The 71,586-nt window shown below is 44.3% G+C and overlaps 3 protein-coding genes across 3 annotated transcripts in view; all 3 read right to left on the bottom strand.

Annotated features, from left to right (window-relative positions):
• The window catches only part of meis1a (Meis homeobox 1 a), a gene marked incomplete at its 3' end in the record, with an annotated part of 20,622 nt that extends 16,929 nt beyond the window's left edge, over positions 1-3,693 (bottom strand). Inside the window, exons 1-2 of the mRNA XM_084319455.1 lie at positions 3,301-3,693; positions 848-1,093 (exon numbers count right to left, since the gene is read on the bottom strand). Of these exons, the coding sequence (XP_084175581.1) occupies positions 848-1,093; positions 3,301-3,312 (258 nt within the window). The 5' untranslated portion in view covers positions 3,313-3,693. The remainder of the gene's footprint in view (positions 1-847; positions 1,094-3,300) is intronic.
• A 7,222-nt stretch (positions 3,694-10,915) lies between these two features.
• Positions 10,916-51,686, bottom strand: ppp3r1b (protein phosphatase 3 (formerly 2B), regulatory s1ubunit B, alpha isoform, b). The gene is made up of 6 exons (XM_084317852.1): positions 51,500-51,686; positions 35,691-35,730; positions 19,361-19,537; positions 17,864-17,923; positions 14,934-15,118; positions 10,916-13,550 (listed from the first exon to the last, which is right to left on the bottom strand). The coding sequence occupies exons 1-6, from the start codon at positions 51,500-51,502 to the stop codon at positions 13,503-13,505; spliced, it is 513 nt and encodes a 170-aa protein (XP_084173978.1). The 5' UTR covers positions 51,503-51,686; the 3' UTR covers positions 10,916-13,502.
• Positions 51,687-64,793: 13,107 nt separating this feature from the next.
• LOC311231956 (CB1 cannabinoid receptor-interacting protein 1-like) lies at positions 64,794-70,709 on the bottom strand. Its single transcript, XM_084318598.1, has 3 exons — positions 70,492-70,709; positions 69,672-69,816; positions 64,794-65,109 (listed from the first exon to the last, which is right to left on the bottom strand). The coding sequence occupies exons 1-3, from the start codon at positions 70,668-70,670 to the stop codon at positions 64,945-64,947; spliced, it is 489 nt and encodes a 162-aa protein (XP_084174724.1). The 5' UTR covers positions 70,671-70,709; the 3' UTR covers positions 64,794-64,944.
• Between the last annotated feature and the right edge of the window lie 877 nt (positions 70,710-71,586).

The following is a 71,586-nucleotide window of genomic DNA, read 5'->3' as shown; positions in this document are numbered from 1 at the left end:
AGAGAGAGAGAGAGAGAGAGAGAGGGGGGGAGAAAGAAAGAAAGAAAGAAAGAAAGAAAGAAAGAAAGAAAGAAAGAAAGAAAGAAAGAAAGAAAGAAAGAAAGAAAGAAAGAAAGAAAGAAGAAAGATAAAGGGGAAGAAAGAAAGAAAGAAAGAAAGAAAGAAAGGGAAAGAAAGAAAGAAAGAAAGAAAGAAAGAAAGAAAGAAAGAAAGAAAGAAAGAAAGAAAGAAAGAAAGAAAGAAAGAAAGAAAGAAAGAAAGAAAGAAAGAAAGAAAGAAAGAAAGAAAGAAAGAAAGAAAGAAAGAAAGAGAAAGCTATTAAAAAATCCTAAGCATTTTCAACAACTTGGCAAAAAGAAAAAGGCAGGATTTCTGGATTCATAAAAAAGGCTTATGGCTCGGCCGGCCTGTTATGGCGCATATATAGTTACTACACAATAAAGGGCTAAATGAATATGGCTAAATAAAAAACAAAGATAAAAATAATCTATAGCCTGCATGTGCCACAATAATGCACAATTTGCTGAGAAAAGAATATAAGCTTTATAGGACACATCCATTTAATATGAAATAATAAAGTCAAATGCAACCCACACAATTTTTTTTTAAACTTTCAGAAACTTCTTTCCCCTCTATCTCTCTCTCTCTCTCTCTCTCTCTCTCTCTCTCTCTCTCTCTCTCTCTCTCTCTCTCTCTCTCCCCCTCTCTCTCCAAAACGTCCCCCATCCCCCCATTCATTCATGGTCGTTAATATCCCCGATGGCCTGCCCTGCATGCTGCACAGATTTATTTTTTACCACCACCGCGCCGCGGCGGCGGGCGGGCATGCCGGGGCAGTAAAGTAAACGTACCCGTAAATGGCATCTTTGTCTCTTTTGATCGCGTCGTTGACGGAGGAGCCCTGCTGCATGAGGCCGCCGCCGCCGGCCGGGTACTGGTGGTGGAACGGCGGGGCCCCGTGGTTCAGGTGCTGCGCGGCGGCCTGCTGCAGGGTGCGGGCCGCGGCGTGGTGGTGCGGGTCCCCGTACATGGCGGCGGGGCCGGCGGGCAGCCCCCCTACTCCGTCCATCCCGTAGTGAGGCAGGTCTTCATACTGCAGGCAGCGCAGCGCGACGGGACAGGGGGGCGTTAGATAGATATATTATATATATATAGGCTCTCCTTTCTGTCTTATTATTATAATGTATATACTCTCTTTTTTTAAGACTCTTCTTGTATCACAAACAGTACTGTATTTGTAATCTGGTATGTCATAAATGTCAGTACTGTATGTCATGTGATGTTATGATGAATTGAAAATGGGGGACCCTGATGTAAACAAGACGAAAGTCTTTCTCTGGTCTGCATCCCCTTAACAATTGTGTGTATTGAGCTGCACTGTATTGTACCCATTCTGCAATCTGTTAAATAAAGTTTTCAATCAATCAATCCATCAATCAATCAATAATGTATATTCTAAAATATTATGAACCTGAATTTCCCCCAAGGGGATCAATCAATAAAGGAATATCTTATCGTATTATGCTACACACATGCCTCGCTTAAAAGTACAAGGTATAAATATTCTTCAGTAAAGTAAAGTGAAAAGTGTTAAAAGTTAAATAAAGTATAGCCTACAAGCACATATGCACACATTCTTAATTTGTTCTTCATTCTTACGTCACGTTATAGCCATAATAAGTCATTGACGTATTTACGAAAATTAAGAAACATGTGTGCATATTAAGCATGAGCTCATATTTTTTTTTAAATTGTTCCGTCTTTATATAATATTCTAAAATATTATGCTACACACAGTGGACCGTGACAGTGCATGTATGCAGCCCCCCCCCCCCCCCCCCCCCATATCGCTTAAAGATATGTAAATAAAGTACTTATCAAGCACAACAGGGTATCTTCCTTCTTTGTAAATACGTCAATATATATTATGGCTATATAACATGCATGTTATATAATATATTGACGTGTTTACGAACATGAAGAATGCATGTGTGCTATATAATATTCAGCATGAGCTCATTGGGAATAGAGACTATAGGCCTGACACTGCATTTAGAAGATGAACTCACTGCATGAGCTACACACACAGGTCAGCAGTAACGAGCCCAGATCACAGCCAACACACATCAGTACGTGTTTACTGAGCTTGTATGCATATTAGCCTCGTTTATAGAAGTCACACACACACACATGCAGGCTGATACACACACACTGATACAAAACAAAAAGTAAGTTGGAGATCAAGCTCACGTTATAGCTACTACTTTCCCGGGGGCCTTATATATATGACATATAAAAACGTTGTTGTTGTTTTTTAGTCACAGTTTAGCTCATTTCTTTGAGTTAGAAGTTCAAAATATATATGCTACACGTGTCAAATATGCCTACAGGCCTGAAGGGGAATCCAAAAGGCTATATCCACGACTGCAGGGCTGACACAGTGAGAAGAATCTCCAAGCACATGATTTAATTTATTATATACCGAGGAAATAGTATTTGGTTTTGTTCATCTTTGACAAACAAGTATAGGCTATTCATATAAGCAGGCTATTCGTAAACACGAGTAGTGTGTATTATAACATGTGTTATGCTATATAGGCTTATAATCAAGGGACAAACGATAACATTAATTCGTGTTTAACTTCCTTACGCGATAACATCTCAATGTGTATAATTTAAATATCCATATTTAGGTTCCTATTTGCATAAGTATAGTCTATAACGAGAAGCAAAATAAAAGGGTTGGTGTTTATGTCTATTTCAGTGCAGCCATCGATATAGAGGCAATCCAGAACTATCCATAAAAGTAGTCTATTTGTGTAAGCACAATGAAATGAATCATTCGATTATAAGAGACATTTTTGTTGAATCTTATAAGATTACATGATGATCAACGTCAACAACAACTTGATGTGCACTTTTGCAAAAATGCGGTGACAACGTCTGCATATAGAAAATAATACCCCGAAAAATTGACCGTTATTAATTGTGTGAAGTGGAGATTATGCCAGGTTTTCTCATCGGAAAGTGTAATTCGTGACAATCTATACAAATACGGGGTCTGTTTCTATATAGTTCGACTCTCCAGCATGGCATCTGATCTGATCTGGCCGCAGGAACTTCCGAAGCTCGGTTGAAAACGTAACGTGTAAAGCTACCGAATCGTATAGTGCGCCTATAATAATAACAACCTATATTAACCTCCCAATAGACAATCGGCGGGTTTCAGGACTTCTTCCCAATATCTGCAGCTTTATTCCCTTCCTATAAATAAAGTTCTGTAAATAATAATATACGCACCCGTTGCGCCATCGGCCTGTCACTCTATCCGGTTCCCTCTGACTCCAAACGACTCCTATATGAGGCCGGAGCTGCTGCGGGCGGAATAAACATCCAATGATCCAACAACTCCCCGAAATCCGAATGCAAAACAAATACAATCCCCCGTGTTTCTCTCCGTGGTGGTGGACCGACGACGGGACGGACGCCAGACCGTCAGCGCGTCCTCCAGCCCCTGCAGGCAGCCACAGAAATCACGCCGATCCAAAAGACACACAGTGCTGCAGCTCCGTGTTCCGCCAGCGACCGCGAAAGCGACAGTTCACGCCACGCACTGTCCCAGCCAGCCCCGCTACAGTCCAGCCAGCCCCGCTACAGTCCAGCCAGCCCCGCTACAGTCCAGCCAGCCCCGCTACAGTCCAGCCAGCCCCGCTACAGTCCAGTGAGCCCCGCTACAGTCCAGCCAGCCCCGCTACAGTCCAGCCAGCCCCGCTACAGTCCAGCCAGCCCCGCTACACTCCAGCCAGCCCCGCTACAGTCCAGTGAGCCCCGCTACAGTCCAGCCAGCCCCGCTACAGTCCAGCCAGCCCCGCTACACTCCAGCCAGCCCCGCTACAGTCCAGCCAGCCCCGCTACAGTCCAGCCAGCCCCGCTACACTCCAGCCAGCCCCGCTACAGTCCAGTGAGCCCCGCTACAGTCCAACCAGCCCCGCTACACTCCAGCCAGCCCCGCTACAGTCCAGCCAGCCCCGCTACAGTCCAGCCAGCCCTGCTACAGTCCAGTGAGCCCCGCTACAGTCCAGTCAGCCCCGCTACACTCCAGCCAGTCCCGCTACACTCCAGCCAGCCCCGCTACAGTCCAGTGAGCCCCGCTACACTCCAGTAAGCCCCGACACAGTCCAGCCAGCCCCGCTACACTCCAGCCAGCCCCGCTACACTCCAGCCAGCCCTGCTACAGTCCAGCCAGCCCCGCTACACTCCAGCCAGCCCTGCTACAGTCCAGTGAGCCCCGCTACACTCCAGTCAGCCACGCTACACTCCAGCCAGCCCCGCTACACTCCAGCCAGCCCTGCTACAGTCCAGTGAGCCCCGCTACACTCCAGTCAGCCACGCTACACTCCAGCCAGCCCCTCTACAGTCCAGCCAGCCCCGCTACACTCCAGCCAGCCCCGCTACAGTCCAGTGAGCCCCGCTACAGTCCAGCCAGCCCCTCTACACTCCAGCCAGCCCCGCTACACTCCAGCCAGCCCCGCTACACTCCAGCCAGCCCCGCTACACTCCAGCCAGCCCCGCTACACTCCAGCCAGCCCCGCTACGGTACAGTCCAGCGAGCCCTGCTACAGTCCAGTCCAGCCAGCCCCGCCACAGTCCAGCCAGCCCCGCTACGGTACAGTCCAGTCAGCCCCGACACAGTCCAGCCAGCCCCGCTACGGTACAGTCCAGTCAGCCCCGACACAGTCCGCACCGGTCAACACCGGTCAGCTTGTCAGAAAGGGGCTTAATTAATCAATGAGGATATGAAGCCGGTGACGCTCGAACACAGTCCCCTCCATCGTCCCCGCGATGACTCGCAACAACTCCGCTGAAGCGTTTTCTTTGATGCGATATACCATCCAAGTGAGATCTGACGGAGGGAGGGAGGGCTGATATATTTCTCCCCGACTGACTTAGTTTCTCTTAAAGGAGCCGTCGCCCTGCACCGCTCGCGTGGTGTGTGTGCGTGCGCGTGTGCGTGCGTGTGTGTGCGCGTATATTACAGGGCTGTTTTTGCAGGTTGAACGCAGAGAGAGAGAGAGAGAGAGAGGAGAGAGAGAGAGAGAGAGAGAGAGAGAGAGAGAGAGAGAGAGAGAGAGAGAGAGAGAGAGAGAGAGAGAGAGAGAGAGAGAGAGAGAGAGAGAGAGGGAGAGAGAGAGGGAGAGAGAGAGAGAGGGAGAGAGAGAGAGAGAGAGAGAGAGAGAGATGAGAGAGAGAGAGAGCGAGAGAGAGGAGGGGAAGGGGGGGGGCAGCTCTCTGGACACCCTATATGGAAACCCGGAAGTAGAGGTGTTCATAAGTTACTGCTCGTATTGAAATGGGGCCACATCGAGAGAAGGAGCCAGTTTTTTTTAATGTACTGTACAGTATAGATATCCACTGCATGTGCTGCCTGACCTTCGATGTGGTGAGGATGTACAGTAGGCATGCCTTTGCAATATAGAATAGTCCACATCATGCACGAGAGTCGAGACACGTTATACGCCTATATACATTTCACCTATTTAACAGATAAGACATTCTTTTATTGATCCCCCTTGGGGGAAGTTCGGGTGCCCCATAGCAGCATGTGGGCGGGGGGGGGGGGGGGTACAGGTATGGGCAGGGTAATAGAAATACATACATATAGACAATAAAAATAGATCTGAATATAAAATATAAACAGTGCAAACAATAATTTGTTTATCAAGCTATAATTAGGAACTTTATTTGTGCGTTGGGCAAATAAGACAAGACAACAATCCCAGCACAGTCATGCACATAATGTGTCTGCAGCAACTATACTGAATGAGTACATAAATAAGTCTACAAATTAAAATACGAATCGTCATCTGATCTGACACCCAAGGCGACTGCAGGCTGGAGAGAGACAACTGACCTCTCTATCTCTACTCTCTGTCTGTCTGTCTGTCTGTCTGTCTGTCTGTCTGTCTGTCTGTCTGTCTGTCTGTCTGTCTGTCTGTCTGTCTGTCTGTCTGTCTGGCAGCGTTGTGTGCAAAGACAGAACGGACTGAGCAAAGATTGCAAGCAATTTATAGAACGAGGAACAATAAACAGCCATTGTGCGTATCGCGCCAGACTGACTGCATGCTCTTAGATCAGATCAGTGATCTATCTGTCTGCATGTCTGTCTGTCTGTCTATTTTTAGATTAGATTAAAATGTATTGTTCATTATGAATTGAAAATGGGGACCATGGTGTAAACAAGATGAAAGTCTTTCTCTGGTCTGCATCCTCTTGACAATTGTGTGTATTGAGCTGTACTGTATTGTACCCATTCTGCAATCTGTTAATACAATGTTCAATCAATCAATCAATCAATTATACAGTACAGTGCAACAAAAATACGTTTTCTAGGCAAAATATAAAAATGTGTGTGTGTGTGTGTCTGTGTGTCTGTGTGTGTGTGTGTGTGTGTGTGTGTGTGTGTGTGTGTGTGTGTGTGTGTGTGTGTGTGTGTGTGTGTGTGTGTGTGTCGCTCCTCGTGGTGTTGACTCAAGGGTCTTCAAGATCAATTCAAGACTATATGAAAATGAAATGAACATATAATACAAGTTATGCCCGGGTAATATACTACTTCCTGACTGAGTGAAGAAACGCGGCATTTAACTCGTACTGTATTCAGTTAATCTGGAAGGGAGATTAACCTGAACGCCTTGTCGACTCTCCCTGAAGCCAGTATCTGAAAAATATTGTCTCTAAGGTGATTTAGGTTTAGTCGATTAAGCTCTCAACACACCTCACCGTTCCCATGGGTACCAATATAGGCAAACAGCTATAAGGTTATATCTAGAGTTTGTTGCAAATTAAATGCGTCTTGGTTTTAAAAAGTAGATTTCTCAACTCCGTTTTCTATTAGTTAGTTTTCTGCTAATTCGTCTTTTAAATGTTATATAGTTGATAAAATGTGGATGTAACTTTGACTTAAATATACAGTATATATATGATATTCTTAGAATTCGCTATTCATTTATTTATTTAATTATTATTCGTGTTTGTTGTCTTTCTAACGTTTGAATTTAAATGTTTATTATTATGGCCATGTGTTGATTAGGCCCACTGAACGAAGTTCACTGATCCTGGCTAAAGGCAAAAACACATTTTCCCCCGCAAGCTAAATGATATCCCATCATAATATAGAGTCCAAGACCATAACGATTAAACGACAAGAGATTAAACGACAATAGGAAATGTAAAATCGAAGGGATAAACTGTGAGGCTATTATTATTACCCTGATATGAAAGTGCACCTTCTCTGTCAATCTTCCAAGTGAAACTATCATTAGGCGGATGCATTGTAATATAATACAGTAGTAGGCTAATCATACAACTACTCAATTATAGGGGACAACAAACTTTTAGTCGACTGTAAAACTCCACTTTTGCCATTTTGTGTGCGGTCATTACTTGGACGTGAGCGCCATCTAGCCGACAGCAAGTGTCGGTGCATTATCCACACGATATTCAATAATAGGCTGCGACCATAACGAGAATCAAATGCTGCGGCTCATGGTTTACGATCTCAGAGCTGAGCCTTCTTCTAAGTAATGATGATGATATTATAAGGTCTTAATCTATATAATAGTCTCCTACTGTTGAGTTATAAGGTCTTAATCTAATAATAGTATCCTATACTGTTAGAGTTATAAGGCCTTAATATAATAGCATCCTGGTGTATGGTCATAAAGTCTCATAGGGTTATAAAGTATTACTCTAATAGCTATTGAGTTATACAGTCTTTGAATAGCCTCCTACTGTTTGAGTTATAAATAATAATAATAATAATAATAATAATAATAATAGAATATGCGGTGATGGAAGCTAATTTGAAGGCCACACTCGAAGGTATTTTCCTGTGGTTGATTAGTACTTTATTTACTTTAATATTTGCGTTTTCTGACGACTGTGTTGGGTAATCTTTTTTTTTAAATTTTATTAACATTTTTATAATACATCCAGAGCTTTTAGAAAAGTGCAGTTTAAAAATATTGCTCCCCCCCCCCCCCCCCCTCAAATTATTGATTAATGAATTGATCATTTCAAACATGTTGGCAGGTCCAAAATGTATGTTGCATCTGATTGGATACATGGCATGCTGGTGCTCTAGTGAGACACCTAGTGGCCGAATGTTATATATAGCACCTTTAGTAATCTCCAACCACTGTGTATCAAGTTGTAACTGTCTTAACTGATTTATATTGTATTTTAATTTTTTATTGTGCCTATGTATGAATCTACTGATAACGGTCTTTGTTTTGTAAGCTTGTCATTGTAAATGAGGGTACATTCAAGGTTTGAAATTACATTATATATATATATATATATATATAAAAAAGTGTCACTTCCTATTGTTGTTTTGTATGCCTGGCTTATATAATGCATTGCCTGCATTATAAAAATGATAAATAAATGTAATGAAACACAATAAACATGAACCATTGAGTCTCCGTTAAACAACTTTCAAATAGTTTTATTGATTTATTATTTCCATGTATGAAGTTTCAAATGGTTCCCACAGCATTATAATGCAACATGCAGAGATGGAAAAAAAATTATAATTCAAAGTAAAAACATAAGACTGAAACCTCCACAGAAACAAAACCCACAGATCAACGCAGCACCTCAGATATCCCTTTTTCACCTAGTCGGCCATTTTAACCTTTGACCTGAAGAACAAAAAAAAACTAAATCTTAAAGCAGGGAGCTCTGATGGTACATGTTTTATAATTAATATCTGTACAAAAAAGAAAAGAAATAAACTCTAAAATAAAAACTAAAAAACAAACAAACAAAAAGTAAAACATGGTTTTCCCTTGAAATGGTGCGTGTAGCAGTTGACTGGGGGTCGTGACGTACAGCGTCGCGGGAATCAAAAGGGTGTTTTCACACAATAGTCCTATTTTAAAAAGACGAAAGTGAACTCTTGATTCCTTGTCTGGTCCACCCTCCTGCTCCCACCTACATCTCCGACCCTCTATGGCCGTTATGGAAAGCAGTCCGTAAGAAACATTTATTATTGAATTTGATCAGGTTTATCGTTGTTTAACCCTTTCACTGCCACACTACAACAGGTTAACCCTTTCACTACCACACTACAGAAGGTTAAGCTTCTATAGTGTGGTAGTGAAAGGGTTAATGCGATTGGCGGTCCGTTTTTTCAAACACTAGCCCCTTTAAACACAGAGCCATCGGTATTATTGACTGTTGCAAACGGACCAAATATATCAAGAGGATAACTTAATAATGAAAGTATTTTAGTGTTCAGCATTTTAGTACGAAAAGGCTGCGATTGTCGCACAACACGTGACCACGGCAAGTTGAAAATGTGATAAGACCTGGAATAGATGGAGGTCCCTTCCCAGTGTGTCGTCATGGTAATGTCCCTTTGTAATGGTTAGACGTGCAGTCGTGCTAGCCCTCGCGCATCAAACGGATACTTTTTTTCCCCCTTGCATCCCGTCATCATCAACAAAATGTCTTCGTCATTCGCCATTTTAAGGATGTACGTTGGCTTTGGAGCGTTTCACATTACGCCCCAGAAAAATGCTGAGTCAAGGGTCTGAGTCCAGCCGGGAGAGGCTGAAATGGACCAGGTGAGAGAGAGAGAGGCTGAAATGGACCAGGAGAGAGAGAGGCTGAAATGGACCAGGAGAGAGAGAGAGAGGCTGAAACGGACCAGGAGAGAGAGAGAGAGGCTGAAATGGACCAGGAGAGAGAGAGAGAGGCTGAAATGGACCAGGTGAGAGAGAGAGAGGCTGAAATGGACCAGGTGAGAGAGAGAGAGAGGCTGAAATGGACCAGGTGAGAGAGAGAGAGGCTGAAACGGACCAGGAGAGAGAGAGAGGCTGAAATGGACCAGGAGAGAGAGAGAGAGGCTGAAACGGACCAGGAGAGAGAGAGAGAGGCTGAAACGGACCAGGAGAGAGAGAGAGAGGCTGAAACGGACCAGGAGAGAGAGAGAGGCTGAAATGGACCAGGAGAGAGAGAGAGAGGCTGAAATGGACCAGGTGAGAGAGAGAGAGGCTGAAATGGACCAGGTGAGAGAGAGAGGCTGAAACGGACCAGGAGAAAGAGAGAGAGAGGCTGAAATGGACCAGGTGAGAGAGAGAGAGGCTGAAATGGACCAGGTGAGAGAGAGAGAGGCTGAAACGGACCAGGTGAGAGAGAGAGAGGCTGAAATGGACCAGGTGAGAGAGAAAGAGGCTGAAACGGACCAGGAGAGAGAGAGAGAGGCTGAAATGGACCAGGTGAGAGAGAGAGAGGCTGAAACGGACCAGGAGAGAGAGAGAGAGGCTGAAATGGACCAGGTGAGAGAGAGAGAGGCTGAAACGGACCAGGAGAGAGAGAGGCTGAAACTGACCAGGTGTGAAAACACCCAGCAGACCCCCAGAGAGCATCATCACAGCTGTTCTAACAGTTAACACATGTAGCCCAGTTTCATATTTTAAACATCTACCAAATGTATTTATTCTTTTGGCAACAACCCTTGTATATGTAATCCTTTTGTATCATGTCCTAATATATTAACATTACTATTCATTATGTAAACAAGCTTTTATAAAAAGAAAAAAAAATGAAACCCGACTGAACCTGAATCTATTGATGCAATGAAAAGAGAAGTGAAAAAAGGGCCCACCAGGTCATGTGATAAGAGTGAGCCCCCGCCCCCCCCCCCCACCCCCTCCAGGTCATGTGATAAGAGTGAGCCCCCCCCCCCCCCCCCCCCCTCCAGGTCATGTGATAAAAGAGTGAGCCCCCCCCCCCCTCCAGGTCATGTGATAAGAGTGAGCCCCCCCCCTCCAGGTCATGTGATAAGAGTGAGCCCCCCCCCCCCCCCTCCAGGTCATGTGATAAGAGTGAGCCCCCCCCCCCCCTCCAAGTCATGTGATAAGAGCAAACAGGAACATCATCATCAACCTGGACACCGGCCCAAAAGAGCATTCGGTTGAGCAAAAGCGGAATCACAAATCGAGAAGACTTGTTGATTCCAGAAGTGTTAACTCTTTGGACGCCAGAACCGAGGATAGTCGGGTTATCTCGCCATGCGTTGAGCGCCAGGACCCCCGAAAACCAGAGTATAGTCGGGTTTATCGTTATATCCATTCATTACAGGCACACGGAATCGGGGTTAACATGGGGAATCATCCTGAGAATGCCAAAGTGCAATACCGGCCGCATCCACCCAGGTGGCAGTATCGAGCACCCTTTGAAACATTATATCTTGGCCTGTGCGTCGATCAAATGTCTCCGGGCGCACTTTTCTTTGTCGGGCGGGTATCCCGATCGCATTGAGAAGCGGCAAATGCCTCTGATGCATCTGTTGTGGTGGATTATGTTTTGGCGACACGATGCACACCGGTACTTGGACTCGCGATCAGACCATTGGAATATTCTTTTTGGGGTACCTCCTAGTGAAGGTAAGGATTAAATTATATCAATCCTGCTTTGATCCAACCATGATTTCACCTCGATCGCAACGTGTATGTGTAACGTTACTCCACAATGTTTGCCATTGGTGACGATCAAAGCATCAAAAAACGTGATGAAACATAATGCCTATTATATATATTTGATTTGGAAATAGTAGCGTGTCCAGGCGAGAAACGGCAACGCTTTTAGTGAAATTCACGTTTTTCTGCATATCGTCGTTTTCTGGGATTAGACAGGATCACTCTAAAACTATACTCATATTCACCACGGTATAACACGCGAACGTATCGACGAAAATCTTTCTTTTTCACATATTGAACGATTGCACTGCCGCACTACCCAACGGTTAACCCTTTCACTGCGACAATACAGACGGTTAACCCTTTCACTGCCACACGACAGCAGGTTAAAACTTTCACTACCACACTACAGACGGTTAACCGTCTGTAGTGTGATAGTAAAGGGTTAACCTTCTGTAGTGTTGGTAGTGAAAGGGTTAAGGAGTCACAGCACTACAACCAAATTAAACCTGGTCTTAATCAACCAAACAACGCAAACTCCTAAACAAACCAAACTATTTCAATTGCAATTTGGAACACGTGACATGGACATATTCACATCTCTGCATTTGGATTTATCTTTTACATTTGGATTCATCTTTTACATTTTTCTTTTTTATATATACACACAGGGGAGGAAAATGATGACTCATCTACCTGTTTTTGGCTGACATTTAAAGCGGTACATATAAAACACCACGTCACGACGATCCGACTCCCATCAAGCCTGATGATATTTGATTGAATAGTGCAACTAGCACCCCCTGAATAAAAACACATCACTATCATATCATATCTTAAGCCTTTCACTACCACACTACCAAAGGGTTAACCCTTTCATTGCGACAATACAGAAGGTTAACCCTTTCACTGCCAACACGGCAAAAGGTTAACCCTTTCACTACCACACTACAGTGTTAACCCTTTCACACTACCAAATGGTTAAGCCTTTGACTGAGACAATACAGAAGGTTAAGCCTTTCACTGCCACACGACAAAGGGTTAACCCCTTCACTGCGACAATACAGAAGGTTAACCCTTTCACTGTCACACGACAAAAGGTTAACCCTTTCACTACCACACTACAGATGGTTAACCCTTTCACTGCCACTATAGTGTGGCAGTGAAAGGGTTAACCTTCTGCAGTGTGGCAGTGAAAGATTAACCTTCTGTAGTGCGGTAAGTGAAAGGGTTAACAGCAGATACAGAATGACTAACAAAAACATTGTTTTTAAATGGCTAATGATGTTCTGATTGGCACTTCCTGCTTCGTTCCCGGTGCTTCTGAAGTCAAGTAGCGCGGAGTGACATCACAGCTAAACTACGTCCCCCGTATCTACGTTTTAACCCCTTCACTACCACACACACACAAACAACAGACTGTTAACCCGTTCACTGCCACACCGCAAAAGGGTTAACGACGCTTTCGCTACCACACTATGGAACGTTAACCCTTTCACTATCGTGCGGCAGTGAAAGGGTTAACCTTCCGTAGTGTGGCGGCGAAAGCGTTAACCCTTTGTGGTGTGGTAGTGAAAGGGTTAAGAGACGATAACCAAAATAAATATATATATATAAAAAATATCCCAACTGCCAAACGAAAAGAAAAACACACGCGCACACACACACACACATTACCCTTCCTCCCTTCCTGTCGAACAGAAATACTTGTTCGAAGATAATGTAAAAAAAGAAATTTGTCCCTCAGCTTTTTAAAGTGCTACACTGTAGGTTATTGAGAGAATTCCTGTTCAATAACACTTAATAAGGTTGGCTTCAGGAGGCTCCGGCGAGGGGCGGGGCAGGACAGGGCGAGGGGCGGGGCAGGGCGAGGGGCGGGGCTTCACAGAGAGAAAAGAAATACTTCCATCGAAAAAATACAGAGCGTTTTGCTGGACGACATCTTGAGCAGATCTTCAGAAGTCGAGGAGAAGGCGAGGGGGGGGCGGGGAGGTCAGGGGTCATCACGAGGTCATCGGGTCACACGTCCACCACCATCTTTTTGTGTATGTCTAATCCTCCGACCACCTGGAGGAAACACAAGCAAGCACAGACGGTCACTTAACCCTTTCACTACCACCACACTACCAAAGGTTTAACCCTTTCACGGCGACAATACAGAAGGTTAACACTTTCACAACCACACTACAGACGGTTAACACTTTCACAACCACACTACAGACGGTTAACACTTTCACAACCACACTACAGACGGTTAACCCTTTCACTAGCACACTACCAAAGGGTTAACCCTTTCACTGCGAAAATACATAAGGTTAACCCTCTCACAACCACACTACAGACTGTTAACCCTTCCACTACCACACTACCAAAGGGTTAACCCTTTCACTGCGACAATACATGAGGTTAACCCTCTCACAAACACACTACAGACGGTTAACACTTTCACTACCACACTACAGACGGTTAACCCTTCCACTGACACTACATAATGTTAACCCTTTCACTACCACGCTACATAAGGTTAACCCTTTCACTACCACACTACAGAAGGTTAACCCTTTCACTACCACACTACAGGTTAATCCTTTCACTACTACACTACAGACGGTTAACCTTAATCTTATTTTAGGTCTATTGATGGACTAATCATAGTGGCAGTGAAAGGTTAACCTTATATAGTGTGGTAGTGAAAGGGTTAACCTTCTGTATTGTCGCAGTGAAAGGGTTAACCCTTTGGTAGTGAACGGGTTAACCTTCTGTAGTGTGGTCGTGAAAGGGTTAACAGTCTATAGTGTGGTAGTGAAAGGGTTAACCTTCTGTAGTGTGGTCGTGAAAGGGTTAACCGTCTATAGTGTGGTAGTGAAAGGTTAACCTTCTATAATGTGGTAGTGAAAGGGTTAACCTTCTGTATTGTCGCAGTGAAAGGGTTAACCATTTGGTAGTGTGGTAGTGAAAGGGTTAACCTTCTGTAGTGTGGTAGTGAAAGGGTTAACCGTCTGCAGTGTGGTTGTGAAAGGGTTAACCGTCTATAGTGTGGTAGTGAAAGGGTTAAGACGTCTATAGTGTGGTAGTGAAAGGGTTAACCGTCTGCAGTGTGGTAGTGAAAGGGTTAACCGTCTGCAGTGTGGTAGTGAAAGGGTTAACCGTCTGCAGTGTGGTAGTGAAAGGGTTTAAAAAGGTGCCATAGACAGATGAACATATTTCACGCGCTCGTTAACCCTTTCACTGCCACACGACAGAAGGTTAACCCTTTACTATCACACAACCGACGGCGATGCTCCATCATTAGCTCCACATCCGCGGAGCTAATGATGGAGCATCGCCGTCGGTTGTGTGATAGTAAAGGGCTAACCTTCTGTATTGTCACGGTGAAAGGGTTAACCGGCTGTCGTGTTAAAGGGTTGAATAACAATAATAAACGTGGCCACCAGGGGGAGCCCAACCCACCAGGCAGAACTCCTGGAAGGAGATGCGTCCGTCTCCGTCGCGGTCGGCGTTGATGATGGTCTTGTCCACGATCTGCTGCAGCTGCGTGTCCTTCAGGTTGCTGCCCACCATCATCTTCAGCACCTGGAACAGCTCCCCGTTGGAGATGTAGCCGTCCTTGTCCATGTCGTAGATCCTGAAGGCGACTGGGGGGTGAAGGAACGGAATGAATAATAATAATTAGTAGGGATGTCCGATATTATCGGCAGTAAAATGTGATATCGGAAAATATCTGTATTTATTTAACCTTTATTTACCCAGGCAAGCAAGTAAGAACCAATTCTTATTTTATTTATTGTCAAAAGTATGCATGTTGGTTTTTACTTTTTTAATGATCATATTTTGCACAGATAATGCTTACATTTAGAAAGCCTTTTGAATGCATCCAGTGAAATTATTAGTTACCTGAAATTATTCCGTTTTCTTTGGGGGGAAACCCTGCATATATCGGTATCGGTTGATATCGGTATCGGAAATTAAGAGTTGGACAATATCGGAATATCGGTATCGGTAAAAAAAAGCCAATATCGAGCATCCCTAATAATTAGGGATGTCCGATATTATCGGCCGATATTGGCATTAAAATGTGATATCGGAAAATATCTGTATCGGTTTTCAATTTTTTTTTTCAATTTTCTTTTACATTTCTAGAACTTTTATTTACCCAGGAAAAGCAAGTAAGAACAAATTCTGATTTTATTAATTGTCAAAAGTATGCATAATGTTGTGTTAATTCCACAACAAGAGATATATAATGTTAATTACCTGAAATGATTCCATTTGGGGGGGGGGGGGGGGGGGACCCTGCATATATCGGTATCGGTTGATATCGGTTGAAATCGGTATCAGAAATTAAGAGTTGGACAATATCGGCATATCGGTAACAAAGCCAATATCGAGCATCCCTAATAATAATAATAATAGCGATAATAGAATAACATTTATAATAATAATAATTATTATTATAATACAATATAAAATAAAATTTTTTAATTAAATACAACATGGAGGGTAGGGTCAAATGTAGAGCCGCTACTAACAATTATTTAAAGGGAGCGTTAAAAAGGAATATCTTATTTTAGCCTAGCTTAAAACTCTGGGACTCTGTCAACGCAGACAAGATGGCTTTCTACTGAACGCACAGAAAGGAAATTGGTACATCTCTATTCTCCTCTGACTCTAGAGAAGACGGTGAGCGCGATGTTGGCGCGTTCCTTTAACCCCTTTAGCCCGAGATGACATCACGTCATAAATCAGACTGTATGACATAATGTTGCGTTTTTTTCTCCAAATGTAGCCAAGAGTAAATACCTTAATCCTGTCAAAACAGCAGCCATAGTGTATATTTTCAACAATACCTTTGTTTACCAATAGTCCTAAAGTGTTATTAGTGAGATTTTAGTTTATGGAATGTCTTCATAATTTAGCGAATATCGGCCATTTTGAATTAGCGTCGCTGTTTTGTAGTCATATGAGGAGAGGGCATCCAGAGCTCTCAATGAGTGTTGAAAGTTTGAAAAACTACATTTCCTAGCCGATTACAGCTTCCTGCAAGCAAATGACTTATGATTTTTTTTTATTTATCTTATTTCTTGGGATTCTCTATCACAAAACTGAACGTTATTGGCATAGATTGGAGGGCAGTTAGTGTGTCTACATTCTGTGAAAGTTTAGCAACAATCAGCGTTCCAATCCGATCCAAAATGGCGGAGCCATATCCATTATAAGAATGGAACTGTACATACAGTAGATTTCATTCACGGTTCTTGCTGCACGCCTGGAGATACTAAATCCAAATTGAACTCTGCCATTTGAAAGAGGAGATTTGGCCCGATCCATAGCTGTACGAGTTGGCTATAATAAGGTAATTTATAGGCCTGGTATTCTATATTCTATAATAATATTTCAAATTGCATGTGTCCGGATGGCAGAATTCAGTACTGTATCTACAAAACATTCTGTTTAATCATCTTCCCTTTAGTCATTTGCTTAAGAGTTTTTGTACACATGATCTCAAGAAGGTGCTGAACGAGCTCAGTAGCAGTTTTTCATGTTTGGTCATTATTAGCACGGTGTTATTCACTGTCAAAGATGCAAAGAAAAATCATAATTTATATTCTCCTTTGTTTCATCACAATTTACACAATCCTAGTAACAGACACAATATTTCTGACACTGGGAATACGTTCCATGAGATCCATAGATGTCCCTAGATACCAAGAACATGCTAAAGGACCTTGTAGAAGTGGAGCAATCTTCCATTTACTTTTTTCAGAATTTCTTCAGAAAATAGGGCTAGGTCTTAACAGGTTAATGTTTTATACACAGACTGTATAGTTTTCAACCAGTTGAATCATGAAAAGTAGGGATGTCCCGATCCGATCACGTGATCGGTGCAATTTTTATTTTTATTTTATTTAATCCCAATTTCTCACATTACATTCACCCTGAATGTTGACGTTATCCAGGTGAAAAGTTAACTTCATTCAAGCGAGGCATTGCAATCCTTGACATAAATCATTTGATGTATAATTAAATCAAAAGAAATGCGTTTGGGTCTGAGAGTGTGGCTGGTCTGCCGTTCTGCAGCTGGATACTATTGGTTTGTTTTGGCAAAATTCTTCTGCTCTGTGTGACAATAAATAAATGAATGATATGCAATTTAAAACCAAAACTAAGGCCTCAGTATGAGTTTAAGACGTGAACATGGTCATGTTTTTTTTTCTTTTTTTTTCTTTTTTTAATAATCGGATCGGGAAAGATCGGTATCGGTAGATACTCAAAATCACATGATCGGGATCGGATCGGGAGCAAAAAAACGTGATCGGGACATCCCTAATGAAAAGTGAGTGAAATCAGGACAGAGAAGCGAACAGGGTGATGATACTCACAGCGCAGCTTCTGCTCCTTGTCACCCTTGACGCTGAACTGGGAGACGCCTTCAATGAATTCTGCCAAAAGGAGATACATTCGTCAGAGCCTATTGTATATGATTTTATACTGCCCACCTCTGGTGTAATTATAGCACAGCAAAAATGGAAAAACTGCAGGTAGCATATAATGATGCATTTAGGACCCTCCTTAAGCTCCCAAGATAGACTAGTGCAAGCTATACGTTTGTGACCACATAACATATTGTATTTATGTTATTCAAATACATTTTGATTGAAGCAAGTTGCTTAAGATCCTAAATCAAATGTTTCATGAGTCATTATTTTAATTTGCTATGGGATCATGTTATGTTAACTGTTAACACTTTGAGTGCCAGCCACGGCATAATTCGTTAGTTCATGCCAACCGTTGAGTGCCAGGAACGAGATTGCCGTAATTTTTTTTATTAGCGATTTCCATTCATATTTCATCAATCTAGCCTCATGTTACCACTGGCATTCTCTCTGAGCTCGAATTGTGAAAATATCACCCCCTATCGTCTCCCGGATGGTACTGCACCCCTTTGGATTGGATTGAATGAAACGCATGGGAAAAAAAGAGTCCGGAATCCACATTTTACTTCTCAGGCAAGTAACCCGAGCCAATCGGACTCATTGTGGACCATCAGAACAGCGTGGAATACATATTTCCAGTACCCAGCGTTGGATCAATAAACGCGATCGATATTTGGAATGGCGATCAGGAATTGGAATAATCTTTTTGTAGAACATCTGATCTGAGGTAAGGAATCTATTTTACCAGTCTTAGGATAATCAGAGCCGTTTTCACCTATATATCAACGTGTTCCATATGCGTGTGTGTGGCTGCGAGTGTGTGTGTAGCTGATCAGGAAATAAGAGAATCGATTTTTCAGCCCGCTTCTATAGCGTGCATAAGTACACATATACTATCGATAATCTAGCGTTTATTTGAAAGCGATTCATAGATAGGCCGAAAAATGACAACGTGTTTTGTGTATTCCAGTGTATTCCAGTAAAGGGCGATTATCACAATCTTCTGAAAGTTTCAAGAAACTAGCGTTTTTCAAAATGGTATAAAATGTTTCGACAATGTTGACTGCAAACAAGTCATTGATAAGCGACGGCCAGATTAGACACATAGCCATAATTTAAGATATAGTTTATGCGTTCGCAAATATGAGAGCTCTATCATCGAAGTGGGTGGCGGCACAGTACAGGGTAAATAGGAAACGGAGGCCGGCACTGAAAGTGTTAAGGCAGAGGGACTGGACAACAGGGTGACATTCACAGGTGTGCAGACTTGAGGATGTGAGGTAAAACATGCACTGGAGCCCGGAAAAGGAGCCGCGCCCACAGGAAACAGAGATGGAGGGTGTGACAGAAATAATCGTTAGATTAGTCGACTACCGGTAATCGAAAAAATTATCGACAGATTAGTCGACTACCAAAATAATCGTTAGTTGCAGCCCTACTCACCTTTGAAGTCCACCTCCCCGTTGCCGTCGGTGTCGAAGATGTCGATGACCCGCTGGACCAGGGGGTTCTGCTGGAGCTCCGGCAGAGACATGAACTCCTCCACGCTGAGCGAGCCGGAGTTATCCAGGTCCAGCTTCTTGAACCTTTTCCCCAGCCGCTTGATCTCATCCGCATCGACTGTGATCGCAGAGAGAGAGAGAGACACACACATATACAGAGAGAGAGAGAGACACACACAGAGAGAGAGAGAGAGAGCGAGAGAGACACAGAGAGAGATAGAGAGACAGACACACACACACGCACAAATACAGAGAGAGAGAGAGAGAGAGAGACACACACACATACAGAGAGAGAGAGAGACACACACAGAGAGAGAGAGAGCGAGAGAGACACACAGAGAGATAGAGAGACAGACACACACACAAATACAGAGAGAGAGAGAGAGAGAGACACACATACAGAGAGAGAGAGACACACACAGAGAGATAGAGAGCGAGAGAGACACACAGAGAGAGATAGAGAGACACACACACACGCACAAATACAGAGAGAGAGAGAGAGAGAGAGAGAGACACACACACATACAGAGAGAGAGAGACACACACAGAGAGAGAGAAAGCGAGAGAGACACACAGAGAGAGATAGAGAGACAGACACACACACGCACAAATACAGAGAGAGAGAGAGAGAGAGAGAGAGAGAGAGAGAGAGACACACACACATACAGAGAGAGACACACACACATACAGAGAGAGAGACACACACATACAGAGAGAGACACACAGACAGAGAGAGAGAGAGAGACACACACACATAGAGAGAGAGAGAGAGACACACACATACAGAGAGAGAGAGACACACACATACAGAGAGAGACACACACATACAGAGAGAGACACACATACAGAGAGAGACACACACACATACAGAGAGAGAGACACACACATACAGAGAGAGACACACATACAGAGAGAGAGAGAGAGAGAGACACACACATACAGAGAGAGACACACACACATACAGAGAGACACACACATACAGAGAGAGAGACACACATATAGAGAGAGAGACACACACATACAGAGAGAGAGACACATACAGAGAGAGACACACACATACAGAGAGAGAGACACACACATACAGAGAGAGAGACACACACATACAGAGAGAGAGACACATACAGAGAGAGAGAGAGAGACACACACATACAGAGAGAGACACACACATACAGAGAGAGAGACACACATACAGAGAGAGACACACATACAGAGAGAGAGACACACATACAGAGAGAGAGACACACATACAGAGAGAGACACACATACAGAGAGAGAGAGACACACATACAGAGAGAGACACACATACAGAGAGAGAGACACACATACAGAGAGAGAGACACACACATACAGAGAGAGAGACACACACATACAGAGAGAGACACACACACATACAGAGAGAGACACACATACAGAGAGAGAGAGAGACACACAGAGAGACACACACATACAGAGAGAGAGAGAGAGATAGAGAGACACACAGAGAGAGAGAGAGAGAGAGAGAGAGAGAGAGAGATAGAGAGACACAGAGAGAGAGAGAGAGAGAGAGAGAGAGAGACACACATACAGAGAGAGAGAGACACACATACAGAGAGAGAGAGACACACATACAGAGAGAGAGAGACACACATACAGAGAGAGAGAGAATTCCGGTTATTAAAACAAACACGGCACAGCGGTGGTTAAAGTACCGTAACTCCTACTACCATCATAAAGGTTTTAGGAGACGTACTTTCCACACAGAAGGTAAAAGGAAGTGCCAAACAAAAACAGCCCGTTGTCCACATGGGTCTGGTGTCTCGCCCCCTTTAGAAGCTATTTACTAGTGGTGGGGGGGAATATCGATACAGTATAGTATCGCGATACTTTGCTTTTTGCGTGGCAATACTGTACCGATACAAGGACGCCAAGTATCGATATTTAATTATGCAAACAAATAATAATAAAAAAATTTATAAGGAAGTTGCATTGTTCATTTCAATACTTTTAATAGTACAGTAGTCCACACACACACACACGTGTGCATTCAGTTACGTTGTAATATGACTGTAATACAAACATAGGTACACGCAACACAGATTACAGTGTTGACATCCGTCTGCTTGCTGCGATAGAAATGATTGAAGTGAGATGAACAGACTGAAAACTATATTTTACTAGATAAAACATGTTGACAAAGTTTAACTTTGCAGTTGAAAAAAAGCTAATATATATCGCAATATTAATATCGCAATACTCAGCATATCGCAATATATTTTGAACCACGTATCGTGATAATATCGTATGGTGAGGCCTCTGGTGATTCCCACCCCTACTATTTAGCCTCCTCTAGACGTCAGGTGTCTCCCCCCCCACCCCCACCCCCTACCTTTAGAAGCTATTTAGCCTCCTCTAGACGTCAGGTGTCTCCCCCCCCACCCCCACCCCCTACCTTTAGAAGCTATTTAGCCTCCTCTAGACGTCAGGTGTCTCCCCCCCAACCCCCCCCCCGGTTACCTTTAGAAGCTATTTACCCCCCTCTAGACGTCAGTGAATTCCACGACGACCACGACACCAGAGGGAGTTCCACAAATCACGTTCAACCCAGATTCGGCTCAAACAAGGGACTAAACACCCAACCCCCTCCAATGTACAGTTCCTTCCCCCCCCTGACGGAATCTTACCCGGTTTCTCCTGGGTTCTGCCGGCCATGGCCACTGACTCTCTAACCCCCTCTGTTCTGTACTCAGTGGAGGTGGACGTTGAGTGTAGCAAACCAGCGGATACCCACCGCTAAGCCCCCATGTCACGTGACATCTCTTTGTGCACTAATCACTCCACCAATCCACTTGAGCTTTTACTAAACGCTCCACGTTAGCCTCAACCTAGAACCAATGCTTTGAAAGAAAATTGTAATGTATAGAGATATGATGAGATATGTCAAACTGGAACAAACTGCCACTGTATTTAACGGAGATTACATTTAAGATGTTTTAAAAAGAAATAAAGAATAGCAATTAAATTGTAATGTATAGAGAGATATGTCAAACTGGAACAAAGTGCCACTGTATTTAACGCAGATTACAAGTAAGATGTTTTAAAAAGAAATAAAGAACAGCAATTAAATTGTAATGTATAAAGAGATATGTCAAACTGGAACAAAGTGCCACTGTATTTAACGCAGATTACAAGTAAGATGTTTTAAAAAGAAATAAAGAACAGCAATTAAATTGTAATGTATAAAGAGATATGTCAAACTGGAACAAACTGCCACTGTATTTAATGCAGATTACAAGTAAGATGTTTTAAAAAGAAATAAAGAACAGCAATTAAATTGTAATGTATAAAGAGATATGTCAAACTGGAACACACTGCCACTGTATTTAACCCACATTACAAGTAATTCTTTTTTTTCTTTTCTCAATAGTTTTTATTGATAATTGTAACTGTGTGAATGTACATAATAATTTATATTGTGTCTTTTGTTTGGACCCCAGGAAGAATAGTTGTTTCTAAGGAAACGACCGACTGTGATCCTAAATAAACAACACATTTAACACTTTGATCGCCATGGGTTAAATTCATAATTTACCATCCCTAGCCAGCTCTATTTGTCTATGGAGAAGTTCCCCTTCTTTGCAGGGCTATAACTTTTTAAATTCTATTGCTAAATTGCCATTATTATGGCCCATTCAATGTCCTATATCCATTGTTCAGGGTACCGGTATGACTGTGTATGGACGAATAATGGACTCTGTGAAGCGCTCTGGGTCAGTGACGAGCGCTATATAAATCCAAGTCATTATTATTATTATTAGGGTGTAGCAACGTTAAACTTTTTCATTCACATATTCATACTAAAATATGGTCTAAAGTATAAGTATGTTTTTATCGTTTTCTGCAGCTTTCTCCAGAACTTGATTTATAGCTCCAAATGCATTATATTGATGATGAAATACAGTTTGATAGCAATCGGCGCGAAATAAAAAATTTCAACTGGACGTGGTTCTAGAAGTTACTACGTATCATCTGATGATGACCGGATGGGCGAGGGGGCGTTTATAATTCCGTGGGCAACGTTATACCATTCGTCTAGTGTGGGTCATATGGTCATCAGAGCAGTTTATATGGAATACGTTAGAAAATAACGCTGGATCTTACCGTATGTTCCTCACGCCGTTGGACGATCGGCGTGGAGTAGACAGTTTTCGATTATGGGATGTTGATCCTGATGAACCATTTCCAGGTTGTATAATACTATATACGTCCAAATAACGTTGTTTATTGAGTTAGGGCGAGCGATTGATCATCCAGTGTGTTGAGATGGAGTCAGGCTACCGATCGCGAGTGCCCGGACGGATTATGGATGAGCACTTTGGATGTTTGGCGCGCCCCTCCCTCTTGGCCGATCGGCAGATCGGCCACCGGATGGCGCTCTTGAACCGTTAGACAGTTGAGTGGAGCTCACCAGTACAGCTCATGTCTCCGGAGGAGAAATATGATTTCGATCACAGATTTTTGAATGATTGATATCAAAGACGAGGTACGGCGTCTTCGGCAGAATGAGCATGGCTAGGAATGACGTCTAAACACGTCATCGGCGATTAAAGTGTTAATAACAGGAAACCATGTATGGGCAGTGCTTCCCAATCCTCTCCTCGAAGCACCCCAGCCGTTCCATGTATTTGTTAAATTCCACCACCAGCACACCTGATTCAACTAATAAAGGGCTAGTTACGGTAAGTTGAATCAGGTGTGCTGGTGGTGGAATTTAACAAGTACATGGAACGGCTGGAGTTCTAGATACCTTTTATGGCGGGCGGGCGGGGTGCTTTGTAGTATTTTGGCTAAGGCTATGTTATGGGTTTGGTTTTATGAGCATTTAGCCGTTCTGTATGACAGCACCAGAAAGGGAAAGTGAGCTTCGACTGAATCACAGTGTGTGGCTGAAACACCACACACAGTACCTGGTGTGTAGCTACTATTAGCATCACAGTACCTGGTGTGTAGCTACTATTAGCATCACAGTACTTGGTGTGTAGCTACTATTAACATCACAGTACCTGGTGTGTAGCTACTATTAGCATCACAGTACCTGGTGTGTAGCTACTATTAGCATCACAGTACCTGGTGTGTAGCTACTATTAGCATCACAGTACCTGGTGTGTAGCTACTATTAGCATCACAGTACCTGGTGTGTAGCTACTAGCTACTATAGCATCACAGTACTAGCCTCATTCTAAAAGCCACATTGCTAAAACACCAAACGACCGGACACCATTGCCCTGAAATGCAACGCTTAACGGTTCCGGGCTATTTTGGAGGACATCACCCCCGAGAGGTCACCCGACCTCTGACCTGTGAACTGGTTAACCTCTGGACCTGACCTGTGGGCTGGTTAACCGCTGGACCTGACCTGTGGGCTGGTTAACCTCTGACCTGGTTAACCTCTGGACCTGACCTGTGGGCTGGTTAACCTCTGGACCTGACCTGTGGGCTGGTTAACCTCTGGACCTGACATGTGGGCTGGTTAACCTCTGGACCTGACCTCTGAACTGGTCCACAGCAGTGCCGTTAACATCTGGCCGTCTCAGAGTGGTACTTCCTGTCGGTAACGCTGCACCCAGCAGGGGGAGGTAGAGGGCCTAGAGGTAGAAGAGGCCCGAGTGTGTAACCCTAACCCTAGAGGTAGAGTGTGTAACTAGGAGGGATATGAGGACTGTGTGTAACTAGGGGGGATATGAGGACTGTGTGTAACTAGGGGGGATATGAGGACTGTGTGTAACTAGGAGGGATATGAGGACTGTGTGTAACTAGGAGGGATATGAGGACTGTGTGTAACTAGGAGGGATATGAGGACAGTGTGTGTAACTAGGAGGGATATGAGGACTGTGTGTAACTAGGAGAGATATGAGGACTGTGTGTAACTAGGAGGGAAATGAGGACTGTGTGTAACTAGGGGGGATATGAGGACTGTGTGTAACTAGGGGGGATATGAGGACTGTGTGTAACTAGGAGGGATATGAGGACTGTGTGTAACTAGGAGGGATATGAGGACTGTGTGTAGCTAGGAGGGATATGAGGACAGTGTGTGTAACTAGGAGGGATATGAGGACTGTGTGTAACTAGGAGGGATATGAGGACTGTGTGTAACTAGGAGGGATATGAGGACTGTGTGTAACTAGGGTGGATATGAGGACTGTGTGTAACTAGGAGGGATATGAGGACTGTGTGTAACTAGGAGAGATATGAGGACTGTGTGTAACATCCAGTATAACACTAACAGGCTTCCAAGACAGCAGCTGGCTACTGTTATGACAGAGAGCGGCCACTAGGTGAACCACAACACAAGCTACTGCCACCGTACGTTCCACAAAGAACACCCTGGAATAATACTACTGCCACGTTCCACAAAGAACACCCTGGAATAATACTAGTCATGTTCCACAAAGAACACCCTGGAATAATACTAAGGTCATGTTCCACAAAGAACACCCTGGAATAATACTAATGTCATGTTCCACAAAGAACACCCTGGAATAATACTAATGTCATGTTCCACAAAGAACACCCTGGAATAATACTACAGTCACGTTCCACAAAGAACACCCTGGAATAATACTACTGCCACGTTCCACAAAGAACACCCTGGAATAATACTAATGTCATGTTCCACAAAGAACACCCTGGAATAATACTAATGTCATGTTCCACAAAGAACACCCTGGAATAATAATAATGTCATGTTCCACAAAGAACACCCTGGAATAATACTAATGTCATGTTCCACAAAGAACACCCTGGAATAATACTAATGTCATGTTCCACAAAGAACACCCTGGAATAATACTAATGTCACGTTCCACAAAGAACACCCTGGAATAATACTAATGTCACGTTCCACAAAGAACACCCTGGAATAATACTACTGCCACGTTCCACAAAGAACACCCTGGAATAATACTACTGCCACGTTCCACAAAGAACACCCTGGAATAATACTAATGTCACGTTCCACAAAGAACACCCTGGAATAATACTACCGTCACGGTAGGGCTGTTTCCCCGAAGCCTGTTTTTGGGCTTCGAATTTCGTCAGGGTTTTTCGAACGGACGTTCGAACCTTGGTTTAAAAAAAAAAAAAAAAAAAAAAAAGTTTAAAAGAAACTAAATCCTCAATTTGAATAAAGTCATTAATCTGATTAAATGAGTATTTTTTTCTTTATTAAATCAACTTTCTTCAATGAATATAACTCATCAGTTTTAATACTATAATATTAGTGTAGCCTAATCTTTATCTGCAACTGTGAAGAAAAACCCCATTGGTTTAAACAGAATGAATAGACACATAATATATATATATATATATTTATAAAAAAAAAAAAATTCGAATGTTGATTTAGAATTTGAATGCCAACGTAACGAACGAATGTCCGACCGTTCACAAAAAACGAACTAACTAAAACGAACGCAAAAAAACGAACGAACTAAAACGCAAAAAAAAGCAAAAAAAATGAACGAACTAAAACAAAAACGCAAAAAAAACGCACGCAAAAAAAGAATGCAAAAAAATTAACGAACTAAAACGAACACAAAAAAAGAATGCAAAAAAAACGAACGAAAAAAAAGAACGCAAAAAAACGAACGAACTAAAACGAAAACGCAAAAAAAAGCAAAAAAAATTAACGAACTAAAACAAAAACGCAAAAAAAGAACTAAAACGAAAAAGCAAAAAAAAGCAAAAAAAAATGAACGAACTAAAACAAAAACGCAAAAAAACGCACGCAAAAAAAGAATGCAAAAAAATTAACGAACTAAAACGAACACAAAAAAAGAATGCAAAAAAAACGAACGAAAAAAAAGAATGCAAAAAAACGAACAAACTAAAACAAAAACGCAAAAAAAAGAACGCAAAAAAAAGAACAAACTAAAACAAAAACGCAAAAAAACGAACACAAAAAAACGAACGAACTAAAACAAAAACGCAAAAAAACGAACGCAAAAAAAAGAACAAACTAAAACGAACGCAAAAAGAATTCCTGGCTGAGGACCTGGAGGGGGGGGGGGGGGGGGGGGGGGGGTGTCCTGGAGGACCTGGAGGACGGGGGGGCGAGTGTGTCCTGGCTGAGGACCTGGAGGACGGGGGGGCGAGTGTGTCCTGGCTGAGGACCTGGAGGACGGGGGGCGAGTGTGTCCTGGCTGAGGACCTGGAGGACGGGGGGCGAGTGTGTCCTGGAGGACCTGGAGGACGGGGGGCGAGTGTGTCCTGGAGGACCTGGAGGACGGGGGGGGGGGGGTGTCCTGGCTGAGGACCTGGAGGACGGGGGGGGGGCGAGTGTGTCCTGGCTGAGGACCTGGAGGATGGGGGGGGGGGGGGGGGGAGTGAGAGAGCCCTGACACTCATCCTGCTCCTGTGAGTGGTGTGTCGGTAAAAGAACGAACTAAAACGAAAAAAAACGAACGCAAAAAAAGAATGCAAAAAAAACACAAAAAACGAACTAACTAAAACGAACGCAAAAAAACGAACTAACTAAAACGAAAACGCAAAAAAAAGCAAAAAAAATTAACGAACTAAAACAAAAACGCAAAAAAATAACTAAAACGAAAAAGCAAAAAAAGCAAAAAAAAATGAACGAACTAAAACAAAAACGCAAAAAAAACGCACGCAAAAAAAGAATGCAAAAAAATTAACGAACTAAAACGAACACAAAAAAGAATACAAAAAAAACGAACGAAAAAAAAGAATGCAAAAAAACGAACAAACTAAAACAAAAACGCAAAAAAAAGAACGCAAAAAAACGAACAAACTAAAACAAAAACGCAAAAAAACGAACGCAAAAAAAAGGAAGGAACTAAAACAAAAACGCAAAAAAACGAACGCAAAAAAAAGAACAAACTAAAACGAACGCAAAAAGAATTCCTGGCTGAGGACCTGGAGGACGGGGGGGCGAATGTGTCCTGGAGGACCTGGAGGACGGGGGGGAGAGTGTGTCCTGGCTGAGGACCTGGAGGACGGGGGGGAGAGTGTGTCCTGGAGGACCTGGAGGACGGGGGGGGGGGGGAGTGTGTCCTGGAGGACCTGGAGGACGGGGGGGGGAGTGTGTCCTGGAGGACCTGGAGGACGGGGGGGGGGGGAGTGTGTCCTGGCTGAGGACCTGGAGGACGGGGGGGGGGGGAGGGAGTGTGTCCTGGAGGACATGGAGGACGGGGGGGGGGAGTGTGTCCTGGCTGAGGACCTGGAGGACGGGGGGGCGAGTGTGTCCTGGAGGACCTGGAGGACGGGGGGGGGGGGGGGGGGAGTGTGTCCTGGAGGACCTGGAGGACGGGGGGGGGGGGGAATGTGTCCTGGAGGACCTGGAGGACGGGGGGGGGGGGGGGGAGTGAGAGAGCCCCGACACTCAACCTGCTTCTGTGAGTGGTGTGTCGGTAAAAGAACGAACTAAAACGAAAACACAAAAAAAGAATGCAAAAAAATTAACGAACTAAAACGAAAACGAATGCAAAAAAACGAACGAAAAAAAATAACACAAAAAACGAACGAACTAAACGCAAAAAAAAAGAACGAACGAAAAAAAAAAAAAACGCAAGAAAATGAACGAACTAAAACAAAAAAAAAAAAAAAACGAACGAACTAAAACGAAAACGAAAAAAAAAGAACGAACTAAAACGAAAACGCAAAAAAAACACAAAAAAACGAACGCAAAAAAATTTACGAACTAAAACGAAAACACAAAAAAAGAACAAACTAAAACAAAAAAGTAAAAAAAAAAGCAAAGAAAATGAACGAACTAAAACAAAAACGCAAAAAAACGAACTAAAACGAAAACGCAAAAAAAAGAACACAAAAAAACGAACGCAAAAAAATTTACGAACTAAAACGAAAAAGAAAAAAAAAACAAAGAAAATGAACGAACTAAAACAAAAAACACAAAAAAACAAACGAAAAAAAAGAACGCAAAAAAACGAACGAACTAAAACAAAAACGCAAAAAAACGAACGCAAAAAATATTCCTGGCTGAGGACCTGGAGGACGGGGGGGCGAGTGTGTCCTGGAGGACCTGGAGGACGGGGGGGGGGGGGAGTGTGTCCTGGAGGACGGGGGGGGAGTGTGTCCTGACTGAGGACCTGGAGGACGGGGGGGGGGGGGGGGGGGGGAGTGTGTCCTGGAGGACCTGGAGGACGGGGGGCGAGTGTGTCCTGGAGGACCTGGAGGACGGGGGGGCGAGTGTGTCCTGGAGGACCTGGAGGACGGGGGGGCGAGTGTGTCCTGGAGGACGGGGGGGGGGGGAGTGTGTCCTGGCTGAGGACCTGGAGGACGGGGGGGCGAGTGTGTCCTGGCTGAGGACCTGGAGGACGGGGGGGGGCGAGTGTGTCCTGGAGGACCTGGAGGACGGGGGGCGAGTGTGTCCTGGAGGACCTGGAGGACGGGGGGCGAGTGTGTCCTGGAGGACCTGGAGGACGGGGGGCGAGTGTGTCCTGGAGGACCTGGAGGACGGGGGGCGAGTGTGTCCTGGAGGACCTGGAGGACGGGGGGCGAGTGTGTCCTGGCTGAGGACCTGGAGGACGGGGGGGGGGGGGGCGAGTGTGTCCTGGAGGACCTGGAGGACGGGGGGCGAGTGTGTCCTGGAGGACCTGGAGGACGGGGGGGGGGGGGGGGGGGGGGGAGTGTGTCCTGGCTGAGGACCTGGAGGACGGGGGGCGAGTGTGTCCTGGCTGAGGACCTGGAGGACGGGGGGGGGGGGCGAGTGTGTCCTGGCTGAGGACCTGGAGGACGGGGGGTGAGTGTGTCCTGAGGACCTGGAGGACGGGGGGCGAGTGTGTCCTGGCTGAGGACCTGGAGGACGGGGGGCGAGTGTGTCCTGGAGGACGGGGGGGCGAGTGTGTCCTGGCTGAGGACCTGGAGGACGGGGGGTGAGTGTGTCCTGGAGGACCTGGAGGACGGGGGGGCGAGTGTGTCCTGGCTGAGGACCTGGAGGACGGGGGGTGAGTGTGTCCTGGAGGACCTGGAGGACGGGGGGGCGAGTGTGTCCTGGCTGAGGACCTGGAGGACGGGGGGGGGGGCGAGTGTGTCCTGGCTGAGGACCTGGAGGACAGGCGAGACCAGCCGGGCAGCTTCCATCGAGAGCACACGGCTGATTTAAGGTCGAACGCTTTCTTGACACGGAGAGCAGCTGGCCCACCGAGCAACTGGGGGGGGGGGGGGGGGGGGTTGGGGGACACGCACACACTCCCAAAAATATCCCGGCGTGGGGGAAGTCCACCGGCAGCCTAAAGAAAGACCGACACAGGCCAGGTTCACCCCCCCAGCTGTCCAAGTCTCTCTCAGGGCTGCATTGTCGTTGCAGGTGCAGCAGGACCCACAAGTAAATGGCAGCTTTTTTTTAATAGCACTTTTATCCAAAGCGTTTTACGGCTTCGAAGCTTCGTTCGATGGGCATGGGATTCGAATATAAAAATAAAATTCGATTAAAAAAAAAATATATATATATGTACCGGTATATGAATTTTTCTTTTTCTTTTTTGCTAAATCAACTCTGTCTCTCTTTGTTAACTACAACAAGCAATGCCGTTTGTTATTTAAGATGAGGTCGGACCCGGCACTGACAGATTTGTGTTCATTATGCTGCTTTTATAAAGCCTCAAATGACGGCTTACAGTATTTCATGAAAGCGTTTTAGTTTGTCTAAGATTTAAAAAGGTTTAAACTTTACAGCACTGACAAAGTTGAACAAAGTGCTGTACAAGTCCCACAACATAATTAATTTTTTAAATATATATATATATTTTTTTAATTCATTTTATTATATTTTTTATTTCGAAGCTTCAAATTTAAATCGAATCTCGGATCTCAAAAATCAAAACCAAAAAAACATAACTTGTCCAAAAGGACAAGTAACATTTAAAGGCTATTCCCTGGGAATAAGCAGGTTTTGGACGCATGTAGGGTAACCGCGGTAACCCTGGAGTGGCGGCCTGCGACACCTTTAGAAGGTGGGCCCCTGCGCCCCACAACCAGCCCCATCGGCTCCCACCTGCTCAGCAAACACACCGGCCACCAGGGGGCGGCGACGTCGCTTCAGATTATAATAATAAACTTTATTTGTATAGCACCTTTTCATACAAGATTAATTGCAGCTCAAGTGCTTCACAGCAGCAGAAGACAAAATGAGCACATATAAAGTGCCGACATGTAAAAATCGCATCGTTTTTCACATTAGGATCCAACATCCCAACAGGCCACCTTGTTTATGGTTGGATTCTATGGCCGTTTTAAAATAGACAATAATAAAAAGAGTAAAGTGCAGTGCAATAAAATAGTTAGTAGAATAGAATAGACAATAGAGCAAAATGATGCAATAGAGCAGTGCAACAGTTTAAACCCGTCTTTACCCACTTCCTTCCTGTTTGATACCCACTTTGACCTTTTGAACCTTCCTCTCAGGGCATAGTTTCCTCTCTCAGGGCATAGTTCTCTCTCTCAGGGCATAGTTCTCTCTCTCAGGGCATAGTTCTCTCTCTCAGGGGGCAGTTCCCTCTCTCAGGGCATAGTTCCCTCTCTCAGGGCATAGTTCCCTCTCTCAGGGCATAGTTCCCTCTCTCAGGGCATAGTTCTCTCTCTCAGGGCATAGTTCTCTCTCTCAGGGTGCAGTTCCCTCTCTCAGGGTGCAGTTTCCTCTCTCAGGGCGCAGTTCCCTCTCTCAGGGCATAGTTCTCTCTCTCAGGGCATAGTTCTCTCTCTCAGGGCATAGTTCCCTCTCTCAGGGTGCAGTTCTCTCTCTCAGGGCATAGTTCCCTCTCTCAGGGTGCAGTTCTCTCTCTCAGGGGGCAGTTCCCTCTCTCAGGGCGCAGTTCCCTCTCTCAGGGTGCAGTTCCCTCTCTCAGGGCATAGTTTCCTCTCTCAGGGTGCAGTTCTCTCTCTCAGGGCATAGTTCCCTCTCTCAGGGTGCAGTTCCCTCTCTCAGGGTGCAGTTCTCTCTCTCAGGGGGCAGTTCCCTCTCTCAGGGCATAGTTCTCTCTCTCAGGGCATAGTTCCCTCTCTCAGGGCATAGTTCTCTCTCTCAGGGCATAGTTCCCTCTCTCAGGGCATAGTTCCCTCTCTCAGGGCATAGTTCTCTCTCTCAGGGGGCAGTTCCCCCTCTCAGGGCATAGTTCCCTCTCAGGGTGCAGTTCTCTCTCTCAGGGGGCAGTTCCCCCTCTCAGGGCATAGTTCCCTCTCTCAGGGGGCAGTTCCCCCTCTCAGGGCATAGTTCTCTCTCTCAGGGGGCAGTTCCCCCTCTCAGGGCATAGTTCCCTCTCAGGGTGCAGTTCTCTCTCTCAGGGGGCAGTTCCCCCTCTCAGGGCATAGTTCCCTCTCTCAGGGGGCAGTTCCCCCTCTCAGGGCGCAGTTCCCTCTCTCAGGGTGCAGTTCTCTCTCTCAGGGCGCAGTTCTCTCTCTCAGGGCGCAGTTCTCTCTCTCAGGGTGCAGTACTATCTCTCAGGGTGCAGTTCTCTCTCAGGGCACAGTTCCCTCTCACGATACTTTTAAATGCCGTTTTTATAGAAATAAATCCAATATTTATGGCTTAAAACCAATTTCCGACAATAAGTTACACTTTAAATAAAAAAATAAAATGTATTTCTTGATTCAGAACAATTTGATCATGGATGAACAAACCTTTCAATGCGAATGGTTGATTTCTCAATTCCAAGGACTTTTTAAGCACCTTGTTAAAAAATTGCTGTTTTCAAGGAATTCCAGGCCTAGACTTTTATTTGTTGTATTGTAATTAATCTGTGTATATCTTTAATCTTTAATCTACATCTATTTTGCGAACCCTGTGTACAACCCCAACTTCCACAGGGAGAGGGAGTTCCCAAAAAGTGCATCCTCACAGTCCAGTCCTTTTGTCTCTAATCAAGTAGCCGGCTTTTCTCTCGAGGGAATATTGCTCTCAGACTAAAAATAAAAGGAGGCTCTCCCGCCAGCTCTGAAACTGACCTTTATGGGACGAGAAGGCATTTTTAGCAGCGTGTTGGCAGCAGTGTCGGGCTGCCGCTGGGGCGCAGACTAGGGCTGGTGGGCGATTCTTGCTCAAATTTGAATCACGATTTTTCTCTCTAATAATTGAGATCACGATTCTCTCACACGATTCTTATTTTTTCAATAAAATCATTTATTGCACTCCTTCTTAAACAGACAACACATAACATATATCAACGTGCTTGACTTAAACATAAACATAACATATATCAAAGTGCTTGGTGTTTTTAGTCAACGGCGAAAGATTGGTCGTGTTTCAGCTGCCCTTGATGCATGTTGGAAGTATTCACTAGGGATGGGCAAATTCACTGGGAACTATTCGACTACTAATCAAAGATAGTCTTGATTTTGTTTTTACTTAATAGCGAACGTGAGATAATCAAATCTGAAATGCTGTAGTATTGTCATAGGTGACTTGTCTTTAAAAAAAATGTAGATGCTTTAACACTTTGATTGCCGGAAAACGCTTTTTCACGTCATTCAGAGCCATGCTAAAGGTGCCGAGGACGCCGTAACTCGTCTTTGATATCAATATTTCAAAAATCTGTGATCGAAATCATATTTTCTTTCCGGAGCCCTGAGATGTGCTGGTGGGCTCCCACCAACTGTCTAACGGTTCGAGAGCACCATCTGGTGGCCGATCGGCAGATCGGCCAAGAGGGAGGGGCGCCCCAAACAGGAAGTGCTCATCCATATGAGCTCCGGGCACTCGCGTCCGGTAGCCGGACTCCATCTCAACACACTGGATGATCAATCGCTCGCCCTAACTCAATAAACAACGTTATTTGGACGTATATAGTATTATACAAGCTGGAAATGGTTCATCAGGATAAACATCCCATAATCGAAAACGGTCTACACCACGCTGATCGTCCAACGGCGCGAGGAAGATGCGGTAAGATTCAGCGTTATATTGTAACGTGTTCCATATAAACTGTTATGATGAACATATGACCCACACTAGATGAATGATATAACGCTGCCCACGGAATTATAAACGATCCCCCGCCCATCCGGTCATCATCAGATCATACGTAGATCATTCTAGAAGTACGTCCAATTGAAATTTTTTATATCGCCCCGATTGCCATCAAACTGTATTTCATCATCAATATAATGCATTTGGGGCTATAGATCACGTTCTGGAGAAAGCTGCAGAAAGAGATGAAAACATACTTATACATTAGACCATACTTTACTATGAATATGTGAATGAAAAAGTTTAACGTTGCTACACAATGAACAATACATATAGGACTTTGAATGGGCCCTAATAATGGCAATGTAGCAATAGAATTTAAAAAGTTATAGCCATGCAAAGAAGGGGTACTTCTCCATAGACAAATAGAGCTGGCAATCTATGGTATATCATGAATTTAACCCATGGCAATCAAAGTGTTAATGTAAATATCTGTATGTGTATTGTCTTGTACCAGTAACAGCAAGGACCATGATGGAAATAAGTCCTGGACTTTATCACGTTATCCTCGACACTGAATGCAAGTTGTTTTTTTCATGACTCATGCTTTTGGCAAATAAACGAAACAAACACGTGAGCTAGCCGGATGCTGTCATAGCAACCCCCCTCCCCTTGTGAACTTGACATCCCGACTGTGCGACTTGAGGGAAGTCTCGCCTAGATGAATAAATAACTGCGCTCTGCTACCGATTGGGGTGAATGTGCATAACGTAGTAGTAACCGACTGTGCTTCAAAAAAGAGGGGGGAGGGGGGGTGATTACTCAGCCCTTGTGTGGGTGAATGTAACAAGTTCCTAACGTTTTCTTTCCCCTATCATTTCATGCACACTTTATTCATTGTTTTAAATTATTATTTTCTTTTAAGTTATTTTGTGCATCGCTCCGTTTTGAATTTGATGCAAATTTGCAATGCATGGGGGTCATCCTTTTGTGTTAAATGGCTGCATAAAGCAAGCATTTGACTCTCATGTTGATAAGAGTATTAAAACTTGGAACTTGAAAAAGATCCGTTTAAGGTAGATAAAATAAAAATAAAAATGCGATTAAATATTTTAATCGATTGACAGCACTAATGGGAACATATTGGTGATCCTCTTGGGAGGAATCGGTGTGGACTGTGGGTGTGAGCTTGGGAGAGCGTCTGTCAGTGTATAAGTGTATTTTGTTGTCCCGTGTTTTGTTTGGTTATGGATTGTATTGTATTGTATGTTTTGTATTTTATGTTAAGGACCCCCTCGAAAACGAGATAGCATATCTCAAGGGGTTTATCCTTCAAATTAATTTCAAATTTACTCACAGTGCGAACACATCTCCAGGGGGTAACTGGCTTCATTTCCCTGCAAGGAGAGAGGAGGAAGTGAGAATGGAGACCAAACCAAATAAAATAAATTGAATAAGTTACTATATAGCTATTATATATATATATATATATATATACACACACACACACACACACTAGGGCTGGGCGATTAATCGAAATAAAATCACGATTCATAGACCTATGCAATCTCATTTCTAAATTATGACGATTATTTTTATTAAAACATTTTAAATATATATATTTTTACTTTTTACTTAACCTTTTTAAACGATGACGATTCTGACTTGAGTTATTTTGTATGTTACAAGAGGCTTTTAAGTTTAAGTCAAGCACTTTCATATGTGTTGTGTTTAAGTTTATTAAGTCAAGCACGTTATGTTATACGTTATGTTGTCCGTTTAAGAAAGAGTGCAATAAATGATTTTATTGAAAGATTAAGAATCGTGTGAGAGAATCGCAATCTCAATTCTTAGAGAAAAATCGTGATTCACATTTGAGCAAGAATCACCCAGCCCTAATACACACTTATATATATAACGTATTATAGTGAGAGTTTCTCCAGACCCCTCTTGGCAGAGCCTGAGGTGGGGCTGGCCAGCAGTAGAGACCCCTCTCCTATCCCCACTCAACTATAACCCACACATCAGATGCAAAACATGTAAACAAAGTGTAGTACCAAGAGTGGCTATTTTTCTTCCCCTAGAGGTCGCTGTTTGGCGGCATTACAGATTGAATAATTTACATCTCAACATAATGGTAGAATATTGATCCAGTGAAGACTGATCCAGTGAATACTGATCCACTGAATACTAGGGCTGACCTTCGAATTTCTTTTTGGAATTCGAAGCTTCGGGGCCGAGATTCGATTTAAATTTGAAGCTTTGAGATAAAAAAACAAAAAAAAAATTCTTTTATGTTGTGGGACTTGTACAGCACTTTGTTCAACTTTGTCAGTGCTGTAAAGTTTAAACCTTTTTAAATCTTAGACAAACTAAACACTTTGCTTTCATGAAATATTGTAAGCAGTCATTTGAGGCTTTATAAAAGCAGCACATTGAACACAAATCTGTCCGTGCCGAGTCCGACCTCATCTTAAATAACAAACAGCATTGCTTGTTGTAATTAACAAAGAGAGGCAGAGTTGATTTTGCAGAGTTGAATTTTATTTTCATAAATCGAATCCCATGCCCATCGAACGAAGCTTCGAAGTATTTAAGACAGCCCTACTGAATACTGATCCAGTGAATATTGATCTAGTGTCGCCATACTAGATTCCAAATTGATACAAAAGTAGTTTCTTATGGTACCATCTATTTATTTCTGTAAGGGATATCATTTCAGCTTTTTACTACGGCCGAATGAAAGCATAAATGGTGCATTTCTTTATATAGCGTTTTTATCCAAATCGCTTTACAATTTTGTTCCTCACATTCAGTCATTCATCCATTCACTCACACAGACGGCGGAGGCAACCATGCAAGGTGCCGACCTGCTCATCAGGAGCAGTTAGGGGTTAATCGTCTTGCTCAAGGACACTTCGACACGCTGCCCAGGAGGAGTGGGAATCTAACCGGGAACCTTCCGATTACCAGACGACCGGTCTACCTCCTGAGCCCCCGTCTCAGAGTGATGAAAATTGCAACCTGTCGCAGTATCACAATATACCCGAGAGGTACCCCAAAAGATAAATGACATTTTAAAAAAGGAAACCGCAAACATTTCTTTATTGTGATATTGTATCGGGAGTGATGGCTCCCACCCATGATCTCAATACCGCAAAAGGTGACCATGTGTGAAAAAAAAACCCCGAAGGAGGCTTGGGACGCAAAAGGGGGTTAACAGGTTAAGAGAGGAGACAGTGGCTCAGGAGGTAAGAGCGGTCGGAAGGTTCCCGGCTCGATTCCCGCTCCTCCCGGGCAGCGTGTCGAAGTATCCTTGAGCAAGACACTTAACCCCCTAACTGCTCCCGATGAGCAGGTTGGCACCTTGCATGGTCGCCTCCGCCGTCAAGTGTGTGAATATGTGAGTGACTGTGTAAAATGGTGAGGAACAAATTGTAAAGCGCTTTGGATAAACGCTGCTATATAAATGCACCATTTACCCTTTACCGTCTCTAAAAATCATTGAAACCAATTCTTTGTCCTTCCTTTGTCTGTCCCGTCTGTCACTCTCTCCATTATGTACGAGAACGGAATGAACTGGATTCCGCCGGAGACAGAAATGAGGGCAATCTACCGCCTGGCCTCGTCTCCGAGGGACATGCAGACATTTAACGAGGCTGATGAGATGCAGGACGTGGCTTTCCCCCTTACGGCACACGGGGCCTTGACCGTGGCTGGACCGCGGCTGGTCCCCGGTTCAAACGCACTCAGTCATTAAACTCTTGGCAAGCAAGTAGTCTCAAGTTTGCGTTTGTTCCTCACATTTTACACAGTCACTCACACATTCACTCACCCGACGACGGCGGAGGCGACCGTGCGAGGTGCCGACCTGCGCATCGGGAGCAGTTAGGGGGTTAAGTGTCTCGCTCAAGGACACAACCAAAAAACAATGCAGATTTATTTTGACATAATCTCACACACATCTAAAAACTCTAAACAGTTTCACACACATTAGTTTAGTCAGACAGTTATTGAGAGTAAATTAGTTTGAATATGGCCACCAGTGATGTCATCTGGGACATTGAATCCTTGCGTCGTGTTAATTACAGCTCAGTGAAATTATGTAGATGAAAAATATATGGAACCGTTACCTTATCATTTCATTGAACTGTAATTAACACGACGCAAGGATTCAATGTCCCCGACGACATCACTGGTGGCCACATTCAAACTAATTTACTCTCAATAACCGTCAAATTAAATGAACGTGTGCAAAACTGTTGCGAGTTTTTTTTTTGGACGTGTGTGAGATTATGTGTAAAATAAATCAGCGTGGTCCCTTTAAGAGCGAGAACGTTTGCATATCTCTCTCTCCACCTTCAAATCCCGCCTCAAAACCCACCTGTTCTCCCTTGCCATCAACCTTGCCCAACCTTACCACCCCCCCCCCCCCCCCTGTTTTGATCTGTTACTGTGGCTTTATGTTTCTGTGTATCATGCTGTTTTTCCCTGTTTCCCCCGTGGTCTTATGTTCCTTTTGTTTCTCTGCCTAATGTCAGCGACTTCGGGTTCCTGAGAAGCGAAGGTGGGCTTCCCACTCTCCAGGACATTTATAACAAGTGTTGCAGGGCCAAGGCTAAGAGAATAATCAAAGACTCTAGTCACACAAACAACTGCCTCTTTGAACTCTAATTTAATTGCTTATATTTTCTTTAGTCCTTCTTCTATTACCCTGCCCACACCTGTACCCCCCCCCCCCCGCCTCTGCTGCTGTGACACCCAGATTTCCCCAAGGAGATCAATAAAGGAATCAGGGATATCTTATCTGAATAATTCTCTCATCTCCTTTTTTTTCTTTTTCTCATGCTTCAAGTTGACCTAAATAAAACACATTGCTCCATCTGCTGTGTGACACCGAGGACATTCCTTTACTATTCACTCAGTGGAACACACTGTGAACACACACCTGTTGCGACCTGCAGACAGACAGAGACAGTCTAAACACACAACCCTGGATCCACCACAGCAGCGCAGTGCATCACATTTGGCAAGAATCATTTATTATTCTTTTTCTTTACGAGAAGTGTTCCGTCTTCATTTTGAGGCACAGAGATAATAACAACGTCCTCCTCACTATATTAGATTCAAAATGTATCGCCATCGCACAGTACCACGAAAAGTCCACGCTATAAACCAGAGTAACAGTAAAGTGCATCAACAATATACAACGTACAACAACAACAAGCGACAAGGAGTAATATAATATGCTAAACTGATGTATCGGTGTCCCGTTATGTTCTCTTTCTTTCCGTTTGAATTTAATTTGGGATTTTTAAAGTGTTTGTTACTTTTCTCTTCTTTTGTTTATTCTTTGTAATGCATGTACAGTATGTATGGTTTTGTTTTATCTGGACCCTGGGAAGAATAGCTTGTTGCCTAGGTGACAGCTAATGGGGATTTCAGAATAAACAATGTACAGTACACATGTGTACAGTGATACAGGTATAAATATACTATGGTAGTAGTAAGTAAGTCCTACTGGCCAGTGGTATAACTATTGAGAGTAGGTATGGGATATATAAATATATATAATATACACAGGTATGTTTAGTTTAGTTGATTAGGATCCCCAATTAGCTACAGCAGTGCAGTAGCTATTCTTCCTGGGGTCCACAATTTTTTTTATATTGTGACCGTGTAACATAATACTTAACATCATAACATTACAAGTAAACAGGACAATGGACTAGTACAGAGACACTTAAATCATAACATTACAAGTAGGGATGCTCGATATTGGCTTTTTTACCGATACCGATATACCGATATTGTCCAACTCTTAATTTCCGATACCAACCGATATATGCAGGGTCCCCCCCCCCAAAAACTGTATAATTTCAGGTAATTAACATTACATATATCTTGTCATGGAATTAACACAACATTATGCATACTTTTGACAATAAATAAAATCAGAAATCGTTCTTACTTGCTTGCCTGGGTAAATAAAGGTGAAATAAATGTAAATTTTTTTTTTTTTTTTTAACGATACCGATCATTTCCGATATTACATTTTAATGCCAATATCGGCCAATAATATCGGACATCCCTAATTACAAGTGAACAGGACAAAGGACTAGTACACAATACATAGAGACATAATACTTGCATCACATTTAACGTTACAAGTAATCAGGACAAAGGACTAGAGAGACTTGGACTAGTACACACAAGACAAGCTCCAATATACAATAATCCAATATACAATAATCAACTATGTGAAATAGCTCAGAAAGAATACTTATAACTGCACACAACTATAATGCCCACACGTTTGTTCATACACGCCTAAGAGTATTTTACCTCATAACCGTAACTCACTTTTACGATCACGTGCGGCAGATGCATAACCACCTGTACGGCCATATAATCTACGCTGCTAAAATAGCTCGTTTCAAGGGCAAGTGTGTCGCGACGGGATTTCAAGGGATTAGATGTAAATATCCCAGGTACGCGTCCTTTCAGCACACGGCACACACCGACTCGTACCACACGTGTCCTGCCGACGGCTCCTTCACCGAGGTATTTTCACACACAACCGTCCCGATTGCAGGGCATTCCGGTGAAGGCCTAAAAAAGGCAGTGGGGGCCGGGGGGATATGTGTCAGTGGGTGGGGGGTGGGGGGGGGGGGCAAAGCTCCAGCTGAACTGTATCTATTTGACTTGGGGGCCACAGCAAGACAGAGCATTAAGTCAAAGTGGATTGTGGGTTTAGGATTACAGAATCCACTCGGCGTTAAGGTCACATCTGTGTGTGTGTGTGTGTCGACCCGACCTCAGGATGACGCTGGTTTTGTGAGGCGGTTATTAAAGCGTTGTGTTAACCCTTTCACTGTCACACGACAAAGGGTTAACTGCGACAATGGTACAAGGTTAACCCTAGAGACCACACTAGAGAAGATTAACCCTTTCACTAACACACTACAGATGGTTAACAGTAAGGTAGTGAAAGGTTTATTGATTGATTGATTGAAAATGTTATTAACAGATTGCAGAATGGGTACAATACAGTACGGCTCAATACACACAATTGTTAAGGGGATGCAGACCAGAGAAAGACTTTCGTCTTGTTTACATCAGGGTCCCCCCATTTTTAATTCATAATGACATACACAACAAAAAAAATTGTGCGTGTGGACTACTGTACTATTACAGGTATTGAAATGAACAATGCAACTTCCTTATACAAAATATTTTTATTTAAAAAAAAGTATGCATAATTAAATATCGATATTTCGGGAAATGAGTATTGAAACCATTTTAAATATTCAGAATCGATATGTATCGATTTTTCGATATTTTTGACAACACTAGTATCTTGTAGACAAGGCCCATTGCAAGCTGCTGTACTCTGTCATCTACTATAAGCCATCCTAGGATGTCAAAATGGACAGGGGTGAGGTGGGTTTTAAGAGTAAGGTCAAGCAATAGTCTGACCAGTTTGTTTTGTGATGTTTGTACTTTGTAGTAGGGATGCCTCGATCACATTTTTTTCCACCGATACCGATCACCGATCATCTTGAGCCATATCGGCCGATACCGATCGTTTTTGATTAAAAAATATTTTAATTCTTTTATATAATTTTTTTTTTTTATAAAATATATATATTATATAATTAGACTTGTACTTGTATTATCTGCGAGATATCGCCACCACGCAACAAGTCAAAATGCTCGCTATCAGCAAACTTCTCCACTGTCTGTGTGTACTCGAGTAGCCTCCAGCTACAGCCAGGATTCTCCGGCGCTGCAGCTGGACCCTAGTATTGGTATAAATCACATTCAGCAAGCCCTCAGCTCGAATACCAATTACCAAGTCAACTTGTGTTCTTAAAACAATGACAATAAACATAGTTTTATTAGGTTGAAATAATGTGGTTGTGTACTTATTTTCTGTTAACTTATTATGGATTGAAAACTGAAAACCTTAATGCACAGTAACTGAACTCAATATTTTTAACTTTAAACTTATTATTATTTATTTTTTACAGTGTAGTCTTGCGATCAATCAAAACGTATTTACACGTTATACCTCACATTCACCCTCCATTCACATCCTGGTGTTCTCCTGGTGTTCTCCATTAGGCCTGTAGGTGGAGCTATGACAGCACACGTACAGTACACACACCGATGTGTGTGATGTGTCCAAAAATGAATGGGCAAATGTGAGTGCAGCTGTTTGTCTGCATTGCATCCCCCCCCCCCCCCCCCCCCAACTCAGATTTAGGGTTGATACAACCATCATAATAATATTGTTAATAATAACAATAATGATGTAATAATGTAAAAATTATCATTAAAAATACCTGATTATGAGAGAAAAAGAATTACGATGCATGGAATATTGTTGAGGCACACTAGTTACAACTATATTTCAAACAGGCACTCCATGTCAAAAAGGTTGCTGACCCCTGGCGTACACTGTAAGAGTAGGTAAGCGGTATGTACAGATACAGAGTCTACAGACGTGTAAAATTAATTATATGCAGGTATATGTACAGAGACAGATGTGGATAGATATACTGTAAGAATAAATATATACGGCACATACAGCATTATTGTACTAGCAATAATAATCAGAATAGTTATGGGTTATATGCGGGTGTATATGCAAGATACCGGTATCCGTGACCCTAGTTAGGTTGCATCACAAGGGCCAACACAGGTGTGCATGATGTCTGCATCGGTCCCCCAAGCAGTACAGTGGAGCAAGCAGGTCTTTCAGTGTTCCTCGTTCCCTGGGGGTCAAGTTGAAAGCGGCCCCTCTTGACTTCTAGTGGCAGTCAAGTCTATTTTTTATTTTTTATTATCTCTCTCTCCTCTTCCCCCCCCCCCCCCCCCCCCCCCCCCCTCCTTTTTCCCGATTTTTCTCCCATCCCACTGTTAGTCGTTATGCCAGGGCATACAAAAAATTGTTTGTTTCCTGTTGGTTGTCAGTTAGGCCATGGGTAGGTAGGGCATTTTTTTTTGTTTTTTTGTTTTTGTTTTTTTTATTCTTTTCCACAGATAGGGAATTTCTTTATTTAATTAAAATGTTCACAACAACATGGATGCATGTACTCTGCCAGAATGTTTAATATCCATAATACTAAAGGTTTGACTAAGATTTCTATGAAACTTTATTCGAAACATTTTTTTAAAAATAAATCGTTTTTTTTTTTTTTTTATAATTAAAAAAAAAAAAAAAACTCATAAAATATATTGGGTCGCACCTAAATCGGCAGGGTCGGTCGGCAACCGGAAACAAACCATTATTTTTGTTAGGCCCAATTCCCAACCCCCTTCCTGGTTGTTGCGCACTCCCCCCTACTGTTGGTCCGGGAGGCCGGAGACTGTCGCATGCTTTCCTCCGACGCATGTGCAGCCAGCCGGCAGCCAGCCGGCAGCCAGCCGGCAGCCAGCCTGGCCGCGCAGATTCTCACCGGGAGAGTGTAATGTGTGGAAGGTCACACTACCTCCCTCCAGATCCTACCCTCGCTGTGCAGGCGCCCCGACCGAACTGTAGGGGTCGCTGTCCACAACGCCCAGGACCCACCCCTAACACTGCCAATTGTGTTAGTATGAACGACCAGCCAAGCTGATACTGATAGCAACGCCGAGAGCTGGATTCGAACCCAGCGTCTCCAGCGTTGATGGCGAGGGCCTTGCCCACTACACCACCTAGCCGCCCCAAGTCTAGTTGTTGTTGTTGTCCATAAAGGAATGAAAAAGCCTTTTCCTATATACTGGCTATAAAAACAGTAAGACACTTTGGAATCCAAGAATAATACACCTAAGACAGCAACAGTGATGCCATTGCAACTGGGTGGGTGTGGTTGATGAAAAGCACAAAGAATGATACAACTTAACTTGTAGGATGTGTGTGTGTTTTTAAACACCATATTTGAGACGATGTTCTTGTTCGTAATTAAGTAAGTTTAAGTAATTATTAACCTTTTTTAAGTTAAAGCAGAGGGGGGGCGGAGCACGGGTGACAACTGTCTAGGCTTAACTTTAAAAGCAACAGTTCATCGACTAATTTATCCTACAGTTAACGGGCACCTCCCTCGCTGTGTGATGAAGGGTTTTGATTGATTGATTGAAATCTTTATTAACAGGTTGCAGAATGGGTACAAATACAGTACGGCTCAATACAAACAACTGCTAATAAGAGGATGCTGCAGACCAGAAAAAGACATTCACCTCGTTTACATCAGGGTCCTCCATTTTCAATTCATCAAGACATTTATGACATACAAATATATACAGTACTGTATATTCTTCGACGGCTTATTTTGTCACTTGTTGTAGTAATAAGTTAGGACACGGATAAGCCTCGTCCCCGCGGTTGTGTGACGTTAAACCCATTCAATAAAAACTGACAACTCGTCTATTTATTAAAAAGGCTAAACCGGCGACGTGCGACAGGTCTTAATTAACCCTTTCACTGCCACACTACAGAAGGGTAACCTTTCACTACAGAAGGTTAACCTTTCACTACCACACTACAGAAGGGTAACCCTTTCACTACCACTACAGAAGGGTAACCCTTTCACTGCCACACTACAAAGGGTAACCCTTTCACTACCACACAGGGGAGGAAATTAGGCCACTTTACTCGCCAATTGCGAGTATTTTTTACGTTTGGCGAGTAATTCATGAAGAGCACTCGCCAGTCTGGCGAGTACTAGTAATTACAAAACAAAACAAAAAAATCATTCTGCAATCTGCTGATTCGCTCACTGGCACAAACCGAACTCTGACTCCCCCCTTGATTCCTCCCATTTGCGCCACATAATAATCAGACCATAACCAATGAACATCATCGTTGTACAGATGGGCTCTAAGCTCCTCCAATGAACACTCGTTTTCTAGAAGATGCCGCCCATCTAGGGGAAGTGGACAGACCACTGCGTGCGGCCCTACAGACTCCTGTCACCGGCTTGACAACGTAGACAAACTTACAAAAACACATGAGTGGATGAAAATAATTGCATGTAGAGTCGTCGCTTTCGGATATCGGTGCGGTCTGACATGGGGGCGAACAACAGCATGCGACGCGTCTCCTTCGAGTCGGATGAGAATGACAAGTCAACCAGCATTAGCCGGCTAGCTACCTAGCATGTAACAAGCTACCATAACGCGCATTCAACATAGTGGACGACTATACTGAGCGGCTTTGCTTAAATGCAGCCGAGTGACATTTTATTATTACCGGGTTTCCCAGCATATCCCCACTCGCCCATATGCCCTTCACAACGGTGATGTTGTCATATTTGGCATTCAGAACACACCTGCTGAACCCCTAGCGTTGTCGATTCGGTTCCAATGTATTGTCATCTTACAGCACAAGTACAGTACAACCAGAATACATTTGGCATACAACCAGAGTGCAAATGTAACAAGTCAAGTTCAAGTTGTTTTATTTAGCTATTACATTACAGTGAAATGCTTGGTTCTTTCACTGCCCAACCCAGTATTGATTGATTGATTGAAAACTTTATTAACAGATTGCAGAATGGGTACAATACAGTACAGCTCAATACACACAATTGTTAAGGGGATGCAGACCAGAGAAGGACTTTAGTCTTGTTTACATCAGGGTCCCCCATTTCAGTCCCGTTTGCTTAATGCCTTGTCCACTTCCTCCACACTCCAATATGTTATGATGAATTGAAAATGGGGGACCCTGATGTAAACAAGACGAAAGTCTTTCTCTGGTCTGCATCCCCTTAACAATTGTATGTATTGAACTGTACTGTATTGTACCCATTCTGCAATCTGTTAATAAACTTTTCAATCAATCAATCCCTTCAACCCTGCTCCTGTCAAACCTGCTCTTTCCATTCCCTCCATCATGTCCCCCCTTTCTGATGAATATTTCCTGCACTTAAGAGTCAGACACACATTCCTAGTAGTTGAGCTGTGATGAATGAAAACTTTATTTAACAGATTGCAGAATGGGTACAGTACAGTACGGCTCAATACATGCAATTGTTAAGGGGATGCAGACCAGAGAAAGACTTTCGTCTTGTTTACATCAGGGTCCCCCATTTTCAATTCATTTTCAATTCATCATTCAGTATAACCTAGACCAGCCCAACCCAGCATCTTTCACTGCCCAGTTCAGCCCAACCCAGTCCAGAATAGTTCCCTCTTTCATGTTAATATGTGATTTAATGATGTAATATTTTGAAGAGTAGAGACAGTGTGATTAATTTACTATGATTGAAAATCAATTTAGACGAAGACGTACAAAGAAGTAATTATCACAATTAGCGATTTTTTTTGTCTGGTAAAAAATCTATTTGGCTGGTAAAAAAAATCAGATACCCGCCAGTTGGCTGGTAAGCCAAAAAGTTAGTTTCCTCCCCTGCTACCACACTACAGAAGGTTAACCCTTTCACTACCACACTACAGAAGGTTAACCTTTCACTACCACACTACAGAAGGGTAACCCTTTCACTACCACTACAGAAGGGTAACCCTTTCACTGCCACACTACAAAGGGTAACCCTTTCACTACCACACTACAGAAGGTTAACCCTTTCACTACCACACTACAGAAGGTTAACCTTTCACTACCACACTACAGAAGGGTAAGCCTTTCACTACCACACTACAGAAGGGTAACCTTTCACTACCACACTACAGAAGGGTAACCTTTCACTACCACTACAGAAGGGTAACCCTTTCACTGCCACACTACAAAGGGTAACCTTTCACTACCACACTACAGAAGGGTAAGCCTTTCACTGCCAAAATACAGAAGGGTGACCCTTTCACTACCACACTACAGAAGGGTAACCTTCTGAAACAGGCTGAGATCCAGACGACACCGTACACCACTTCCCAGTATATTGCTAGCCAATGTACAATCAATAGACAATAAACTGGATGACATCCGAGCAAGGATTCAATATCAAAGAGACGTTAGGGACTGCAATGTCCTTTGCTTCACCGAAACATGGCTAACACCGGAGGTTCCAGATCACGCGATTCAACCAGCGGATCACTTCTTTATCCATAGGAAGGATCGGACACAATCAGAGTCCGGTAAACAACGTGGTGGAGGTATTGCCTTCATGTTTAACAAAAATTGGAGTGATCCAACGAATGTGAAGGAATTATCCAATCACTGCTCCCCAGAACTGGAATATATAACCATCAAGTGTCGTCCTTTCTTCCTCCCGAGGGAGTTAACGGCGATCATCCTGGTCGGAGTGTATATTCCACCGCAAGCCAACAACAACGCCGCGCTCTCCAGACTACACGACGAGGTAAACAATATACAAGCGACGAACGTTAACGCCGCCATTTTAGTACTGGGAGATTTCAATAGCGCCAATCTGAGAAAGGTATTGCCTGATTTCTACCAGCATGTGACTTGCAACACCAGAGGCGGTAACATCCTAGATCACTGTTACACGCAATTTAAAGGTGGCTACAAGGCTCATTCTGATAGTGGCTTTGGCAAGTCAGATCACGCATCCATTTTCCTTACACCAAAGTACAGACAAAGAATTAAAAGTACTCCCGTAGTCTCGCGAGAGGTGCAGAAATGGGATGTGACGTCAGAGGATACACTAGTGTCAGTGTTTCACAACACAGACTGGATTGTATTCCGCGACACAGATAACATTAATGCCTACACGGAGACAGTGCTGGACTATGTCTGTACTAGGGTGAAAGAAACAATCCCCACTACCAAAATGAAAGTTTACCCAAATCAAAAACCCTGGGTAGACAAATCCGTCCGTGAAGCTCTGAGAGAGCGCACCAAAGCATACAATGACGGCCTAGTGGCAGGCAACATGAACGACCACAAGGTGGCGCAACACAACGTAAGGAGGACAGTGTCAGAGGCCAAACGGCGCTACAGGGATAAAATTGAACTCCAGTTTGAACAAGCTGACTCTAGAGCTATGTGGCAGGGGCTCAAAACGATGACAGACTACAAAGGCGCCTCCCTCAAACTGAACAGTGACATCTCCTTAGCAAACGACCTCAATACCTTCTATGCGAGGTTTGATGCTGGTAATAACAACACCAGCTCACAAGCCTCGGCAATGGGGGGGGGGGGGGGGGTCGGCTGCTGATGGAGGCGCAGTGTTCAGGGTAACAGAGCATGAGGTGAGGCGGACCTTTAAAAAAGTGAATATCAGGAAGGCAGCAGGTCCGGACGGCATCCCCGGCCGCGTCCTAAAAGTCTGTGCCGACCAACTGGCCCCAGTATTCACTGACATATTTAACCTGTCCTTAGAACAGGCTGTCATCCCCACCTGCCTGAAGAAGTCCACTATTATCCCTGTACCCAAAAAATCCAAGCCTGCTTGCCTCAACGACTACCGCCCTGTAGCTCTCACCTCCATAGCCATGAAGTGCTTTGAGAAGCTAGTAAAGGGCTACATCTGCTCCTCCCTCCCCATCAACATGGACCCCCTGCAATTTGCATACCGCCCCAACAGGTCCACGGAGGACGCCATATCCCATGTGCTGCACACAGCAGCATCACACCTGGACAAGAGGCAGGGGAACTATGTGAGAATGCTATTCATCGACTACAGCTCGGCATTCAATACCATAGTCCCCTCCATACTCATAGCCAAGCTCAGGGACCTGGGCTTGGGCTATGACCTCTGCCAGTGGGTCTTGGACTTCCTGACTGGCAGACCCCAGGTGGTGAGAGCAGGCAACTGCACCTCCTCATCCATCACCCTCAACATAGGGGCCCCCCAGGGCTGTGTTCTGAGTCCCCTCCTCTACTCCCTGTACACACACGACTGTGTGGCTCAGCGGAGTAGCAATACAATCGTCAAATTTGCTGACGACACAGTGGTGGTGGGCCTGATCTCTGCCAACGACGAGAGGGCCTACCTGGAAGAGGTCAAGGTCCTGGCGGGATGGTGCCAGGAAAACAGCCTCTCCCTGAACGTCAGCAAAACAAAGGAGATGATTGTGGACTTCAGGAGGTCGGGGGTCAAGGACTACAGCCCCCTCAGCATCGACGGGGCACCGGTTGAGAGAGTCAACAGCTTCAAGTACCTCGGAGCCCACATATCCGAGGACTTGAAATGGACCATACACATTAACAGTGTGGTGAAGAAGGCACGACAACGCCTCTACTTCCTCAGGCGCCTAAGGAAGTTCCAAGTCAGCCAGAAGATCCTTAAGAACTTCTACTCATGTACAATAGAGAGCATCTTGACCGGCAACATCACCTCCTGGTTTGGGAATAGCACTGCAAAAGACCAAAGCAGACTACAAAGAGTGACACGTTCAGCCGAACGCACAATTGGAGGGGGGCTCCCCACCCTCCAGAACATTTACTACAAGCGTTGCAAGGGGAAGGCTAAGAGAATTATTAAGGACTCGAGCCACCCGAACAACTGCCTCTTTGAACTGCTGCCGTCAGGCAAGCGATACAGGAGTCTCAAGGCGAGCACAGAAAGACTCAGAAGTAGCTTCTATCCCCAGGCCATCAGGCTGCTAAACGAACAATGAATGAACACTACACAACAACAACCACCAAACACACATAGCACACACATCCACACGCACACACTCACTTTAAACAAACACACTGTAGCACCCACTACACACACTTTATAGCACACACCCACTTTAAACAAACACACTGTAGCACCCACTCCCCACACTTTATATTTATGGATGAAGGATTGCACTACAACTCGTACACCTTACTGTAAATTGTACCTAAAATTGTACCTCATCCCATTTCTGCTTTGCACTAGATAGTACTGTACATTAGTACACTGCATAGTTGTGTATTGTATATTATATGGTAACTCAGAACATTGTACATATGTCTATACCGAACAACTGTGACCTCATTTTCTTCTTCTAAATTCATGCTATATTATGTTATTATGTTATTTGATACTATCTTGTCTAGCACAGTCTCTGGAGCGTAACAGTAAGAAGCATTTTGTATGAAAGTATTCTGTACTTCTGTATGACAACTATTAAAGAACTTGAACTCGAACTTGAACTTCACTACCACACTACAGAAGGGTAACCCTTTCACTACCACACTACAGAAGGTTAACCTTTCACTACCACACTACAGAAGGGTAACCCTTTCACTACAGAAGGGTAACCCTTTACTACCACACTACAGAAGGGTAACCCTTTCACTACCACACTACAGAAGGTTAACCTTTCACTACCACTACAGACGGTTAACCTTTCACTGGCACACTACAAAGGGTAACCCTTTCACTGCCAAACTACAGAAGGGTGACCCTTTCACTACCACACTACAGAAGGGTAACCTTTTCACTGCCACACTACAGAAGGGTAACCCTTTACTGCCACACTACAGAAGGGTAACCCTTTACTGCCACACTATAGAAGGGTAACCCTTTCACTGCCACACTACAGAAGGGTAACCCTTTCACTACCACACTACAGAAGGTTAACCCTTTCACTACCACACTACAGAAGGTTAACCTTTCACTGCCACACTACAGAAGGGTAACCCTTTCACTACCACACTACAGAAGGTTAACCCTTTCACTACCACACTACAGAAGGTTAACCTTTTTACTACCACACTACAGAAGGTTAACCCTTTCACTACCACACTACAGAAGGGTAACCCTTTCACTACCACACTACAGAAGGGTAACCTTTCACTGCCACACTACAGAAGGTTAACCATTTTACTACCACACTACAGAAGGGTAACCCTTTCACTGCCACACTACAGAAGGTTAACCCTTTACTACCACACTACAGAAGGTTAACCCTTTACCACTGGCACCACACTACCGACGGTTTTCTTTAAGCTAGCGCGAGCCATTTAGTTTGGGGGGTTTAAACGCCGCCGTGTCAAAGCACGGGGAGGAGGAGCACGACTCGCGCGCCACGTCAAAAAACCCGTTCATAACAAGGTGAAACCAACAAGAAACAAAAAGTAAAACGAGATGACGACATGTCATTAAAAGTGGGAAACGGTTATATAAATAAAAACAAGTAAAGTATTTTGTGCGGGGCGCGATATTAGCTACACGCTGCTGCACGCGCGCGGAGTGAGATTGTGTGTGTACAGTACATTACAGGTTTCGCGTTTAGAGAGTAGAATAACGGAGAGCAGGAGGAGGAGGGTCGTCGTCTTCTTACCATTCTGTCTGTCGGTCGCGCGGGAGGAGAGGGGAGTCTTCACCGGAGGAGGGGGGGGGGCAGTTGCACAACAACCGGCTAATAATAATACGTTCTACTTAAAGAGTAGTGGACCGGTCCGACTCGCTGCCACACTTTACTGTCTCTCTCTCTCTCTCGCGACGAATGATGGACTCAGTAGCTGCTGGTCTACACGGTGGATCAGCAGGGAGGCAGGGGAGGAGGAGGTTGTCTTCTTCTTCTTCTTTGGAGTTAATGGCGGGTCGCAACCACAGAAAGGTGCATACCGCCATACCGCCACCTACTGTAACAACCCAGCAACTGGAGCGGATACGGCAAGAACCAATAGTATCCACCTGCAGAACGTCAGCCCCAAGCACTCTCAGGCCCCACGCTGTCAGGCCCCTCAGGAATTTGCCCGCTCAGCAGCGCCACCCACCCAATGGCTGAATTGGAGTATTGCACTGTGCGGGTTTGATTGATTGATTGATTGATTGATTGATTGAAAACTTTTTTTTTTTTTTTTTTTTTTTGGTCTTTTTCCCCCTCCATTTTCCTCCGATTTTCTCCCATCCCAATGTTAGTCGTATGCCAATTCCCAGTCCCTTCCTGATCGCTGCGCACTTACCCCCCACAGCAGTGGCGGACTGGGACACAAATTCAGCCCGGGACATTCAGACACACCAGCCCACGCACCGGCCCCAAAACCGGCCCACACAACGGCCGTTATGAAACACTTGTCCAGTATTAAACAACCCAAGGCTGTGGCTAAGGAGTCAACATCAGGGAGACCAAATCTACACACCGCCCCTAGATGTGCACTCATGCACAGTGCACACACACACACACAGAGACACACATACATATACCGTTACTTCCTGTCATTGGCATATGTTTTTTTTTTTACTAACATCTTAGTGCCTCATTAGCCTAGGGATTAAGGATACATGAAGTATTAACTACACCATAATAATATTGAGGTTTTGATCCATAGAAAAGGTCTGTGCTACACAATTTCAGTTAGATTGGATTTATTGTCCTTTAATTTGGCACTCATGACATTAGTTGCTTGCCGTTTAATCAACATCGAAAGACCCCCCACTTCCTCCCAGACACCCATTCCAAGAGCTTGTTTTCTCTCTCTCTCTCTCTCTCTCTCTCTCTCTCTCTCTCTCTCTCTCTCTCTCTCTCTCTCTCTCTCTCTGTGTATGTGTCTCTGTGTGTGTGTGTGTCTCTCTCTCTCTGTGTCTCTCCCTCTCTCTGTGTGTCTCTCTCTGTGTCTCTCTCTCTGTCTCTCTCTCTGTGTCTGTGTGTCTGTCTGGACTGGGCTCTCTCTCTCCCCTCAGGGTCAGTTGTGCTGGACTGGGTGCTCTCTCTTTCCTCAGAGTCAACTGCATAAGAAGAACATCAGCAATCAATAATAATGGCTTGAATTCATACAGCGTTTTTCAGCCTTTTGAAAACACCCAAAGTAGTAGTAGTAGTAGTAGTAGTAGTAGTAGTAGTAGTAGTAGTAGTAGTAGTAGTAGTAGTAGTAGTAGTAGTAGTAGTAGTAGTAGTAGTAGTAGTTTATTCAGTCATCATCTCACACAATACAATATACACCATCATTTAACAATATTTGATTTTACAGTGACTGAGAAGGTACAGACTGAAGCAATGCTTATATAGCCTATGCCTGTCCTATATTCTTAACAAAAATTAAAAAAATTAAGACTCAAACAGTATTCTAAAAGAAAATAGCAAATAAAACAGTATTATTCACCCTTGTAGTTTTCAAAAATAGCTTTACAAACCATTTTCTTAAAAACCAAAAGCGAATTACTCATTCTTAACTGTATATCAGCATTGTTCCACAAAGCGCTTCACAGAAACCATCAAGCATTCACACTCACACATACAGTACACATACATACACAGTCATACACTACTGGTGGTTGTGAGCAGCATCAGCAAACACAGCTTCCCTGTGGCAGACTGACGGAATCATGTCTGCTATTCAGCGCCAACCACCATCAACAACCTTCATAAATACATTCAACATTAATGGAATAGGCTAACTACCAACTTAGCTGTAGCAGTTAGCTGTTATATGCAATCACATTTGTTTAACTACGGGGTAGTAGTTGACCTAGTTGTTAGCTTAAGCTAGTTAGCTGTGGTTATCTACAAACATGTAGATGAGACTAATCGAGAACATGGCTAACTGTTGGGAATTCTAAGGTACATCTTATTTAAGCATGTAAAATGGCAACTAATCAATTCAATCAATTAGATTACCAATATTATATCAACATGAAAATTTTAAAGGGAACATAATAGTATTTTATTTTAGTATTTACTATTATAATATTAGTAGCCAATTAATTTGCAGCCCGTCCTAGGTTCTGATTGGCTCTCTAGGTTAGCACTTTAGCTTCTGATGCTGTGGTGGGCACTAGTCCTAACATTGCTAACTAAACTTTTAGTCACGACTATTTACGTCCACGTGCTGTAAGGAATCAGGAATACGGAAAGCACATTGTCTTGTAATAGAATGACTGAAATCACTGCAAGAACTAGTATAGGCTAGCTAGCCCTCATGAACCGGCACACACCAACAGTAGAATATGCACTAGGCTACTGCACACACCTGTCATGTTACTGTTGGTTCCTTCCACTTGAACTTCATCATCATTAGCAGCAGCAGCTACTCTAACGCCAGCCCTTCCTCTACTAAACATGTCTGTAATTTTAGAACATTGTTCTGCGTCTTTTACTAGCAATTCTAGCTTTTTCAGCTCCACCCTTTCTTTTTTTGCATTCTCCATTTCTGCGCTTCTAGGCCTACTCGCGGTTGGGAGGAAACGTGAATCTCATTCACTGATGTCTCATGTCTCATTCAAGACTGGCTAACAAAAGCATGTCTTTCACTTAACACCAAGAAAACAGTGTGTATGATGTTCACAAAGTCACCAGTAGAGGTCACTCACTCTAATGTGTTTCTGGGAGAGGCGGAGCTGGACATTGTACATTAATTCAAGTATCTTGGGGTCACATTGGACTCTACATTGACCTTCAAAAAGTAATGTGAAAAAAGTGACAAACACAGTCAAGTTTAACATCGAAAACTTCAGGCAGATCAGGCCCTGCCTGCCAGTTAATGCTGCAAGGATGTTTCTGCATTCAATGATTTTATCACACATCGAGTACTGTTTTATCAACTGGTCTCTTTCATATGTCACTACTCTTACACCAATGGAATTACTCTACAAAAAAGCCATAAAAGTATTTGATAGAAAACCAATTTCATTTCATCACTGTAATGTTTTAGAAAAACATAACATGCTAAGTTTCGAGAATTTCCAAGTTTTCAAATATACTTGCTTCATGTACAAGGTTCTGCATGGACTTGCCCCTCCCCCATTGAATGAGTTCATCCAACAGAAAGCAGACACTGGCATTACCACCAGGGCCATCAGTAGAGGGGACTGTAAGGTGCCTTTTCGGTATACTACCATTGCAAAAACTGTGTTCTCTGTTAAAAGTGATAACTACTGGAATAGCCTACCAGTTGTGATTAGAGAGTGCCCTACATACTCCATGTTCAAGACCCATCTTAAACTGCATCTTAAGGCAAACCAGAACTGTGATCATTTTTTATCTGATTTAGTTTATGCAACTTGTTTATTGTTTTATTGCAGGCCCACACACTGGCCCACACACCGGCCCACATAATGGCCCACACACCGGCCCACATACGGCCCATACACTGGCCCACACACTACACTGGCCCACACACTACACTGGCCCACACACTGGCCCACACACCGGCCCACACACTGGCCCACACACCGGCCCACACACCGGCCCACATACTGCCCCACATTAGTGGCCCACACACCGGCCCACAGACTGGCCCACATACCGGCCCACACACCGGCCCACACACCGGCCCACACACCGGCCCACACACCGGCCCACACACCGGCCCACACACCGACTCACACACTGGCCCACACACCGGCACACACACTGGCCCACATTAGTGGCCCACACACCGACTCACACACCGGCCCACACACCGGCCCACAGACTGGCCCACATACTGGCCCACACACCGGCCCACACACCGTCCCACATACTGGCCCACACACTGGCCCACACACCGGCCCACACACCGGCCCACACACCGACTCACACACTGGCCCACACACCGGCCCACACACTGGCCCACATTAGTGGCCCACACACCGACTCACACACTGGCCCACACACCGGCCCACAGACTGGCCCACATTAGTGGCCCACACACCGACTCACACACTGGCCCACACACCGACTCACACACCGGCCCACACACCGGCCCACATACTGGCCCACACACCGGCCCACACACCGTCCCACATACTGGCCCACACACCGGCCCACACACTGGCCCACACACTGGCCCACACACCGACTCACACACTGGCCCACACACCGGCCCACACACTGGCCCACATTAGTGGCCCACACACCGACTCACACACTGGCCCACACACCGGCCCACAGACTGGCCCACATTAGTGGCCCACACACCGACTCACACACTGGCCCACACACCGGCCCACACACCGGCCCACATTAGTGGCCCACACACCGACTCACACACTGGCCCACACACTGGCCCACACACCGGCCCACATTAGTGGCCCACACACTGGCCCACACACTGGCCCAAAAAAAAAAGTTAAAAACAAAAAAAAGTAAAAAAAAAAAAAAGGTTACATTTTTTTTTTTTTTTTTTTTTTTTTTTTTTTGGACCAGCCCACTTTGGTTCCGGCCCATCGGGATTCGTCCCGAACGTCCCGATGGCCAGTCCGCCACTGCCCCACAGTCAGATCATCTGGGAGAGTGGAGGCTACCACGTGCTTCCTCCGACACACGTCCAGCCAATCACCGCTTCTTTTCACCTGGCAGCGCGGATTCTCATTGAGAGGGCGTAGCGTGTGGGAGGACCACACTATCCCCCTCACGTCCAATCCGCGCTTAGCAGGCGCCCCGACCGAACTGTAGGAGTCGCTGTTTACAACGACCCGGACCCACCCCGCCAGCTTCTCCCACCCTCTGATACAGCCAATTGTATCAGTGCAGACGGCCAGCCAAGCTGGTGACAACCCCGGAGCTGTGAGCTGGATTCGAACAGGCGAATCGAGCTCACAGCTCCGGGGCTGGTGACGAACGCAATCTCCACTCGGCCACCTAACCGCCCTGATTGAAAACTTTATTAACAGATTGCAGAATGGGTACAGTACAGTACAGCTCAATACACACAATTGTTAAGGGGATGCAGACCAGAGAAAGACTTTCGTCTTGTTTACATCAGGGTCCCCCATTTTCAATTCATCATAACATATATGACACACACGACATACAGATATAGACAGTACTGCTACATCTATACATTTTTTTTTTTATATATTTTTTTTTTATTATTTTTTAAACAGACATATAAACAAACATGACAACACTCGATAAGATATACAAGCATTAATTCACAGTGCATATCCAATGAAATTACCATTTAGTCAAATGTCTTATAAAGGATATACCCCTAATACCTGTTATCTAAAAACCTACATACATATGCTCCAGCTCGAACCCCCCCCCCCCTCCCGGACCCCCCATTGGATAATCCAACCATTATAACTTGTTCCTAACCAGACACTACCATTATATGCTAGCTTTTATTTTCTCCACCACTTCTAACCACAATGTCATTTTGGATTCATTGAGACCCAAAATTCTTGCTGTAGATATTTCTTGATAAATCACATCGAGATATGTAAGAGTCCAGACCTTCTGGCACATTTTTTCCGGTTGAAACCATCGTGATGCTATCAGCTTTTTAGCCACTGTGATACCGGATAAAACCAATCTCTTTAGCTGTGGAGGTACTGCATGCTCAAAGACATCATTCAGCAGTAATACAGAGGGGTGTACAGGTATATCCAGAGTTAAGAGATTTGCTAATTGCTGGGTCACTTCTTTCCAAAATATCTTAACTGGTGGGCAGTCCCAATACATGTGCATAAATGTCCCTTCGTCTCCATTTGTACATAGGGAGCATTTGGAGTCTTGTTTAAGACCCATTTTGTTCAGTCTTATAGGAGTTAAGTATGTCCTGTGAATATAGTTAAGATTGATTTGTTGATGGTCCGGGTTCCTTGATGCAAGTCGTACATTTGCCCAGGCTTCTTGCCAGTCAAAGTCTGTCTCCAGGTCTGGTATATTCCTCCTCCAGACTGAGTCTAGATGGAGGGTTTCATACAAGGCTGTTAGTAATTGATGATAAAGATCTGATACAAAACCTCTCGATGTCTCTCTTTCATAGAAAAATTTGTGGTATCTGTGGTGTACAATTGGTATCTTTAATGGAACACCGTGAGCCTTCAAACATGCCAGTAACTGTGCGTAAAAATAATATGTGGACTTGGTGAGATTACATTTTTTGCATATTTCATTTTGTTGAAAACGTCTCCTAATGAGTGTATGCCTTGCTTTTCCCATCTAGGGAATCTTATAGGTTGTTTTCCAATCAAGAGTGCATTGTTATTGAATAATGGAGTATTACATTTATGACATACCAGATTTGCAAATACAGTACTGTTTGTGATACAACAAGTGTCCAGAAAAGAGTGTATATACATTTGACGTAGAAACTGTACATTGGAGGAGGTTGGGTAGGTGGGGTGGGGTTGGGTGGGTGGGTGGGGGGGACTGTACATTGGAGGTGGGGGGGGGGGGGGCACACTGTACACTGTACATTGCAGATCCGCGGGCAGATCCGCGATGCGTTCATTTAAACTTTATTTAACAGATTGCAGAACTGGTACAGTACAGTAAAAAAAACTACCTGTGGGTTGTCCAGCTTTGACAAATAGCAAATGCAGTTACTGGTAAGATACCGACACACATCCCAATGCTTTTGTCCTCCAGACACACGCCGTTCCAAATATTATTAAAGATATTTCCACTACTCCAAATCAAGAAAAAACGAATTAATACAAATAGACATAGTGTCAGTGTAATGATCAGATCATAACCCAACCCCCTCCAATGTACAGTAAATGTCCTAACCCAATAATACACAAGACCCTCTTCTTGGGACCAAGTAAGGTTTCGTCGATAATCCAATGTACAGTTACCCCCCCCCCCCCACCCGCCTACCCAACCCCCCCCCCCCCAACCACCTCCAATGTACAGTTTGCCCCCCCCCACCTACCCAACCCCCCCACCCCACCTACCCAACCTCCTCCAATGTACAGTTTCTTCGTCAAATGTATATACTCTCTTTTTTAGACTCTTTTTGTATCACAAACAGTACTGTATTTGTAAATCTGATATGTCATAAATGTATAGTACTGTCTATCTGTATGTCATATATGTTATGATGAATTGAAAATGGGGGACCCTGATGTAAACAAGACGAAAGTCTTTCTCTGGTCTGCATCCCCTTAACAATTGTGTGTATTGAGCTGTACTGTACTGTACCCATTCTGCAATCTGTTAATAAAGTTTTCAATCAATCAATCAATCAAACCCGCACAGTGCAATACTCCAATTCAGCCATTGGCAATTCAGCCATTGGGTGGGTGGCGCTGCTGAGCGGGCAAATTCCTGAGGGGCCTGACAGTGTGGGGCCTGAGAGTGCTGGGGCTGACGTTCTGCAGATGGATGCTTCTCGCAAGAATCCCGAGTAGGGTATATCTGCAGAGCCACAGAGCCCCGGCTGCCTGTAGGTTTTTACCAACCCACTTTCACTTTCAGTTTTATTTTTAACCCTAACCCTAACCCTAACCCGCAACACGGAACACAGAAATGCAAATGCTGTCGAGTCCTCACGCGTGCTTACGAAACCAAGCCGCATTTCTCGGAAACGCTCTCTGATTGGCACTGACTGACGCTCTCTGATAGGCCACTGACGCGTTTGCCCAATCCGTGACGTGACGAGCTGTGTCTTTGCCCATTTCCACGTCAAACAGCCTGCAAAGTGCAAACTACCTGGCATTCTATCGCCATGCTCTAAGACAAACTCTAACCTTAACCAACTAAGCTTAACCGTCGAAAGAACTTGCCGTCACGCTCTAAGACAAACTCTAACCTTAAAGGGGAACTCCAACATTTTGGGAAATTAGCTTATTTAACATCTTCCCTGGAGTTAGACAAGAAGATACATACCTTTTTTGTCTCTGTGCGTGCATTTAGCTTTGGGAATAGACGCTCCGTTAGCATAGCTTAGCTTCATCACTGGAAGTGAGGCAGATCCGTAGCCTTACAGTGCCTTACAGTGTATTGTAAGGTCTGACATTGACCAAATTTGATATGCATGACCTTGGTGGGCTCTAGGTCAACCCCTGAAAAGGGGGTCAATGTCAGACCTTGCAATCAAAAGTTAGGGGGCGCACTGAAATTATGGCAAGGGTTATTAGCCCCCTAACTTTTGATTGCAAAGTCTGACATTGACCCCCTTTTCAGGAGTTGACCTAGAGCCCACCAAGGTCATGCATATCAATCAATATCAATATCATCTATCGCCATGCTCTGCGACAAACTCTAACCTTAACCAACTCCGAAAGAATGCCTAAACTTAACCCTAACCTTAACCAACTCCGAAAGAATGCCTAAACTTAACCCTAACCTTAACCAACTCCGAAAGAATGCCTAAACTTAACCCTAACCTTAACCAACTCCGAAAGAATGCCTAAACTTAACCGGCGAAAGAATGCATGTTTATAGCGAGAGATGATAAATTAATTAAACGTAAAAGAAAAAAAGAAAAAATTGAAGTGATTCAAACTTGTCACAAACGCACCGCAGGCTCCACAGCAAGGCGGCGAACGAGTTGAGCTAACCGTCGATGTTAAAACAGGGGGGATTACGGCTGCATAATGCCGCGCCGCTGCCGCTCTGCCGCGGGGCGTGTCGCGGCCAATCAGGGAAAACGCGGAAGCACTCGGCAGCACTCTTCGGCTGGGATTAAAGAATAGGGCGCCCAGACATTGGGCTTGCGGCTCTGCAGATTTATGCTGGAGTGGGAGGAGGAGGTTGTCTTCTTCTTTGGAGTTAATGGCGGGTCGCAACAACCACAGAAATGTGCATACCGCCACCTACTGTACAACCCAGCAACTGCAGCGGATAAGGCAAGAAGAACCCGGCAAAGAAAAGAAAACAATAAAGAAAAACCAACAAACCCAGAACAAACAAAACAAAATACCCAACCCTAACATCATCACCACCCTATACAAACGTAACACAAATAAAACTAAACGGTTTTGAGGTTGTGTTGGTGGTGTGAAGAGCCGCGAGAGGTTGAAAGGGGAGTGGAGGGGGAGGTGCACAAAAAAGAAAAAAAAGGTATAGTACAGTACATCCGGGTACTCTCCGGGGGGACTATAAAAAGAAGGAAGAGTCATTACGTCAGAATGCCAGCGTTCTATGTTCTGCTTTGGTGCCAGACTTTTGATTGATTGATTGATTGATTGATTGATTGATTGATTGATTGATTGATTGAAAACTTTATTAACATATTGCAGAATGGGTACAATTAATACAGTACGGCTCAATACAAACAACTGCTAAGAGAGGATGAAGATCAGAAGAATACTTTCGTCTTGTTTACAAACGGGTCCTCCATTTTCAATTCATCAAGACATGTATAAACTTCTTGAATCTGAATCTTGAATCGTATATGACATACAACTGACATACAAATATACGGTAGTGTGTAAGAAAGAGAGAACATCATAAAAAAAAATGTAAGTCCGGAGGGGAAGAAACTGTACATTAGAAATAGAGGGGATTGGGTGGGGGAGTGGGATTTTGACATTTACCGGGGCCCGTTTCTAATTGCAGCCACCCGTAGGTGCTCTTTGAGAGCGGTTTTGAAGGAGGGTAGGGCGTTCACGCGCTACACAGTGACGTGATGATGACCCTTCCTTCTTTTATAGTTTCCTTGGTACTACTCTCCCGCTCCCTTTTCCTTCCTTGTAATGTACATGCCACAGCTGTCTGTGTGTACTGTGTAGCAGGAGTGTGTAGTAGTAGTCTCGTCTGTAGGCCATGGATTTTATTCTCGGGTCACGTTATGGAAATTATATGCAAATGTGTCGACGGGTATATATCAGGCTCGCGCCCTGAAAACAGTTAGCTAAATGGAGATTTAAATGTCCTGTTGTCAGGGTTGTGTGAGCCACACCTACTGTGGCTACTGTTGCAATACTGTCAAGTATTTCTGTGTGTGACAAATACAATAGGCATGTATGACGTTATAATATTAAAAAAAAATAGGAATTGAATAGATGTCCTATAAACGGTTTGAAAGATTGGATACATATATATTTTTTTTTAATGCACATACCGTTTAACCGTTTGAAAGTTTTGACAATGATTTTATTCATTATCGATCTATAATTTTTATTTAATAGACAGGTATTGCATTATTCCACATCAGGCTTGGGGGGTGTGAAGAAGCATCTGATCTAGTTCCACAGGTGTGATGCTATTCTGTTAATTCAGAGGTTGTATGTATCATTTTGTGATGCATATTATGGTATATTTTGTTTAAGAAATAATGAAAGTGTTTATAGTTGAATAGAAGAGAGGAACTAAACGTGCAGTAGTAGACCGAGGAAACAGATCAGTGAGACATTGGGGTGTTTTAGAAAAGCTTATAGCAATGAAGGCCAGGGATGTGGATCTGTAATGAAGGCCAGGGATGTGAATCTGTAACCCGTCTGGATTAAAACATGAGCTGCCCTTCAAGAGAAACATTCACCGCTCAGCCAAAAGGCCCTGGCCAAGACTAAGAGAGGTGTCAGGCTTACTAGGCTTCAGGCCAAGAGAGATGTCAGGCTTACTAGGCTTCAGGCCAAGAGAGATGTCAGGCTTACTAGGCTTCAGGCCAAGAGAGATGTCAGGCTTACTAGGCTTCAGGCCAAGAGCGATGCCAGGCTTACTAGGCTTCAGACCACGGATATATCTGGTTGGATGCCAAACTTTTTTTTCGTTGTACTGTACTTGTGCTGTATAATGACAATACATTTTAATCTAATCTACTAGGCTTCAGGCCGAGGGATATATTAGGCCTACTAGGCTTCAGACCGAGGGATATATTAGGACTACTAGGCTTCAGGCCGAGGGATATATTAGGCCTACTAGGCTTCAGACCGAGGGATATATTAGGCCTACTAGGCTTCAGACCGAGGGATATATTAGGACTACTAGGCTTCAGGCCGAGGGATATATTAGGCCTACTAGGCTTCAGGCCGAGGGATATATTAGGCCTACTAGGCTTCAGGCCGAGGGATATATTAGGCCTACTAGGCTTCAGGCCGAGGGATATATTAGGCCTACTAGGCTTCAGACCGAGGGATATATTAGGCCTACTAGGCTTCAGGCCGAGGGATATATTAGGCCTACTAGGCTTCAGACCGAGGGATATATTAGGCCTACTAGGCTTCAGGCAGGGCTCTTCTGCGTAGTCCTTTCATTCACTCCCTCTAGTCTAGATGACTTCCTAGGAACCAGTGTCTCATAACACAAGTAGCCTAAGAGTGGCGCAGCAGTGGTTAGCACCGTTGCCTCACAGCAAGAAGGTCCTGGGTTCAAACCAAGTCACTGGTCCCCAGGCTGGGTCAAACCAAGTCACTGGTCCCCAGGATGGGTCAAACCAAGTCTCTGGTCCCCAGGATGGGTCAAACCAAGTCTCTGGTCCCCAGGCTGGGTCAAACCAAGTCTCTGGTCCCCAGGCTGGGTCAAACCAAGTCACTGTTCCCCAGGCTGGGTCAAACCAAGTCACTGGTCCCCAGTCGTCACACTGTTGGGTCAAACCAAGTCACTGGTCCCCAGACTGGGTCAAACCAAGTCACTGGTCCCCAGGCTGGGTCAAACCAAGTCACTGGTCCCCAGGCTGGGTCAAACCAAGTCCCTGGTCCCCTGTCGTCACACTACTGGGTCAAACCAAGTCCCTAGTCCCCAGTCTGGGTCGAACCAAGTCCCTGGTCCCCTGTCGTCACACTACTGGGTCAAACCAAGTCCCTCGTCCCCAGGTGCCTGTCTGCTGGGTGAAACCAAGTCACTGGTCCCCAGACTGGGTCAAACCAAGTCACTGGTCCCCAGGCTGGGTCAAACCAAGTCACTGGCCCCCAGGCTGGGTCAAACCAAGTCACTGGCCCCCCAGGCTCTGCGCACTTCTGGGTCAAACCAAGTCACTGGCCCCCTGTCGTCACACTGCTGGGTCAAATGCAGAGGAACAACTTCCCCCGCAGGGATTAACAAAATAAAGTGTAACTTGTTGTTACTATTTATTGCACCATTCTTTTCAAGTAATACCGGTTCATGGGTTTTATTCACAGACACATATTTCTCAGTTCAATATGTAACAAAAAACAGGACACGTTAAGCACTGGGATATGATACATCTTCATAACGTGGAACATTTTGGCAATGCAATAATTCATCCGGAAGAGACGGACACACACAGCAATAACAACATTCAAAAAAATGAACATGGATTGAAGCAGTTCTATGCTGCACTATGCATGTCTTCATTGAAAAATAGTGTATTGTCCCTTTAGATCAGGGGACAGAGGCAAACGAGGGCTTGAAGAGATAGTTTGGCCGTTTTGACATCGTGTGGTATGAGATACTTGCCAGTACTGTAGTGGATGCAGAGCTATCAGCTCCAGGGTTTTGGCCCGGGTTTCCGGATCTGACGTAAGCTAATAGCTCTGCATCTAATGTCCGGAAATATCTAAACTATCCCTATAAATAAATAAATAAATAAATAACACAATATCTAACACAGGAGGAAAGTCAAAACAATTATCATGATGTACACACTCTCACTCGCCCCATAACACGCACGCATGTGCACACACATCATGCACACACACCACACGCACACACACACACACACAGCACACAAGGTTAGATATAGATTTAGATACTATTCCAAATCACACGTGTCTTCAGCCGCGGGTCCTGGAGCGATGCTAGCTGTTGTCCCTGTTCACTGTCGCCTGACGTTCGGATGGATATCGACGAGTATTGCTCGTATAAAACCTGGATGCTTCTTTCAAATTATACTGAGTAAGCAAAAACCCCTAAGACCAGCGGAAGAGACAATTGCCCCTCCATCACCCCCCCCCCCCCCCCCTGATCCCCACCCACCCCTCATATACAGTATATATGTACAAATATCACACTGCTTGTTCGGTTGACGCTTGTCGTTTGGGTGAAGGCTTTTCCTTTAAAGCTGACGTTTTAATAGTTCCTGTACACAACTCGTACTGTATCTCCTCTGCTTGGTTTGCCGTTGACTGATATTATTAAGAGTGATGAGCTCGACCGCGTGCCTCCTGAGTTGAAGGGCCTCCTCCTCCTGAGTTGAAGGGCCTCCTCCTCCTCCGCTGAAGGCCTCCTCAGTTGAAGACCTCCTTGTTGATCCACATCAGACTGCGAGTCTCGTTGGGCTTGCATTCGTACTCGATGTCGCTGAACTTGTTGCCGAACTGGCAGTGCTCTCTCTTGTAGTAGTTGTATAACTTCACCTGCCAAATGGTCTCAAACTGCCCCGCCTTGGGAAACTGAGGAAACAGCGGGCGTTAGTAGTTAGTATGTATACACACTTAAATATATATATTTTTTGATCCACTCTTTCTCCTCCTATTTTCTGTATTTTTCCTCCCATCCCAATTTTAGTCATGCTCATGCCAATTCTCCCCTTCCTGGTCGTTGCGCACATGTGCCCCGCACTGGTCGGTCTAGGGAGCCCTGAAGTCTATCACATGCTTCCTCCGATACGTAGGAGACAGCCAGCAGCCTCTTTTCACCTGGCAGCGAGGACTCTTATTGGCGAAGTGTAACGCGTGGGAGGATCACACTACCTTCACCATTTCCCTCCCTCGCTGTGCAGGTGCCCCGACCGACCTGTAGGAGTCGCTGTTTACAACGACCAGATTACCACCCCACCGGCTTCCCTCCCGCTGACTCTGCCAATTGAGCCAGTATGACGACCGGTCAAGCCGGAGGCACCGCTGACAGCCGGATTCGATACCAGTGTCTCTTGCGGTGGTAGACAGACGCTTAGTCCGCTGCGCCACCCAGCTGCCCACTTAAATATATATTTATATTTATCATATATATTAGTATGTATACACCGAAATAAATATTTATATTTATCATATATTTATATGTATCATATATATTAGTATGTATACACCTAAATATATATTTATATTTATCATATTAGTATGTATACAGATTCTTATTTACAATGATGGACTGGCAAAAAACAACGCCTCTTGAAGGGAGGGGGGGGGGCTGAAAAGGAATTCAGGATTAAACATTTCCGACATACAATATTATGTTATTAGAATATAAATATACATACAATAAGCATTATAGCAGTGAGAGGGGCACCATGACAGACAGGGGGTCGGGGATGTTACTGGGTTGAGAAACAGTTGCAGGAATCAGTGAGAATGTTCATCAGAGAGAGCTTGAATGTTGACTTATAGGCATAAAGGTGACCAGTTTGAGAGATCACTGTAGGTTGTTCCAGTCCCTGGCAGCAGCAGCAGCCCTGAGTGACCAAGTGCCGTGTATGTTTTAGGAATCTTTAGGAGAATGCGTTGAGCAGAACGAGTGTTGTAAGTGGCAGATGTGATTTGCAACGGGTGACATAGGTAAGGGGGGGGGGGGGGGACAACCTAAGGAGGGTTTTGTAAATGAGCATGAACCAGTGCATATTGCGACGGGTGTGCAGGGATGGCCAGTTGACGGAGGAGTAAAGGGTGCAGTGTGTGAGTGTTGAAAGGGGCGCTGGTGGTGGCAAACCGGATAGCAGCAGAGTGGTAGAGGACATCAAGTTTGTGGAGTGAGGTCTTACATGAAGATCTGTAGACTATGTCACCATAATCAAGCATGGGGAGTATTGTCATTTGAATCAGAGTGAGTTTAGCAGAGAGGAAGTGAAGGTGGAGCGCATTCTGTACAAGAAGCCAAGTTTGGATTTGACCTTAGACTGTAATCTGGTGACGTGGTGAGAGAGAGACAGAGTGCTGTCTAGCCAGATCCCCAAGTATTTATACTCAGTGACCTGGTCCAGAACAGCGCCCCCTCAAGGGTGGTGATGATGTCGCGGCCAGTGGGGGTTGCAGCAGAGCCCCTCCTCCCAAACCACATGACCTCGGCGTTGCTGGTGTTAAGCAGGAGGTTGACGGAGGAAAAGGCCTGCTGGACCATACGGAAGCTATCCTGGAGTGAGGCGAGTACTAAATCTGGGGAGGGACCGACGGAATAGAGAACGGTGTCATCGGTGTAAAAAGGTGAATAGAAGAATTTATAACCGAGTATGCAATATCATTTATATAAATGGAGAAGAGTGTGGGGGCTAGGATCGATCCCTGGGGTATACACCCTTAGTGACGGCCGGGGAGGGGTTGTGAGAGGAAGTGGTCCGATTTCACCCGTCGCACCCGGTCAGTGAGGTAGTTTGTGAACCAAGCCAGTGAATGATCTCAATGGTGCTCGGCCTGTCAGTGAGGATGGAATGATTTAGATGCCATCGTTCCATAATGTGACCGATCGTATGGGTCACCTCCTGCGTTGTGTTAGTTTTTCAATGCCCCGAGGGAGTTTTTCAAACCCGGGTCGGCCGCACCGCGGGAGACATCACAGACCGCTATACCAAGAGGTGAATTCACTGCTTGGTAACGTGTCTATGTGTCTTTTTTTAAGGGGAAGTGGGTTTAACTCGCAGTACCGCTTACTGCCACAGTCACTTCACAACACAGTCCATCGTGACTGTGGATATTACCTCCGTTACACATACATAATAATATATATTATTTTATATTATTATATAAATATTTATTTATATATTTCCATATCTGTCTGAATATACCTGCATATAATCCTTCTAGATACCTATTCATACACCTGCATATAACCCGTATAACTCTGTATGATAGCGCATGTACAATAATGCTGTATATACCGTATGCATTTTTATATCTATATTTACCTTATATATTTTTTTTCAGGTATATACATCTGTCTGTATATACCTGCACAGTAAATTTTCGCAGAGTAAACTTTACTCAAACTTGAGTACATTTTACTCAAACTTGCCGCTGGCCAGTATGACTTATACTACCTGTAACGTTCTGGGTTCTCTGGCTGTTGCCTGAGAAGAACCATACCACCATTCGGACACCTGTCACTTGCTTCCCTCTGTCACTGATTGTCTGTGTTCTCTGATTCGCTGTCAGGGGCGGACCTTCCTACAGGCGATATAGGCGGTCGCCTAGAGCGCCACCCAGAGGGGGGCGCCAAAAAAAAATCTTTTAATTTTTTTTTTTTTTTTTTTAATTTTTAATTTTTTTTTCTCTGTGCAGTTTTGGCGCCCCCCTCTATATCTGCAACCATTATTTTTACATCAAAAAAATTCTAACATAAGGGAAAATGAGCCAAAAATCTAAAACGGTCGGCCGGTCTGAGCCTCAGCTTTAGGTGTTCACACAGTCAGAACATGCTAGAGCGCTGTGCATTGATGGGTATCGGTCAAGTGTTTATAGAATTGAGCGTTGAGGAAAGAAAGACTAACGTTAGAGAACTATGAAGAGGCAAAAGCCATAAAAAAAAGAAAATTACAGTGGTGAATCTCGCCTAGGGCGCCAAATGTGCTAGGTCCGCCCCTGACTGTGGTGCGTGTGGAATGTTTGGAATGTGACCCTATGTAACCCCTTGTCTTCCCGGCTGTGTTTTATCGTCGGTTCTTCATTCTACTTCCAGCGTCGGTCGGTACACGGTGGTACCCTGGATCACGGACGTTCCCCTGGCACCCCATCGTCCTGTATTAGTTAGGTTTATTATTTTGTGTGCTTTCTCAGTAGACGCTCGGTGTCATTGCTATACCTTTTGAACAAGCAACAACTCTCTGACTCCTTTCTTCCTCCACAACTGGTATACCTTGTCGTCAACACTCCCCCGTAACAACTACCATAGTGTCTGTATACCTTTATCACTATATGTAACGGGGAAGCCCGTGGGTATGTCCACAGTCACGGAAACAGGTGTGTTGACGAGTGACTGTGGCAGTGCGGGCTGGTAAATTAAACTCACTTCCCCATAACAGGGTTAACAGACGCATAGGTACGGTAGTTAGGAGTGAATTCACTTCTTAGTGCAGCGGCCTGTGTCGTCGCCCGCGGACGCGGGAGCCCCCTGTTAGACTCCCCCTCGGGACATTCTCATTTAACATCAAACACAACGCAGACCCAGTATGATCCGTCATATATACATAATACCACAACTGTGTACATACATCTGATTAGCACTATTACTCAGTGGTACTAATTTATATATGTTATACACAGTTTAATGACCTGTACATTGTATATGACTATTGCTCTTATACTGTTACATTTGCACTCTGGTTGGATGCCAAACTTCTTTTCATTGTACTGTACTTGTGCTGTATGATGACTAATACAGTTTAATCGAATCGAATCTAGTATGGGTGAAGCTCTAACCATGGCGGTGTTGGTACCGCATGCACTGCCCACTGAGCTGTGACACTACACCAAGGAACACAAACGCTTTCTCCACAGAAAAATATATTATGGGCACATGACAGTAAAACCAGACTAAGCTATAATATTGTTAAAGGAACACGCTAACATTATGAGAAATGTGCTTACTGTCTTCTCCAGAGTCAGACAAGAAGATAGATATGGATTTCCTCACTGTGTGTAAAAAAAAGCTATTCAGCTGCAAGCTAGCAAAAAAAATAAAAAATAAATCTCCCGGAGTTTTAAGCTAGGCTAGCCGGTCCGTATCCGCTTCCAGTCATTTGTGCTGAGCTATAGCTAGCTTGCAGCTGAATAGCTTTCTACTGATGAACACACACAGAGGAAACTTGGTATATCTTCTTGTCCGACTCCAGAGAAGACGGTGAGCTCATTCCCCCATAAATTGGCGCGCCGTTCCTTTAACTATTTTCCAAGTCTGGTCCAAGAACAATTACTTCAATGGATATCTCAATTGAGGAAACATCTTTATAGTCTAGAAAGGCTTAGTGAAACCGACCCTTAAAGGGTTACTGAATGAGTCCCTTGGCCCGTGTTTACTAAATACTTTATACCTCTATAGCGACTTGGATGGGTTGCCTGTCTCCGCTCTTCGTAGGAGGCACCCCCTCGGTGTCATACTGGCCGTGGTAAACCACCGACTCCTCGTCCTTAGACTGCTGCTCCAGGGGGAAGGTGATACCGCCGATGTTCATGGTGCTGTGTGGGCGAAGGAAGGAACACTGAGGAGGACGGACGCCGGTAGAGATACTTGGACCCCCCACCCAGACCTGGGGGGACCCTGATGTAAACAAGACGAAAGTCTTTCTCTGGTCTGCATCGCCTTAACAATTGTGTGTATTGAGCTGTACTGTACACTGTACCCATTCTGCAATCTGTTAATAAAGTTTTCAATCAATCAATCAAACCTGTAACACCTGCTGCAGGCCTCGGAGAGGAGAACCCATTTAATAAAACCGCCCGCGAGTCTATATTTATGCGCACCGTGACATTATGGATCATCAGAGGCAACAAACGGCGCTTGTCTATTAATTTAAAATGCATTATCCGAAGCGTCGGTATCTGTGCTATACATTATTTATTAAAGCAGATATCGGATGCAGCAACCATGGCCCACGGGAGGCAGGCACTATAGCGAAGCTAAACATGCACTTAAATCATAAATGCATTCGGACAATCTGTCTTATTATAAGTGTGGGCCTAAAGCTGAATGATGCACCAACAGAAAGATGAAGAGAACAGCTGAGGATGTAGCCCCTGAGCCCTGACTGAATCCAGGAATAATAGGCCTATAAATATATAGGATCTATTATCAAAATATGAAAGAACTATGTTATAGGATGATCGAACACACAAACCGTTTATTACACTTACGTGGCATCGGAATTCCCTGGCTTCAAAACCACCCCGATCTTGTATTTGGATCCTGTCAGCAGCTTTATTGTCCGGTTCTGGCCAAACCTCGTCCCGTCCACCTTAAAGAACACCGGCCCGTCGTTCGGTTGGATTTTGAGCGAAATTGAGATGTTGATAATCGGCGGCACGTCGTCCATGATGATTGACTAATAATAAGAAATGTGGGTGAATTTGGGTTTCTGTCTGATGATGATGATGGTTGAGAGAGAGAGCGGACCGGATGCTGTGTGTGTGCGTGCGTGTGTTCATCACCAGCTGCGCGCACGAAAGAGGACGCCGTGACGTGTACAGTACAGCGGCGGTGAAAGGGAAACATGAAATCCCCCAACAATGGGGCACAATAGTCCATCTGTCCACGGTCATTAGGTGGGCAAACATTCCGCACGTGACGTCACGTTATCGATCTGATGTCATGTGAAGTGCAACGTTGCTTAAAAGCCTTTTGTATTACAGGGCCAGAGCATTGTTGTTATGTTATCAGGTCTGCATGCCCTTAACAATTGTGTGTATTGTTGAGCTGTACTGTATATTGTTCCCATTGTGCAATCTGTTAATAAAGCTTTCAATCAATCAATCAATCAATCAATGGGCGTGCGATTTCAGTCGCGATGCCTTTAGCCACCAAGCCCTGCTGTCCGTGGTGCTGAACTCCGCGTCACCTGGCGACTGACTGACTGTCCCTGTCCAGGGTCCTGAAATAACTGGTACCCAGCCCATCATATAGGGGGGCTTCGTTTACATAGTAGTAGATAAATAGTGCATTTATATAGCAGCTTTTATCCAAAACGCTTTAACAATTTTTTGTTCCTCACATTCACCCATTCACTCACACATTGATTGATTGATTGATTGATTGATTGAAAACTTTATTAACAGATTGCAGAATGGGTACAGTACAGTACAGCTCAATACACACAATTGTTAAGGGGATGCAGACCAGAGAAAGAATTTCGTCTTGTTTACATCAGGGTCCCCCATTTTCAATTCATCATAACATACATGACATACAGGTAGACAGTACTGCTACATCTATACGCAACACTTTGATGAACA

This window comes from Notolepis coatsorum, assembly GCF_963971535.1.
Source record: "Notolepis coatsorum genome assembly, chromosome: 7".
Classification (NCBI taxonomy): Eukaryota; Metazoa; Chordata; class Actinopteri; order Aulopiformes; family Paralepididae; genus Notolepis; species Notolepis coatsorum.
Note: the sequence above shows the minus strand (reverse complement) of the source record. Positions and strands in the feature narration are given on the sequence as shown.

Excerpts from the sequence above, each read along its gene's own strand:
- LOC311231956 (XM_084318598.1), bottom strand. The coding sequence starts at position 70,670 with ATGGACGACGTGCCGCCGATTATCAACATCTCAATTTCGCTCAAAATC. Across the intron at positions 69,817-70,491 it reads CCAGGGAATTCCGATGCCAC|CACCATGAACATCGGCGGTA; the intron begins GTAAGTGTAATA and ends TCGCCCACACAG. Across the intron at positions 65,110-69,671 it reads CCATCCAAGTCGCTATAGAG|TTTCCCAAGGCGGGGCAGTT; the intron begins GTATAAAGTATT and ends CTGTTTCCTCAG.
- ppp3r1b (XM_084317852.1), bottom strand. Across the intron at positions 15,119-17,863 it reads CAAGGAGCAGAAGCTGCGCT|TCGCCTTCAGGATCTACGAC; the intron begins GTGAGTATCATC and ends TTCACCCCCCAG. Across the intron at positions 13,551-14,933 it reads CCTTCCAGGAGTTCTGCCTG|GTGGTCGGAGGATTAGACAT; the intron begins GTGGGTTGGGCT and ends TGTTTCCTCCAG.